Raw genomic sequence first — 71,848 nt, 5'->3', positions numbered from 1 at the left:
ACCCAACACAAAAAAGGGCTGGTGAAGAGGCTCAAGTGGTAGAGCATCTGCTCGGCAAGTGTGAGGCCCTGAGTTCGAACCCTAGTACAACCAAAAAAAAAAAAAGTGTGTCAGTGTGATGATTAAGTCTTATGAGTACACGTGGCTGGGCCATGGAGCCCAGTTACGTGGTCAAACACTACTCTAGACGTGCTTATAAAGCTATTTTGTGTATGTGACTTACATCTATAGTCAATAGACCTGTTGCAAAAGAGACTATTCTCCATGATGGAGGTGGGTACCATCGCATCTAGGAAACTGAGGTTTCCCAGAGAAGAAAGAATTCCACCTCAAAACTGTAGCATACAAGCTCTGACTGAGTTGCCAGCCTGCTAGCCTGTCCTACGGATTTCAGAGTCAAGACTATATTAACTCCCATCAGAATCTCCAGCCGGCCACATTCCGACATCGACTCTTGCCTGAGTTTCTAGCCTACAGTTTGTCCTGCCAATTTTCCTTTGCTGGGTCCCATAATCCCATGCACCCGTTCTAGCTAATATGTATACTTATATACATGTTAGTATTCAGGAGCTCGTTACACACTACCCCAAGATATGGTGTCTTGACATATTGAATATTTTAAGTTGAAAAATGGTAGTTGCAGGAACGACCCTGACCTTCCCTTGTCACCTACAGCAGGTCAAAAGACCCTCAGGTGACAAGCATCCTCCCTAAACCCACAGGACAAGAACATATCACTCAAAGTTGGAAAGCTCTGAGAGGAGCCCAAAGGGACAGGACTTGCCAGTGTCATCCCCCCCACCCCTCCCATTTACCACCCTGAGAGGACACCTCTTGTCCTATTACATTTTCCCACAGCTTTCTGCCCTTCCTCAAACCTAGTGTAACGACACTCAGGTTTAATTTTCTTTACATCTTCATTTCCTTATGAAGGTTGCTATGTCATATTAAATAAATTCGTAGCCAGGTGCCATGGTGCATGCCTGTGATTCCAGCTACTTGGGAGGCAGAGGCAAGAAGACCACAGTTAATATGACCTCATATTTAAAAAAAAATGGGGGTGGGGGCAAGGGGGAGAAATGACCCAAGCATTGCATGCACATATGAATAATAAAACAATAATAAAAGAAAAAAGGCTCACAGGCATAGCTCAGACCGCAGAGGCCCTGGATTCTATCCCCAGCACTACAAAACTAATTAAATAAATAAATTCCTGTGTTTTTTCTCTTGCTAATCTGTCTTTTGTCAGTCTAATTTACAGGGCCTCAGCTAGAGAACTTAGGGTAGAGGGGAAAGGCTTTTCTATTATCCTTCCCTAATGTGTGTGCGCGTGCATGTGTGTGCATGCACACACATACATCCATGCATGTGCACACCCCAAACTGACTGATTCTGTTTCTCTGGAGAACAGTTTCCCGGAGTCACATGGGCAGGAAGGTGGGGAAAGAAGTTGTTAGCATAAAGCAGTCATTCACTCAGCAAATGTGTACTGAGTAACATGGCAGATGGTGCTTTCCAAAGGTGGCCACCACAGCCTATCCTAATCCACATGACATTGAGTCCTATCCCATCCATAAGTGGGGTCTCTGTTCTCTCGCCTAGAATCTGAGTGTGTTTGTGACAGCAGACGTGACACTGTTTGATTTCTAAGCCAAGGTCTTAAAAGGTGACATGGGACTAGGGGTGTAGCTCCGTGGTACAGAGCACACTCGGCATGCAGGAGGCCCTGGGCTCCATTGCCAACTAAAAGGTGACACCACTTTGCCTACCTCTCTTGAGATGTTCACACTTGGTGCTCAGTAGCCATGCTGTGAGGTAGCCCAAACCAGCCCATGTGGAAAAGGCACCTGGAAAGACCATTCACAGGAGTCCCAGCCAGCAGCTAGCATTAGCCACTAGACCGGTGACTGCACAAGTCCTTAGGTGATTATGGCACTAGCCTCTGAGTCCAGAGCCTAAACAAGCTGCCTCACCGGGCCTCATCTAAACCCATGGCACACTGAAATCTAAAGATCACTGCTCTGTTAAGTCACTAAGTTTGGGAGTGATGAGTTACATAGCAAGAGAGCACTGGGCTATCTGGATAAGCAGGAGGCCCAAGGGATGCCCTGGTGAGCAAGATGGACATGGTCTGATGGTGTTTTGCATTACTTAGCTGGGGCTGTAACAAAATACCTCAGTCTGGTGGGCTTGGCCAACAGAAATGTAGTTCTCATCATTCTGGAGGCCAAGATCAGACTCAGTTCATTTGAAGACTCTCTTCCTGGCTTCCTGGCTTGAAGATGTTACCGGCAGGTGTAAAGTGTTACGGGCCAGTGTCTAGGGTTCTTGCCTTCACAGGCCAAAGAATTGGCTTGTGAGGCAGCAGATTGACTCATGAGACAAGGCCGGTACACAAAGCAAGATTTATTAGAGAGAAAGGAAAGGCTGCAGCTAGAGAAGTGCAGCAGAGCCGGGAAACCGGTGGCTCCCTGCTCAGGTGAAGGCTGGGGGTTTTATGGATGCTTTAACTCTGGGTTAGGGTAAGGGTAAGGTGGATTCATGAGCACAGGCTCTCTTCGATGAGCTGGTCTGTTTGCCCCTTATGGGGGGGGGGGGAACAACCTTGAGAGCATGCTGTCTATCAGCCCCATGCAGATTTATGAGACCCTGTATCCCCTCCCCGGGGTGCAGGAATGCAGATTCATAACTCCTTCTCAGGGTGCAGGGCTCATGGTGCTCTCCATGGGGGATGGGATACTGACTCACTCATCTGTCCTTTAGGTCCCCAGACCCAACAAAGATGTCCATCTTCTTGTTGTGTACTCACATGATAGACAGGGAGCTTGTGTGTGTGTGTGTGAGGGAGAGATGGTATTCAACTACCTCTCCATACAAAGGCACTGATTTCTTTCAAGAAGACTTCACCACCATGACCTAATCCCTCAAAGAATACCATTCTATTAAGAGTTAGGGTTTCAACACAGGAATTTGGAAGGGAGGGATCACAAACATTCAGACCACAGCAAGTTTACATTCCAAATGGAGACAGTTCATAACCACATAAACAAGTAAATAACTTCCTGGATGCTATGGAGAAAATCAAATGCCTTCACCTTCTGGGGGTGCTGCATAAGGCTAGGTGGCCAGGCAAAGCCTCACCCAGCAAGTTCAAGTCTTTACCCAAGGCCAGACTTGAATAGGGACTGGCTGAGCTGGGAGGTAGCAGAGAGCTCCAAGGGGCCTGAGGCAGAGATCGGAACTCCGGTCATCATGTGTGTTAGTAGTGAACGGGTCTGCTGTCCTGTTTCCCTCCTAGCTAACCTGTGGGAGACTTGGGTTGGAGGGGCGCAGGTCAAGTCCAGGTCTCCAGCCTCAGAGTTGGTCCCGCTTTGCCCAGTGCCTGCCCTAGCCTGAGTGATCTGCAAGCCTGGCCATGGGAAGGAGGAGGGAGGCAGGATGGGGGCGGCAAGGAGGGACTCCATACTTATCAATGGGCTCTTTCTTCAGGGAGTTCGGGAGAACCCTGGCCTTGTCGAGGCCCTTGCTGCAGAGGCAGATCTCACAAAGGGACTAAGGACAAGGTCATCCTCTCAATGGCTGGGTGAACAGTTAAAGCTGCTCAGAGACTTACCCAGGGGTTTTGCCTGCTTTTCTTGTTCCTGATCAGAGACCTGACACTTGTTTCCAGTTAACTGCAGGTGAAACTCAGGGGAAATAGTAGGCAGAGAATGGTAAGGCCACATTTGGCATTTGGCCGTGGTGACAAAAGGACTAGTAGCCACAGGGCAGGGCTGGGGAAGGAGGGTTCTGGATGCAACTTCTGGGCTTTCAGACTTTGCATCATGGACTCCACAGCGTTTATCAATTTGTATTTTGGATCCACACCATCTTGGACAAGACAGGTCTAGAAGAGTTTTGAGGAGATGACTTTGCCCCTCAAAGGCCCTGCTCCTTTGCTCCAGGAGTCTGGAAAATGTGAATGAATGCCCCCCACTCAATGAAATATTACACAGCAATGAAAAACAAATGGCCCAGCACTCAGTAACATGACTGAGTCTTGCAGACATCCTGTTCAGTGAAAGAAGTCAGATGTAGAGAGTAAATGAAGTTGAATTCAAGTCATGTGAAGGTTAAGAACAAGTGACACCAATCGATTGTTTGAGAATAGTGGTTGTTTATGGGGGCATAGACTAAGAGAAGGCATAAGGGAACCTTCTCGGGCTGGTGCCAGAATTATTCTAGGTCCCCATCTGAGCAGTGGTTACACAAGTCTATACAGATCACATAGTCACTTAGCTGTACATTTAACTAAGATCTGTGCATTCTACCTTACGCATGCTACACTTTGAAAAAATGAAAAGGAGAAAGAAGCTGTCCAGGGAGAACTCCGTGTACACACACACACACACACAAACACACACGAGTCAGATGAGTCACGAAAGAGCTGAATGCTAATTAGTCCCTGGAACGCAGGCACTGTTCAGGGAGCCAGGTTCCACCCACAGTAACAGGAGTTCAAACTGCGTTCTCGAAATGAACCTTTGACTGCTACCTGTCCCCATTTCAGTTCTCTTCTAGTGCACAGTGCTGGGGGAGGGGCTGCCGTTGAGCATAGAGGCCAGGAAGCCCTCAGACCTATGACTGTCTAAGTCAGCTTGGGCTGCTATGAAAAAGTACCATAGTCCAGGTGGCTTATGAAGCAAAGAAATTTGCTCCTGACAGTTCTGGAGAGCAGGGCGCCAGCACGGTCAGGTTCTGGGGAAGCTCACTTCTGGGCTGCTGACTGCTGGCTTCTTGCATCCTCACATGGCAAAAAGCGGGCAGGAGCTCACTTTCGTAAGGGTACTAATTTAATTTGCAAGGGTTCCATCCTCATCACCCAAAGGCCCCACCTCCTAATACCATCACCCTGAGAGTTAGGATTTCAGCAAGTGAATTCGGGGGGACATATAAGCATTCTGCCCGTTGCACTAACCCTCTTCATGGAACTTCAACAGACGGGCAGGGTAGGGGGCACAGGCCTTAGCCCTATTCCCACTTTGTGGCACCACCTTTTCCAGTGGGTGTGCCCATCCCTTCCTCCTTGCAGCAAAACGAAGGCTACAATTACACGACCCCACCCCATGCACCCACCCAGAGCTCCTAAACTTGGCTAATTTAAGCTCCTGAACACCTCTGCTGCTTTGACAGACACTCTTGACTTTCTCTGGCCTGTCCATCAGCACACACGCACTCACAGGTACACACAAACCTTCCAGAAGGGACTCAGGCTCCTGGTGAAGGGGCAGCTTGGGGAGGTCCCAGGGCTTCTTTGTATCTTGAAGCCAACAGGAAGGGAAGGAGGGAAAATGAAAGCGTGGGGGAATAGTCACTCAGCAAGTGAACTCACACTGGCCCTACAAGCGCAGGCAGAAGTAGGAAGCAGGGAACTGTTTCTGAGCTGGCCTGACATTTGCAAGGGCAGCAGCTGTCAGCACTCAGGCACCTTGGAGAAGCATGGCAGAGATGGGCATCTTTCTTAAATGTCCCCTCCAGACTGACTATCCCATAGCCATGTCACTACTGTAATCTTGCCAGCGTGGGATTCAGAGTCAATTGGTATTTATTGTGAAGAGATAGCCAAGAAATACAGGACATAGTTTCTCCTGCTGGAACGCCTACTGAATGAAAACAACGGATGGATGACACCCAATTAGCCATGGAGGATTGAGCACACTCGTGTGCCTTCAGTGTATCTTCTGAAACTCCCACGAAAATGACAGTAACAGGATTTAAAAAAAAAAAATCTAAATACGTTAGGACAGAAGAAAAAGTAAGGAAGGAAAATGCAGCCATTGAAAAATGTCATTAACATTTTGGAAGCCAGAAAGCAAAGAGACAAAAGGCAACTGACTTAGCAAACTGGTGCCTAGAAAATGCTAGAAGGTAAGTGACTGGGGGTAGAAATTTCAAGAAGCAAACCAATTCAGGTAGCAGAACTCCAGAAAGGCAGCAGAATCGCAGGTAGCGAGTACTGCAGAAGATACAGGCTGGAAACCAGACTGCTTGCACATCAGCACCTCCTCCCCCACCCCGTACAACCAGGGATTCATTTCCTGGACGTACTAAAGGTGATAGACTCTAGATTCGAGATGCTGTGCTCAGTTGATCACAAAGGTGCCATAGTGCAAACACAGGGTACTACACTGGGAACAGAGTTAATGAATGATCATTGTTATTTTAAGCCACTAAGTTTGGGGGTGATTTGTTATGCAGCAATAGATTACTGATGTAGAAAGTAAAAAAATGAATGTGAAAAGTATGATATAGTAGATAGCTTTCCATCCCATAACAAAACGCCTAAAACAAGTAACTTAAAATGAAAAAAAGGTTTATTTTGGCTCACAGTTTTGAGTTTCTAGTCAGTGATCAGTTGGCCCCATTGCTTTGGACCTGTGGTGAGGCAGCCAGGAAGCAAAGGAGAAGGAGAAAAGGACTGTGGTTCCAAGGTTCCCTTTGGGGCCACACTCCCAGTGATCTCGAGACTTCCCACCAGGCCCTACCTCTTAAAGATTCCAGCACCTCTCAATAGTGCCACCCAACCAAGCCTTTAACATGTGGGCTTTTGGAGAACATTCAAGATCCAGACTGTAGCATGTGCTATTCAGAAAACCAGAGATCCTATGTGTAGGAGAAAAGCAAGAAGTAGTCTGATTTTGATGTGGAGGAGAGATACCAGGTAGAGCACTGGATAACAGCCCAGAATGGAGCCCAGGCAGCCACAACAGGAGCAGGAATGCAAAGGATTCTGGGATGGGATTCTCAAAAAAAAAAAAAAAAAAATCAAAGCAACTGAAGGGTTTGTTTGAATGTAACCAGAAGAAATGTCCATTTCTTTGGGGGTAAATTTAGAATAGATACACAGAAAGCTAAACAAACAAAAAGTGGGCAAGATATAAATATTAGTTCTAAGTAAAACAAAAATTTGTACTGCAAATGACATGTATTTAGAGCATACCACACAAAATGGGAGTAAACAAATTAATATATTATAAACTGAGTATTGATTTTTAAAAATGCGATATAGAATTTTATTAAGATGATGGGGCAAGAGACAGCATGGCTATTTGTCTAGTGGGAGGTTTTCAAATTGATTTTCAGGGAAAAAAAACTTTCTAGGAGTGCCATAACAAAGTACCACAAACTGAGTGACTTACAGGACAAACATGTATTTTGTTACAGTTCCAGAGACTAGAACTCCAAGATTCAGGTGTAGGTAGGGCTGCGTTTTCCTTCTAAGCCTGTTTAAGACATGTGCGGGTCTCCTCACCTTGAGGGGCCATAAACTCCTGCTACTAACACCCATAGCAGAACTTCCATCATGCTTACTATGAACCCACCATTGCTCTCTAAGCAGCCCAGTACCTGCGAAGGAGGCACAATTGTTATCCTCCATTTCAGACAGAAGTGAGGCACAGGAAAGTTAAGCAATTTTGCCTAAGGTCACACAGCTAATTAGAAGAGCCTGGTTTGGAATGGCAACACTGCTTCCCTTTTTTCTGATTGGCAGTGACCTTCCCCACACTGTGAAGTATGGAATCACACCCACGGGGGCACAATATCTGTAAAGGTACGAAGAGAAGACCGACTGGAGGGGCCTCCTTGTCCCCTTTGATGAGCGGGGAGTCTGCTCGTTCCCCTACCCTGGGCCAGCCGAGCCTCATTACGTCTGCACTCCTCTTAGGGAACCTGTCTGCCTTCAAGCTCTGCCATCTAGGCAGCCAGATTCTTGTCCCTGGAGTCCATCCCACCCTGCTGGTTGCAGCTGACTGAACAAGAAAGGGCCCTTGATCCAGGACCAGCCAATCAGAGGCTCTTCCAGGAGCCAGGGCATGGCATGTTCGCAAAGACAAATTGGCCGTCCAGGTCCTCCCCACTGGGACATGTCTCACTTAGCTGCGTGGAGGATGCGAGTTAGTCAGCTGTGGACAGAAGGTAACATCAGTCTGTCTGTGGTGACTGGGGAAGTCAAGAAGCAGGACACCACTCTGGTGGAGGAGGAACAGAGAGAGAGGCAGAGGTCCCCCTGGAGGGACTGTCCAATTCTGGATTTCATGCTGCCTCAGAAGTGAACCCCTTTTCCTGAGAGCCATGGCTCTCTTCGGATCTTGTAAACAAACTCCTAGTCTCCACCATGCCTGCGCTTTTGCGACCAGCATGGCTCCTCACTCTTCTGTGTTTCTTCTTTCCTTTCTGGACGTTTTCCTCTACATGCCTCCCTTGGTTTCACTCTTCTCCCCTTTTTATTTCCCTCTCTCCCTGTCTAGTGCTCTGTGAACCCACCATTGTGTTTTTATTGTGAATTGTCTTTCATGAAGTCATGGGCTGTCGGCGTTCTCAGGCACCTTTTACATTAGCGCTGTCCGACAGAACTTTCCATGGTGAGGAAAATGTTCCACATCCGTGCTGCTGCCCAACACGGTGGCCACCAGTCCCATATCGTTATTAAGCATTTGAAACGTAGCCAGTGCGACTGAAGAACTAAATTTTAAATTTTAATTAATTTAAATCAACTTAAATTTAAATAACCACGAATGGCATAGGGGTACTGAATTGGACAGTGTAGACTTTTGAACATCGTACCCTTTCTTTCTTTCCTTCCTTTGTTTTCCATCGCTGTGAGTGCAGGAGGTCTTATTCTCAAGTTGCTACCCAGTTATAAGACACGGCAGCACAGGGGCTGGGGTGACTGGCTTCCGATGAGTACTCAGAAGTGGCTGTGCCTGACAGCAGGCCCAGGTAGCCGGCCCAGGTAGCCGGCCCTCTCTCAAAGCCTGTGTGGGGCGGGGGGAGTTGAGGGAAAAGTCAGGTGATGGGCTAAAGCAGGAGAATGCCATAAATTAAAGTTCAGGGTCACCTCTCTGATCCTAGGTGCCTCTTTGGAGATCCTGCCATGCTACTTCCTGGAGGTCCATGCTTTCCAAACTCCACTCTGCATCCTCATCCCCCGGGGCCATGGCTGCTTCGTAAGCTAAATGTTTCCATGGAAATGGTCTTGTTCTGTGCCTCAGTTCCTCAGAATCTCTCTGTGCCAGGGCAGATGATGAGTTTTGAGACCAGTGGTTCACTGTGCTCAATGTGTTAACTTCTGGGAAAGAAAGGCACTAGTTGCTTCCTAAAGCCACCTCATTAGACTACATTTCCCAGCCTTCCTTGTAATTAGGTGTGGCCATGTGACTTTGTTCCAGCCAATGGTATGCGAGTAGAAAAAAGATGGCACATGCAAGTCTGGACTTTAGAAATGTCCCATGTGCCCTTTTCCCCATTCCACATCTTGATATAGAAGAATTTATCGGAGCTACAAGTTGGAAGGAACCTGGGTCCCTCAATCACCCTGGTGAGGAGAGACTCCTGTCCTTCAGGAACACCTATTTTGGGCTTTCAGTCAGTGATGATAATCTATTTTGGTAAGCCACTGGGCCTTGGAAGGTTATCTGTTACAGTGGCTGGTGCTTCCCTAACTGCCCCACCCCCAGGAAATATGCTTTCTCTAAAATGGGTCTTTGTGCCTGAGGTCACTTTGACAGTGCAGGGAGGGGGTGTGGTGGCATTGATTGCTATCTAAAATCTCCAGTGGCAAGGTGAAGGCAGTGACATCTCATCTGTGCTGAGCTCCCAAGCGACTGAGTCCAGGTGGGGCCTTCCTCCTTCCTGTAGCGCATCCTGACTGGCACACACTTGTTTCCTGGGTGTCTTTGGTTGCTGAATGGAAGGTTTCTAATGGATGCCCATGTGGGAACGAAGCCCATCTAGGGGAGCCAAGACCACAGAGTATTCTATCTGAGGAGCTGATGGCCTCCAGCTCCCCCATGGATGGTACCCAGACCTCATGGACTTCTCTCACTGTCCACAAGACAGAATCAGTGGGCCTCACCATGACAGGCAGGGAGCATCTTACTGCCAAAAATCCAAGTGACTCATTCTACTGTGAGCAGCAAGGAGAAACTCAGGAAGTTGGAACCATGATTGGAGTGAGGCTTAACATGAAGGTGGGTATTTCCTGGCAAACAGATAAGGAGCCCAGCCAAAACTCCCCTGCTCTGAGAGTCACAGATGAAGGGCACAGAAACTTTGTGCTTCATTAGCCAAACTAGGCAAGATGGAGAGGGGTCAAGAATGGGAGGGGAAATAGGTTCATTTTGGAACACATGAAGTTTGAAAGGTCACAGGGATGGCCACATAGATGCTTCTAGCAGCTGGATGGGAATAGGGACCTGGAAGGTGCAAAGTTGTGTCTGGAGACTAATGGAAATTATGGTTCAGGAGGGAATTGTTGAAAGAGCCAGAAAGAATGCTAAAAGAGGCTTAGGGAGCAAACAAAGTGGAGCAATTAAGTCGCCAGGAAAGCTGGACAAGGAGACAAAAGAAGACCCGGAGGACAGGGAGGAAGAAAAGCAGGAGACAGGGCCATCCAAGGAGCCATGTGGTGTGTGTGTGTGTGTGTGTGTGTGTGTGTGTGTTGGACTGGGGGAGTGGGGAGGAGGTCAGCCACGTGGGGGCAGTGAGAGGCCAGGGGGAGTAAGGGGCATGGAAAGGCCATCGGATCTGGTGACACAAGCTCATTGGCAGCACAAGAACAAAAGTTAACCCAGAAGGACACTCACTGGTTGGCAAGGGGAAGCCAGGTGGAGATTTAAAATTTATGGCAGAGAGTCTGCAAAAAGGATAAACTGCCCCCTAGGGACTGTGAGCTAATTGTATCACGTGGTGTGCCTCAGGCAGGGACAGTCTAGCAGCATCAAACAGAAGCCCACTTGCGCAAGCTTGAATAAGGAGGGAGAATTTATGGGAAGAACATAAGGCTATCTCAGAAACTCAAGGACAGGAAGTGCAGCTGCCCTCCAGAACCAGTTTTCTGAAGCAGCAACTGCAGAGCCAACGGAACCTTGGCCGCTGTGCACTCTCCTGCTCCCTCCCTGGTGCTCCAGGTCTCTGATCCTGGCTTTCCTTTGGGTTTGCCTTTTTCCTCTCCAGTAGCCCTCTCTGGTCCATTCACTTCTGTCTCCTGTGTGCACAGAACTATGCCTGGCACAAAGTGCCCTCTTAGTTCAAGCAGAAAGAAAAAAAAGATTGCCTAGAACTATAAAGATATCCTAAGTATAAATTCCTTGGAGAGCATCTGATTGGCCCAGTTGGGTCAGGTACCCATCCTTATGCAATCAGCTGTGGCCATGGGGAGGATAATGTGCCCTCAGGCCCCTGGGGAGCAACATTTTTGGGAGGGGAACCCAATCAAGTGTTTGAAGAACAGAATATGGTGGCTGTCATACTCTGACGTTCCAGAAAGTTGCAGGCTCCCGGCTCTGCCTGGAGCAGACAGAGGCTGAGCAGGTCAAATTCTACTTTAATGGTGATCAACAAACAACTCCCTTGGAGGCCATGAAGGGTGAAATATGTGCACTCACAGACCAGCAGCATTCTTCAAAGTGACCCCTCCACCATCCTTCCCTTCACTCCACCCCATCCCCCACTCCCACCAGCCCCAAGCCCAGGGAAGAGCTCATCAGGGCAGATGGATAACCAGAGTTCCCCAGCCTCAAATCTCATCTTGGATGTAGCCTGACTCCCTTGTTTCCTTCAAGTAAAGCTTAGAATGAGAAGAGGACAAAATAGAAGGGAGCTGTGGGGGAGCTCCACAGCTCCATCTGCTTGGAATGGTCCTTACCACCTTGGATTAGATGCGACCCAGTCTTCGTCTGTTTCCTGTTGCCATAAGAAAATACCTGAGACAGGGCAATGAACAAAGAATAGATGCTTATTTCGCCCCCGGCTCTGGAGGCTGGAGTGCCAAAGCATGGCACCAGCATCTGCTGTGCATCTGGTAAGGGCCTTCCTGCTGCATTGTAATACGGCGAGGCAGCAAGCTCATGTAGCCATTCCTCTCCTTAGAAAACCACCAATGCCACCATGTGGACCCCACCCGTTGGCCTCTTCAATCCTACTCACCCCCCAAAGCACTTATCAAATATCATATGGATATGAGGATTAAGTTTCCAGTTTATGAACTCCTGGAGGAAGTGCCCAACCTCCAGCAGTCAGTGGTCCGAATAGGAAGCAGGTTAAGATACTTATTGCAGAGGTGGCTCATCAACAAAGATGAGCAAGAAGAACAAGAAGCAGGGGAGTTGTTACCATCCCAGGCACAAAGGAACAAGGAGAGTTTGTGGCGCCCCAAACCTCCAAGGGGACAGAGCCTTAAAAAGAGCAGGGCCCAGTCATCTTTTAATGAAGCTTCCCCATTGGCTGGAGCTGGCCAATGGGAGCCAGAGGGTGGGGAGCCCTTTGAGGTGTTTGCGCAGGGGTCAGCTGCCTGGGGCTCCGAGTGGGGGGACCTGGGGGCGCAAATGGAAGATAAGAACATCTGCTTACTTATTGGGCGGTGCTCTACAGTGTGGCCTCCTCCAGAGTGTGCCACTTGGCCCCTTGGTCTTTTGTCTCTGGTGTCCAGCCCAGAGCACAGTGTATGTTTGCTGACACCTGAAATGTTTCTCACGTTGGCAATGTGGTGGCAGGTAATGGCATTTGGCAGAAGCAGGAACTCTTCCTTAGGCAAAGGTTTGAAGGGTGGAAGAAAGAAAACAGAAACGAACCAGAAATGCCCCAAAGATGAAGGTTGGCTGATGCTGTAGCTATTTTTTACTTTCTGAACAGGAAGTGTGAATAATGGGCTGTGCTTTCTTCTTCCTCTTTATACTGGCTTTAAATACTGGCAATAAAGAAACGATGCCTAGTACATGCAGGGTTCAAAAGTTTACCAATTGGTTTATATGCATTATCTCAATATTATCTTCTCAATTTTTTTTTTTTTTTTTGAGATAGAGTTCAAAGCCTTGAACTCCTAGACTCAAGTGATCCTGCTGCCTCAGCCTCTGGGAGTGGATGGGACTAAAGATGACTGCCACCATGCCTGGCTCATTCTAGTTTTATAGGCCAGGCTTAGAGAGTTTAGGTTACTGGCCCAAGGTCACCCATCAAGTGTTGGCGGAATTTCGGGTCCATTTCCACTGTCACTTTCACTGTGCTGCCCTCCCACCAGCCTCTCAGGCATGTTCCTTGTCTTGCTGGGCCAGCGGTCCACATTCAGGAAGTCCTACTTTTCAGACGCTGAAAGGCTGAGCAGGAACCAGAGCAAACAAGGGCAGGAAGAGGGGCGGAACCCTGTGGAGCGACAGCGCCCCTTTGTTTTTTGCTGCCACCTCCTGGATTATCACATCCTTTGTTTTTCTCCCTTCTCTGCTTCCCTTACAGGCAAAACCAGGGACCAGTACCCTCCCAACTCATTGCACAACTATATGATAATCCTGAATGTTTTTTAGCTGAATCCACTTAAAAATAAGGAAGGAAATTCTGACACATGCAACAATGTGTGTTTGAAGATATTACACTAAGTGAAATTAACCAGTCACAAAAATGCAAATACTGTAGGATTCCACTCATGTAAGGTCCTCAAGAGTGGTTGCCAGGGGCTGGGGGAATTCGGGAGGGGTGGGGTGGGGGGTGGAAGGGGGGAGTTGTTTAATGGGGACAGAGTTTTGTTTTGCAAGATGAAAACAGCTCTGGAGCTGGGTGGCAGTGCAACAGTGTGAATGTCACTTGGAAATGGCAAAACCGGCCAATTTTATGTTAGGTACGTCTTGCAAAATTAAGAAAGAAATGAATTCAGTAAACATTTAATGAGCATCTACTCTGTGCTCTGCACTATGCACCCAAAGTCAAAAAACAGCAGCCTTACCTTCTGGGATCTGTCAGTCCAGTCAGGCAAAGTGACACGAATGTAGTCAGCTGTGTGAACAGCGCCATCATCGAAGAATGTCCTGAGTTAGCTGGCACTGTTGCTGGGGTCCCGGAGCAGTGCTGGCTTCCAGAAGGAAGTAGGATTTCCAGGAACTGAGATGACTTCATGTTGGGTGGGGAGTGGGGTGATTGGGGACACACAGCATTCCAAACAGACAAACAGCAGGAAGGAGTCTAGAGGTGTAACTAAACCTATATCCCCCACATTACATTGCACACTGGAGGTCTACAACAGTGCTTCTCAAACCATGTGTGGTGATGGGCCAGATTTATACGGTTAGGTAGATAGATAGACAGATTTCTTAAAATTTCCAGTCCATCATAGACTGGGTGCAGCCTATTGCACACAACTAGTCTGGAGCTCGTGCTGTATGGGGTGAACCACAGAAGTTCAAACTGGATCTGGATCCTGATCAAGAGTCCACTGATCCCATGCTTGGATGTCACGGCAAGTTCAAATTGCTTTCAAGGTTTCTGAGTAGTTTCTGTCAATTTCTAAGTTCGTCTCATGGTGGACCAGCAGTGGTCCACAGAGCACATTTGAGTAGCATTGGTCTAGAAGCTGGTGATTCCCCCTAACTTTTCATTTCATTTGCTGTACCTTCCTCTGTAGAGTCTTAGCAAGCCCATCCACAAGACGCCCTCTCCCTGCCCACTAAGGAACGCCCACTTGTTAATCAGCAGTGTTTTCCCCGTGTTTCGAATATGGAAGGCTCCGTCAGTATTAAATGCTATTATTATTATTATTATTATTAGCTTCGTGTCCACTATAGTGGATGTCATTTAATTAGAACTGCATAATAGGCAAATCTGCCTTAATTGGCTGGGATGTGGCTAAGAAACCATTTTTCGTCTGCTCTGCACTCTCCACGCTGTGGCCATCACATCACGTTCTCCGGCAATGGGTCATTTTGGAGACCTTGGGCAGGGTTCAGGGAAGGTCATCTGACTACTGATTAACACTTCATTAGCACCTTTTTCATGTAGCATAGCAGTGACTTTGTAAATTTAAAAATTTCAGGGGACCACTTAATGTGGAATTAAACTACAAGTGCAATATTTAAGATGCATGAAATTGTTTTACGCATTACAGCATTAACTAGCTCTTAATTTATGCAGCGCGTGCCAGCGAAGGGCAATTAAAGTGTAACAGGAAAAAAATTATGGTTCTCTTCGTTGTTCTGTCTTTTCCTCTAACGATGCTTTTGAAGGTTTTTGCTACATTCGTATCTCAACCGCTGTTCTAGATTTAGGAGTAACTGGTATATTCCAAAGCTTGTTTCCCTGCAGGAACTGATGTGATCTTCAAGGTGAAGTCATCTTCAACCAGTATTTCACTTTCAGAACCTAGAAATCCATCCTGCCTCAGTGATTGGTCCACAGATCGGCACATCACAATTAAAGCCAATGAAATGTCAGAAGACATTTGCTGGAGCCTTATGAGAAAGTTATGCTAACTGTGCCCTCCTTGGTAGTTGTGGAAGAGATTTGTTCTCTTACCTTGGCTGATATGGTATGAAGATGTGAGATCTGGAGCCACAGCAGCCATTTTGTAAGCAGTGTAGAGACGCAGGGGAGCCAGTGTTTATTTAGGAATGAATCCAACATTATGGGAGGCTATAATGTTGTACAATAAAAAGAAACATTACTGCAGACACCAAATTGAGACTTATCTGAAGGGAGTCCAACTTCAGGTCTGCACATTCCTACCTTCCTTCCTTTATACCTGCTGTTCCCTTTTACTGAATTGCTTTTCCATTCTCTCCCCATCCCTCAAGGCTGAAGCCAAGTGCCACCCATCTAAGAACCGTGTTCCCCTTCTCTGGGATGTTCATTCCCTTGACTTGAACCCCTCCTTCCACAAAGAGCACACACTGCCCTGAACAAAGGGAAGCTCCTAGTGTGACCCTCCCTCTCCTCTGCAAGTTCCCAAGCTCCTTTCCCCGGCATTAGTGTCTCACCTGGCACACTGTGTCTGCAACGGGCCTGAGAGGAATGGTACCTATTTGGACAGTGTAGTCAGGAGAGGAGAGGAGAGAGTGGATGTGACCCCGTGCTCTTCTCAGCCAAAGCCAGATCATAAGATGCTGGACGAAGGTGGCCCTGCAGCTGCTGAGAGAAGGGAGGACTTGAGATAAGAAGGGGGAGGAGCCACAGATGCAAGCCAATTAAATTTCTCTGTCCCTCTGTTTACAACTTACTTATGGGGGATAGTCTACATGCATGGAGCCAAATGCCAGGAAAGTGTGGGCTTCCTTGTCTGTTGTCTCCTCCCCACCACTCTCCAAGCCCTCTGTGGCAGACATGAGGCCCGGCCACTGCAAGTGTGGTCAGTGGCCAGCCTCAGTATGCACGGCATGCAGCCTTTCCAGGTGGCTCCCTGTTAATGCCTGAGCCAGACAGTGGTACTCGGCTCCTTGGATGGGTGCTTTTGGCTCAGAGCGCCCCCGGGACTTGGCAGATCTACACTGCTTCCTGATGGCTCTCCCTGCCCCACCTTGCTTCCTCCCCTTCTTCCATGGTTGCTACTTACAATAAACTGGGACTACCTGAGCATCTGCTTCCTTCCACAGCTGCTAACTGCTGGGTGTGCATCCCTCCAGGCTTGCATTTCCCACTCAGGTACCACCGTGTGCGTGGACTATTCCACCTGAGCTTTGTCGTCCCCCCCACACATAAATGTGACTGCACTGGGTGAGTGGTTCCACAACTTTTAAATTGAACCCATCTTAGTGAACAGTAGATATCAGTGTACAAAGATGTCAGTAGACATCTTTCTTTTTCTTTGCTGTATAGTCTACCACATAATATACCACGACATAGGTAGCCCTTTGTTTATTTCACTTTTTTTTTCAGTGCTTGGGATGGAACCCTAGACCTTGGAAATGCTAGGAAAGCAAGCACTCCACCACTGAGCTACACCCCAGCTTCCATTTAAGCATTCTTATAGATGGACATTTGGGGTTTTTTTCTTTTTTTGGTGGGATAGAAGTTTGAACTCAGGACTTTGCGCTTGCAAAGCAGGTGCTTTACCGCTTGAGCCACACTTCCAGTCTATTTTGCTCTGGTTATTTTGGAGATGGAGTCTCGAAAACTATTTGTCAGAGCTGGCCTAGAATCACAATCTCAGCCTCCCAAGTAGCTAGGATTACAGGCTTGAGCCACCGGCGCCAGGTTTGGCCCAGAACCCTTGACTCTCCTGCCTCAGCCTCCCAAATACTGGGATTATAGGATAATAGGTGTGCACCACCAGACCCAGCTTTCCAATTCCTATTCTTAATTATGCTGTAAAATGATGGATTTCAAATACTAATAAACTGAACAGTACTGCACGCACAGTGAACCATGTACAGTGAACGACTAAAGGAGGGCCCCCGAGCTATATCGCTCATTTTCTGTGTTATGATACTTTGACACCTGGGGCCTCCTGACCCTGGAGGGGCTGCACCCTAGACAATAGTAAACAGCTCCCCCCTGTGAGCTTGCCTTTCAAAGGCAAACCAGCCAATACAGAGCAGACCCTCCCCCTAACCACCTCTTTTATGGAGGGAATTTCAGACTCCTGGCCTCTGTTCACCCTCACCACCCCAAGAACAGGTACTAGACAACTGGACCCAGCATTTCCAACCCAGCCCACAGAAATGAGTCAGATTAGCCAATCCTAAACCTGAGTATTCTGCCTGGTCACGTCTCCCCACAACCCACGGCAAAGGTGCTTGCCCGCAGGGTCTCCCTCTCCCTCTGCCTCCTGACCAAACCTAGCCCTCTTGGTGTCTCCCTCCAACCCATCCTTGCCCTGGGCAGCTATTTGTCTCCCGATCTGTGGGCCTCACCATGTCTGAATAATAACAAGGCCTGGGTTTTAAAAACTGGACCCAGTAAGGTGGAACGAACGTTCTCTTTTCCTCCCAGACGTTCCAGAATGCTCTCGTTTGGGAAACCTTTCTGGGCTAATGCAAAAACCTAAATATAAGCTGTTACTTAAGTCAGACATAGAAAGAACTTCTTGCTAGTAAGCAAAGCCACCTGAATCACCCTATTTCTGGGGCATCTTTAAAACAGTTGTCAACACTAACCTTAGTGAGCTGATCTCCCACAGAGCAGAGGCAGGGACCAAGGCCAGGCAGCCAGGGTCCTGCCAGCTTCAGCCTGGAGGAATCCATCCCGCACCCGGGCCAGTCTCCAGCCCATGCTGAAGGAGGCCATGAGGCTCCCTCCAGGCTGGCTGCCTGGCAGACAGCTGATGTCATCCTCACCTGAGCGGGGAAGGGGGACGGAATTATTGCCCTCATTGCTGCCCTGGGGCATGGGGGGGTGCGATGACGTGGGGCATCCTGGTGGAAGCTGGCCCGTATTCACAGCTGCCTGCCGGGAGCTGGAGCCTGTCAGCTCGAGCAGCAGCAAGGGAAGACGCTTCTGACACAAAACCCCAGGGGAATCCACGGAGGAGCTGGGCTGTCATTACTTATTAACAATGGGCCTGATCCCAGCCAGGCGGGCCCAGGGAAATTGCCTGTGGGGAGGCCGGCCTCCCCCCAGAGAGGTGGATTAACACTTTCTGGGCAGGAGAGAGCTGTCTGGGGGGTCGATTGTCACAGTTTTGCATGTAAGAGGGGCCATTCTTCGGGTCTTCCCTCTCCCCGCGTCTGCATTCTTCTCTTTGGTTCTTCTGCCCCTTCAGGTTGTAAGCAGGCCATCCCACAGGATGTGGGAGACTGCTGACAGGGAAGATTCGAGAATGCACACAACCAGAAACCCAGATCTAATGAAGGTTCTCTCAGAGGGCCTACAGGGGCAGGAAGAGGAAGAAGGCAGCCAGAGCAGAGGCCAAGGAAAGTCTGTAGACAGACTGGTTATTAAAGCTGGAGCTTGTCTCTTGCTGTCCCCTGGAGGGCTCCTGGGCTCCAGTGCCAGCATGCTTTGTCCAGCCTGGCATTCTCAGGTGGACAGCATGAACCACTCCAACTGCTGCAGGGCAGAGACTGAGATGGAGATGTGCTGTTAGGAGCAGCCCTGAGAGAGTGGGGGTGGCACAAAACTTCAGTGCAAACCCCCAAATGTCTCAGCTGGTGGTGGAGGGTATGGACTGGGGTGAGCCCTCAAAGGTGCCTGGAGTTGGAGTGGGGAGAGTCACTGCAGCTTTGTGTGGATGGGCACCTGGACTTGGTGTGCCCCAGATGCTGGGGTGACCCTGAGCAGGAGGGCTGTCACAGAGGAAGGAAGGAGCTGGGCTTTCCTTAAGAAAGGGGAGGCACAACAAACTCTCTTGAATCTCTGTGAGGCATTCCTCTCCCACGGTGGCCCTGTCCTGTTACCAACAGAGCAAGATGCCTGCCTCCCATTTCTGGCTACAGCTCCTCCCAGCCCTCCTCCTGTCCTTCCCGGTCCTTTTCCCTTCCATCTTCCCCGTGGGTCTACCACAGAGTTTTTCGAAGTTCCCATTATCTGTCATCATCATGACCCGTGGGGAAGCAGCCCTGCCGGGGAGAGTCACGAGAGCACTTTCCCCTTTTCTCTAATTCAGTGGTTCCAGACTTCCCCGAAAGAGGTGCTAACTTGTTCTAGGCTGTTCTGTTTTATTGGTGTCAACCAGGAGCTATTCTGTGCTCTGTAAACTGCACGCGGGTCACTTGGTCTGTGTGTTTAGTTGGGGAGGTTTTGCCCACTTTGGGAGAGGGCAGTGGGCCTAACTGGGGACAGGAGTTTAAGAGTGGGTACTTGGCATTCTATCAGAAGCTCAGTCACCTTCAATCTGCATAAGGGGCTTTGGAAGAGGGGTGGATTGGCTAGAAATAGGAGCCATTCTGGCTCATGCAGGCCCAGTCTGGCGCCCCAAGGTTCAGCCTTGCAGGAATGACACCCTCAGCTTGACTCCCGAGTGTTCCCACACATGCAGCTGCTGATTTGGGGTTTGCCTCCAAGGAGGTTAGAATCCCCTGCTGGAATCCCATCACATTTGCCTCCAGCAAACTTTCCAGCAAGGCGCTGCTGGAGCTCTTAAAAGGACAGAGCTGGGATGTCACCGAATTGACAGAACAAGTTATATGACTGCTTTGTGCAGCTTGCTCAGAGCTTGGCCTGAAGACTTCCTGTCACGGTAACCTGGTGGCCCCGTGTGGGGAAGGGACTTACTGTAATTACTAGAGGCAGCAGAGATTTACCATAAAGAGCCTAATAGCTTTGCAGGACCATATTGGCTTAGGTCCATTTGCATCAGCCTAAAACTCCAGCCAGGTCCTCTATGAAGCCATAATCAGTGTGAATTTCAACCTCACCACAGCTCACTGCTGTGACCATTTTTCCTCGGTGTAGACAGTACCTAATACTTGGTTCTTTGTCATAATGAGTTTTAAGGACTGTTTTCTTAAATCCTTCCAAATCAGACTAGGTGCTGGGTTTACAAATTGGAGACTGATGTCTTGGAGAAAGGGGGGAGGTTAGAAAAAAAAAAAAAGATCAGCTGCCAGACAAGTCTAAAGTTTTCTTGTGCTTGTCAATGTCACAGTAAGGAAGCTTTTATTAAGAGCTGGTGTGCATAGGCACCGGGACACACGTGGCACTGAGCAAACCACACTGACATGGTCCCTCATGTCTGTGTTTACAGTTCAGGTTGGATGACATCTTAGCGAGGCTAGGCTGGGAGCACTGGCCAACCACATGTCCTCCACACAATCAGATAATCAACGTAAAACCCATCAACAAGGAGGTGAGAGGAAGTAGGTACTTGGAATCTAACTATTGGAATCTATTGGAATCAATCTGTTGGCTTGGAATGCTGGTTGCTACAGAATGGAACCAGGGCTGTGTATTCTAAACTTGGGTTAAATCTCTCCCTTACAGCCTTTGCCCTGAAGGGTGGAGTCAAAGTCAATAGTGAAATGGATGGTTCTCAGGCAGCTGTTATGTGCTCACCTGTGAGAGGTAACTTAGGGTACAATATTGGTTCCCAGTGTCCATGGGCCCATTTAGTTGACAAAGCATTCTACTGTCAATATCTAGTTGGACCTTGTCAGCGGCTTAAGATCCTTGGGTTTACCAATAGCCGCGCCCTCCCCTGCTTGCTGACAGAAGTCCAGTTGTGGTCTGCTATTGGATGGCCATGTGTGCCTGGAAGGCGGGCTCAACCCCCAGTTCATGACTCAACTACTCTCAGGCAATCGTGGTGCAAACACCACTCTGAAGATTTGATTTAGAGATGTCCCTGTCCTGATTAATTAGACCTACCAGAGATCCTGGTGGGGAATTTCTCAGAAATATTTTTCTTCTTGAAAAAAAAAAAAAGGGAAATGCTTATAGAAACTACCACCACCATCACTTGTCCGCCATTCTCCTGCCTTTGAACGCTGCTGTAAGGATGTGACATGTTGGAGCAACAGCCATTCTCTGACCCTGGGGAAATGACAGCAGAAAGATTGAAAGAGGTTGGGTCCTTAACGACCTCTTTGGCTGCTCAACCTAAGGCCATTTACCTCTGGAATTCCTGTTATATAAGATATTAATATAACTTGATTGCTTAACTTTTTTAATGTTGCTCAAATACTCTACTGAGAGCATCCTGATAGGTAAAATCCACATTTAATAGTCGAGAAAGCTAAGGCTCACAGAGATTGGGTCATGGAGTGGCAGAGGTTCCAGTTTCATCCGGGGTGCTCTACTTTGCCTCTAAATGCTAGAGTCTTAGGCAACCTCAACATGGTTGCAGGGTGCCAATACTCAGGATCTGTTTTCCTGCCTCCCTTCCCCCACCTAAATCAGAGCTTCTAACCAACATTCTGCTTGAAACAAAAGACAAGGAAGCTTACAAATATTTTTAAACCACTAGCTTACTACCTTTCAATGAACAACGGTGGCCAGCTTTATGCTCTACCATGGGGGAAGTGGGAAGCAAATGACTAAGAGAGAGTCATTCTATTCGTAGGTTTGAGCCCAGAGAGTCCAGCTAGCCGTTCAGTCACATGCTCTCACACAGCCTCCAGACGCACGCACACAAATGCCCTCCTGAAGCACACATATTCCGACGTGCTGCTCGCTTTGCTTTTCCTCCTGCCCGGCTCTCTCCAGTTCTAAAGCACAAAGACACAATGAGGTTAGCACAGGTGCTGGGACTACAGAAGCCCCTGGAGGGCTGAGCGGGAGCAACATTCCCGCCTTGGTTCTGGAAATGGCAGCAGCTACAGCCAGACTTGTCATCTAGTCTTATCTTCTGCCATACCAGGTTCTAGAGCCACCTCTGTTCCCAACTGGGAGCTGCCCTCCCTTCTTCCCTCTCCTCCTGCTGCCACCTTCTTCCTTCTCTTCCCTCCTTCCTTTGCTCTTTTGGTTCAATTTCCAAGGTCTACCACTCCAGACATCTCTTGCTGCATAATAAAAGACCCCTAAATCTAGTGGCTTCAGAAGATTATTTTATTATAGGTAGAGGCTCCCTTCTCCAAGATACAAGCCTGCTGGTTTGTATCTTAAATGTCCCCCAAAGGCCCGGCCTATGGTGCTACTTCCCAATAGCACCGGCAGAAGGAACCTTTAAGAGGTGGGGCTTAGTGGAGGGAAGTTAGGTCATTGGGAGCTCTCCCTTGAAGGGGATATTGGGACCCCAGACCCTTTCCTTCTTCCTTCTCACTTTCTGGTTGTCTTGAGGTGAGCAGCCTCCTCTACCACATGCTCCCTGCCACGGACTCAAAGGCAGCAGACCCAAGTGACCTTGAATGGAAACCTCGGAAACCATGCTCCAAAATAAACTTTTCCTCCTTTTAAGTTGTTTATCTCAGGTGCTTGTCACAGGGAGGAAAAGTCTGATACATCTGGTGAATTATCACCGGTGTTTCCAGGATTGCCTTCCTAAGAGAGAATAATGAAGCCGCTCCCCCCAACTGGATCACATGGCCCTGCTCCTCCCCAGAACAATAACTAGGGCATTAGTGTTGATTGGGTTAAAATGGTAAGGATTTCCCTCTGCTCTGGGGATGGAGTTCCCTTTCCTAAGGGTGATTGAATTCAGTTTGGGTTTCTTTAGTGTTGGATCTGATCTGCTTCCCAGGTTCGCAATGCCACCTCACATCCCCGCCCCGAAATCCCAGGCTCCCTTATGCCGGCCTCGAATTCATTACTCCATCTGACTTGTGCTTTTGTTTTGACACCCTTACTTCTTTCTTCTTTCTGCACTAATAACTGCTTAATGCTTTTCCTGAGGCTTATCTTTATAATCTCTGCAAAGTATGAAACGGGTGCTCTTCAGTTCAGTTAGGTCCATGTCGCGGATGGACAAACTGAACACTTTTGAATGAGTCATTTGAGAGAGCCTGAATAAGGTTAATGGAGGAGGGCTTGTGGTGAAATAAGCAGTTGCTGCTCAATGTCTTTCTCCCTGCCTCTTACTCACACTGCCTCTCCTTTGGTTTAATTGATAGGCAAATTATTGAGTATGTGGCCGGGCTGGGGGCCAGGAGGCTGTTTATAGCTTGCAAATCTTGCCTTTTCTACCTGGACATGTCTGCCAGCAGCCATCAGATAACTGGCCTCTTCCAATGACAAGGGCATGATGGATTTCCCCCATTACTTGCTATCAATGCTTTTGTTAGTTTGCATTTTATGCAGTGCCTTTCCTCTCGGCAACTCAAGGCCTTTTGCAGAGTCTTACGTAATGGAAAATAATTCTGCAAGGTAGGCAAACTAGACAAGGCCAGAATTCAGAAACTGCTCACATGCACCGCAACCCTGCTGGGGCCCATCTGTGTTGAAGCAGTGACATTTGTGACACTTCCAGAGTAAGAGAGCCCAGACACAGGCAAAGGGGGATGCAACTGCCTTTACTAAGCACCAAGGAGGCCTCTCTCTTTGTGCTTGGATCACTGTCTTTCAAATAAGAAAAGGAGGAAATTTAAGAAAAAAAGAAGCAAGAAAGGGAGGAATGGGTATAACCCAAAGTAGAAGTTGGTAAGTAAAGGAAAAGGTGTTCAGCTGCTCTGGTCACCTGGAAATGCACATTCAAACTACCATGAGTTAAACTGCCCCACTAGAATGGCTAATACAGCAAAACTGTTAATACTAAGTGTCAGACGGGATATGGAGCAACTGGAATGTCATAGGCTACTGGTGGGTCTGTATTTGGCATGATCATTGTGGAGAATTGTCTAGTAACCACTGAAGCTGAACAGAAGCCCACCCAATAAACATCCCTGGGAGTTCTGCTCCTAGAGAGTTACTCACAGGAGAGTACATATGTTCCTCCCCAGAGCACTATTCTCATTAGCTTAAACTTGAGATGAGCTGCCCAAATATCCATCCATCATAAATAGAATGGATGAATAAACTATGGTGCAGTTATAATACAGAACGTCACGTAGCAATGAAAAAGACAAACTTCTTCATACAATAACATGGAAAACTTTCACGCACATGATATGGAGGAAGGAAAACAGACACGAAAGTGCATTCTGTGCAATTTCACTTATATAAAATCCAATACCAGGCTCAAGTAGTCTGTGATGGTGGAAAACAGAAAAATGGTGGCCTACTGAGACTGGGGGGGCATGACAGTGCCATTGAGGATGTTGGTGATGGTCTGGATCTTGATTTCTGTAGTGGCTAGCAGGTGAGTTGAGTTTGTAAAAATTCATTGAGCTGTACACTCCTGATTTGCTCATTGTACTGTTTATATGTTGTATTTCAACAAAGGTTTCCAGTAAAGGTGGAAGGGAGCCAGAATGAGGAGTAAGGGAAATATAGGCACATCTCTATTTGGAAACAGGTTGGAACCCGGGCTGGTGGAGTGGCTCAAGGGGCAGAGAGCCTGCCTAGCAAGTGCGAAGCCCTGAGTTCAAATCCCAGTGCCCCCCAAACCCAACAAAAAAACCCAGTGAGTGATGGAAACAGATTGGATTCTGATGCTGTTCTTGAATCTAATTTGTTCATTTGTCCACCCGCTGGTAGCAGCAGAGTAATTATCCACTTTTTTTTCTGGTGCCTAGCTCTCTATTGAAGTTTATGAACTGAAATTTCTTAAGAAAGAAGCTTCTATTTTGAGTAAGTCTGAGGGAACTAAGAATTTATGACTTCATTCACTCACTTATTCGTTCATTCATTCATTCAAAGACAGGAAGAACTATAGTGTGATTCTAAAAGCCTTTGTCCAGAACTATTCATTTCTCATGCCCTCTTATCAGCAACGAGTTTCCAGCTACCATTCCTGTAAAAACAGCCCCCACCCCCTTTTGCCTCAATTCTTGCCTTGGGAAGCTAACACCTGCCAGAGTGGAAGATAACAAGGTAGTGACAGCCTTGAACTAGGGTGTATTTGTTTCTCATAGCTGCTGTAACAGAAAAGGACAAGTGACAGAAATATGTGTCTCCCACAGTTCTAGAGACTGCAAGTCCAAGATCAAGGTGGCAGCAGGGTTGGCTCTTCCTGAGGGCTGTGAGGAGAATCTGTACCTCTCCTAGCTTCTGGTAATTTCCTGGTCATCTTTGGCATTCCCTGGCTTGTAGATGCATCACCCCTATCTCTGTCTTCATGTTCACACAACCTTCTTCTTCAGAGTATGTCTGTCTCTGTGACCAAATGGTCCTTTTCTATAAGGATACCAGTCATATTGGGCTAGGGCTCACACTAATGGTCTCATTTTAACCTAATGGCCTCTGTAAAGACCCTGTCTCCGAATATGGTCACATTCTGAGGCATTAGGGGTTAGGGTTCCAACACAGGTTTTTTTGAGGAAGAAGGGGAACACAATTCAGCCATACCAGAGGGGAAAGGCTCCACCCAAGCACTGCTTCCACACTGTGACTGGGCACATCACATAGAAAAGGCTGACAAGGGACCGGCAGCTTCTAAAACAGATTCAGTGGCCATTTCCATGAAGGGAGGGAAAAAGCAGTTGACCTGAGGAAGAGTTAAAGGTCAGCCAGTGGGGGAATGAAGAGAAGCTGTGCGAAAAGACCAACATGGCTACAGGCACAGGCTCAGGAGACATTCTGGATTTATCCATGGCTGTACACTGCCATTGTATGACATTGACAATGCTACTTTAGGTTCTCTAAGCCTCAGTTTCTTCAGCTGGAAAGGTGGGGTTGTAGTTCCCATCTCACAGGGCTGTCATAGGGCTTGACGGGCTTCTGTAGTGCATCTAAAGTGGCCTGTGCTGGGCTTGGCACTTGGCACACAGTCCATGCAAGAGTTGTTGTCTGGTGCTAAGAGAACCTGAGGAGGGCAGGGCCTCTGAGCTGGTGCTTTAGCGGCTATAGAGAGAACCTTACAATGATTAACAGGATATGTCTTAGTAAGTGCAACCATGGCAGAAGAGTTCAAGGTGAAAAGTACCTCTTCACACTATCCCCAGTTCTCTAGGTCCACATACTTAGGATTTTCCCAAGTGTACCTAATATATATATATATATATATATGTATGTATAGTTTTGTTTTGGGTTTTAGTACTGGGGTAGAACCTAGGGCCTTGCGCGTGCTAAATAAGCCTTCTACCACTGAGCTCTACTCCTCAGCCCACTATACATATATTTATATGTATAGGGGTGTTTGTGTATTTTAAAAGAACTTTTTAGTTACACAAATGGGTTCACAGCAAAGTGATGTGGCATTCCACTCATTCCCTGCTGTTCCTACTTAATTCCAGAGGCACCTGCAGACATCTCATCCAAAGTCTGCCTTTTCCTGTATCTCTCTGCAGGAGGATGCTTGCTGGCCAAGGAGTATTTGCACTTGCCCTTGAGGCTAGCTGGAAACTGGGAAATTAATGGCCCTCAACCAATGAGGAGCAGGAGGTGGTGGATAAGCATCTCAGCCTGCCCTGTTGGTGACCTGATTCTGAGGTGTGTTCCATGCAGTCTCCCAGACAGCCCCCATGAGACCAAGCCCTACTTGCCCACAGTGGCAAACTGCTCCTTTATACAGCCAGTATTGGCTTCCCTCCCTGCCCTGTTTCATTTCCCTCACACCTCAATGTACTTCTTGGATCACCTCCTAAATAATGACTTGCATCCAAATTCTTGTCTCAAGGTCTGCTTTGGGGAAAATGTCAATGAGGACAGAGACAATACAGTCTCTGCACCTGACTTTTTTCCAGCTAGCACTCTGGCTCGTAGACCTTTTCCTATCAGTACATATCACAGGTCCAGTAATTACCCCATAACCTGGGTGCTCCCTAGCCAGTCCTCTTCTGATGGGTAGTTACATTGCTTCCAGTTTTGTGCTCCTACAAGTATCACGGCAGTGAGCAGCCTTGTGTGTGTATCTTTCTACACAACAGGCAAGTATGCCAGAAGGATAACTCTATGAATAGATTTGCTGGGGACAGTTTGGATCAGAACCATGGAGGAGCTCAATTTGGAGGTGACTGAAGTAGAATAGAAAGCAAGCTGGGTAAGCAATTCAAAGATAGGATACTCTTTGCAGTGAGGAGCTGGTGTTCATCCCCAAAGTTTCCTGTGCATTTTAGGGGGCCTTCTGTGTGCTCCAATCCACTACAGCCAAAAAGCCTTCCCTCAGGGTTGCTGTCTTTCAGAAGAGCCCCTCACGAATCCATTCCACATGCTCAAACCTTACTGCTATGTTTATGTCATTGCTAGTTGTTTTTCAAACAAAAATCTCCAGTTTTCAGATGAAAAACAACTTGTTTTGAGAGCACGCACTACTGAGATCGTCAGCTCTTCCTTTGGGTTGTTGAGAAGAAATTAATTTTTAGGGTGGGAGGAAACGGTGAGGAGGCTGGGAACAGATCCATGGTGTGCGCAAGGTGTGTTAGCTGTAATTTGGTCTCTCTGCCCACTCACGAGTGCTTACAGTGTTTACCTGATCATCAGCCTGCACTGAAAACAAATTTTAAAAGCATCAAAATACCTTTTTGTTCTCTCTGAGAGTTATTTGCTGCCTACTGGCTGTCTACTTGATCTCGCCTTAAGACGCAGAGAAAGGCACCCCAGTTCTTGCTCTGGGGACTTGAAATATCAGATATGAAACAAGGGCTTGAAGCAGCAATGGTGGCAGCCACCCAGAAAGTCAAGGTCATTGGCAAGAGGAGGGAATGGATTCTGCTTTCCCTGTCTTTCCTGTTTTTCCCTCTTTCTGTTGCCTTCCCTTTATATCTTCTTTGTTTTCCTTTGTCATGGAGGGTGGGGGTCGGGGCGAAAAATGCTACATGTGTCCTCAAGAAAAGCCTCAGGAAGAAAAGAGATATGTGAAGTTTCTAAAGAGAAGAATGGGTATTTAGTTGGTTTTCTGTTTGTGTGCAGGTGAGCTAAGGGTGCCACTCCGCCCTCCTCCCTCGCTTCCTCCCCCTCCCCCTTTTCTCTCTCAGATTGCTCAGGGACAATGCCACTCCAAGCAGTTCAAATCACCACCCACAGGGAGACATGGGAAAGGAGGGATCCTCCCAGGCATCCCAGCAGATCCAGTTATTCAAATTTGGACCTCAGTGCAATTCCAGGGAGGAAGGCCCCCCTGGCACTCGCCCCATGCTAGGCCCAGGTCACTGAACAGCCCCAATTCTCTTTCTTCATCAGCAGACAAGTAAGGCTTTTGTGCCTGAAGGATGTGTCTGTGGGTTCTCAGACATTCGTGGAATCTATAGGTGCCACTCCCCTCCCTAGCTTAGCTCCCGCTGCCTCCAGCCCCTCAGCAGTGGTGCAGATGGCTGTGAGCAGGACATGAAGCCTGATGGCTTGGACTGGAATCCCAGTGTGACCACAGACCAGCTCTGGGAACTTGGACAAGTTATTTAACTGTCCTGGGCCTCAGTTTCCAAGTTTGCAAGTCAACATGCCTACTTCCTTTGATTGTTTTAAGGGTCAGTATTTGGAAAGACAGTGCCCAGTGCACTGTAAGTCCTGAATCTGTACTTGTTAAATAAACAAGATTGTGCACTCCCCTCACCCTATGACAGTCCTGTGGCCATTGTTCTATTATTACCTACTCCACAGCAGAGTGGCTTAGAGAGATTAGCGTAAAGTTGGTTAATGGGGGAGCTGAGTTTTGAACCCAGCTTTGTCTAACCACTTCTAACCACTGCCCCATGCGAATCTTCACATACGACAAAGTTATTTTTTCTTTCTTTTCCAGGAATGAGATCTTCCACAAAAACAACAATGCTGTTTTAAAGGAGACTGGAATTCCTATGCCTTACTCTCTGTGTCACTCTGCTTACTGTAGGTTCAACAAAAACACTGTTGCTTCTGTCACTGCGGAAAACAGTATGGAGGTTCTTCAAGAAATTAAAGATGATCATCCAGCCATCTTATTTTTGGCTGTATATCCAAAAGAATTGAAAGCAGAGTCTTGAAGAGATGATTGCACACCCATGTTCACAGAAGCAGTATTCACGATAGCCAAGAAGTAGAAGCAATCTAAACGTCCATTGGTAGGTGACGGATAAACAAAATGTGGTGATATCAGTATCAGAATGTAATCACTGCTGGGCAAAGTGGTGCATTCCTGTAATTCCAGCTACTTGGGAGGCAGCAATAGGAGGATGGAAATTCAAGGCCAGCAAGGGCAAAAATGTTAGTGAGACCCTATTTCAGAAACAAGTCAGGAGTGGTGGCGCAGCCTGTGGTCCCACCTACTTGGGAAGTAGAGGTAGGAGGATGGTGGGCCTGGGCAAAGTCAACTTGAGACGCTATGTGAAAAGTAAGTTAAAGTAAAAAGGGCTGGGGGATGTGGCTCAAGGGTACAGTGCTTGCCTAGCAAGTGCAAGGCCCTGAGTTCAAACCCCAGTACTGCCAAAAAAAAGAAAAATGGAATTACTTATGTCAAACTAAAAAAATGGGGCTGAGTGACCATGAAGGAAACGCCCTCACCACATACCTTTATGATGGAAACTATGCAAGGAATTCCTCGAAACCATGGCATCCCAGATAAGCCATGGCACAAGGATGCGTGCCTAACAATGAGCTACTGCCAAGTCCTGCATCAAGTTCCCACAACCAATGGTCTTTGTTTCAAAACAGCTGATGTGGACTTCTTTTTTTTTTCCTTTTCTTGGTGGGGAGGTACTGGAGTTTGAACTCAGGGCCTCGCACTTACTAGGCAGGTGCTCTATCACTTGAGCCACACCTCCAGCCCTTTTTGCTGTAGCTGTTTTGGACATAGGTCACTTTGTGCACAGGCTGGCCTGGATTGCAGTCCTATTTCATGCTTCCTACTGTAACTGAGATGGCAGGCGCACACCACCACGCCCAGCTTTTTTCTCCTGTTGAGACAGGGTCTTGGGAAATGTTTTTGCCAGGCTAGTCTGGAACTCTGATCTTCCTGATCTCAGCTTCTCCCACATAGCTTGAGATGACAGATGCACACCACTGTGCCCAGCTGTTGGTTGAGATGGAGTCTCACGAACTTTTTGTCCAGACTGGCTTTGACCACGATCCTCCCCATCTTAGCCTCCCAAGTAGCTAGTATTATAGTGTGAACCACCAGTGCACAGCTTTCTTTTCCTTTTAAAACCTTCCTCTTCCTCCAATCCCTTGGAATCACCTATGGTCCACCATAGCACACATATACCAGGTTGCAATCTTTGCTATTCCCAAATAAACTCTGTTTTGGAGAATTGATCTCTCGCTCACTCAATTTAGGTTGCCAGTACATAGAACATTACTCAGCCTAAAAACAAAGAAGCTAAGGCATGGTGGTGTATGCCTGTAATTGTAGCATTTGGGAGATTGAGGCAGGAGGACCACAAGTTCCAGACCAGCCTAGGCTACATAGTAAGACACCCTCTCAAAAAAAATTCTGTCACATGCAACAACTATGGATAAAACTTGAGGACATTATGCTAAGTGAAATAAGCCACACACAAACACTGCATGATCTCACTTATATAAGGGGTCCAAAATAGCCAAATTCACAGAAGCAGAAAGAAGAATTGTGGGTGCCACTGGCTGAGGGAGAAAGAAAAATGAGGAATTGGCATTTAATGGGTACAGAGTCAGTTTTGCAAGAGGAAGTTCTGGAAATCTGTTTTGCAGCAATGTGAATACATTTAACATTACTGAATTGTACCTTTGAAAATTGTTAAAAGGGTACATTTTATGTTTTTATCATACTTTTAAAGATAAAATTTAGAAAACACTCTTGCTTCTGAAATACCCAGCTTTCCAAAACTCACTCTCTGATCTTGTGTGATTCATTTGAAATCTCCTTTGCAGAGTATGAGTCCTGGACTAGTAGTGCTAACTCTACCAAGAAATGGCCCAGACACCCCAAGGCTATGTCCAAGCAAGTTCTTTTTTTCAATCCCCTTTCCCCAACCACATGCAGTTTAAAGACTCTTAATGGTTCCGGGTCTGAGGACCCTTTTTAGAATCTCATGAAAGCTGTGACACTCTCCCCACCTTCCCACCTCAAATGCACACCTGCATCCATACAGTCATTTTCTTTAGGATAGCATGGGGCCCCTCTGTGGTCCTCCAAGACCCCTATGTCCCTATGCATTGAAGAGATTCTGCTGATTCACTCAAATACTTCTTTGTTAGGTACTTCTTTCTCTTCCCAGTGAAATCAAAGAAAGGGAGAATTTCTTATTTAAAACAAAAAACAAAACAAACCTGGGCATGGTGACTCATGCCTGTAAATTCCAGCTACTTGTAAGGTGGACATCAGGATAGTTTCGAGGCCAGTGTGGACAAAAAAATCAGCAACCAATAAAAGCTGGGTGTAGTGGTGAAAGCCTGTCTCCCAGATACTAAGGAAGCATAGATAAGAGAATCTCGGTCCAGGCAGCCAGACCCTATCTCAAAAACAACCAAAGCAAGTGCAAGGCCCTGAGTTCAAACTCTAGTACAACTAGAAAGAAAAAAAAGACTGGATGTAATGTTGAACTCCACCAGAGTGGTGGGTACATTAGCTATGTGACAATTCACTCTATCACATACCTACAGATACAGTGGGGTGTGTGTGTGTGTGTGTGTGAGTATACTTACTCTAGGGGTGATTAGTTAGTATTTGAAAGACCGTATAAGGAATCTGCTAAGCCCCAGAAGTGACTACTCAGTGCTTCTAATATCCATTTCTAATAGAGATCTTAGAGGGCTTGGCATGATGGCACAGCCTGTAACCCCAGCTACTAAGGAGGCACAGATAGGAAGATTTTGGTTCAAGGTCAATCCAGGCAAAAGTTAGCAAGGCCCTATCTCAAAAACAAACCAGGCATGGTTGCACATTCTTGTGATCCCAGCTCTTAAGGAGGCTGAGGTAAAAGGATTGTGGTCCTCAGCTGGCCTAGGGAAAAATCTTGAGATCCTATCTGAAAAACAAACTGAAAGCAAAAGGACTGGAGGTGTGGTTCAAGTGGTAGAGCGTCTGCCTAGCAAGTGTGGGGTCCTAAGTTCAAATCCCAGTACTGTCAAAAAAAAAAGAGAGAGAAACAGAGGGAAGGAAGGAAGGGAGGAAGGAAAAGAAATATCAAGATATGTAGCTTAAGACTGAGCTCTACACCTGACAGGAACAAGGTTAGTGCAGCCTCTTGGCACCTTCAGGGCAGCACTCTAATATGGAGTTCCATTTGGCTATTTTCAGAGGACCGTGGTGCCTCATCCACCCAGACATTTGGCTGCTTCTGACAGGCTGGTTCTACCAAGAAAATATCATTGCATCTGCCTCAGAGTCAATCCTGCATGCAAAATGCCTATCCAAGGGCTGGAGGACAGAGTACGGACACTTCTAAACCTACACGAACAGCTTGAAAGCCTTCCTTATATCTGTTTCCTAATAAATGATCATATAGTAGGTTAAATTCCATCTGAAAGTTGCTTTCATGCTAATTCAGCAGCTGGCAGTGGGTCACAGGGAAGGACAGAGATTCGCCCTGCCTATGTCCCTGGCACTCTGTCAATCCTGCTTAGGGCCCATCCAAGTTGGATGAGGCTTTGCTGTACTCAGGAATTAGACTGTGCCATCCAGACTCAGTCTCTCCCTTTCTCTCCTCTTGGCTCTGGCTGTCTTCCGTTGTTGGCTTCATTCTTGGACTCCCTGGCAATGACAAGATGGGAGCAACAACTTCTCATATTTGCTGTGGTTTAAGTTTGGAGTGGAAAATAAAAAGTTTATTTTCCTGAAATCTTTAACAAGTCTCCAAAGCAAGTCTAATTGCCTTTTTGGCTTAACTTGGATCATGTGACTATTCCTGATCCAATCACTGTCACTAGAGAAAAGATATTCTGATGGGTCACATGCCTCTCTAGATAGGGGTATCACATGGCCTTGAGAGTAGTTAGAGGTGATCAGTGCACAAAGTCTTTGTCACTCATTCCATTGAGAGACTCCATTCCCCTTCCCTTCAATACAGGCCAGTCCTATGCCTTGTTTTGACCAATAAAACATGGTATGACTTCTTCCTTACCTATTTGTATTCCTTTTATTTCTTCTTCCTGTCTTATTGCTCTGGCTAGGAATTCTAAAAGCTGAATGTTCTCTCTCATGGAACAATGTGGAATATAGAACTGAAACAAATGTAGCGATATTATGGGATGCTGGTCACATTAATGGGAGGTCACACACGCACGGGAGGGATAGGGCAAGAGGAAGAAACTAAGAATTTGAATGTGGTTGGTGTGCTTTCTGTACAGGAATGAATATAGAAATCTTAAACTGGCTGGGGCCACCATGGGAAGGGGACTAGGGTGGAGTGAAGAGGATTAGAGGAGATGAACCAATTGGGGTTTCAATACATATATGCATGAGGATATCACAGGGAAACGCCCTGTGTAGCTATCTTTATCTCAAACAAGCAAAAACGTCATATTGTTCTTTTTGTCTTTCATCTTTTTTCTTTTACAAAATCAGAGAACAGGAGGGTGGAACAGGTCCTGCATGGTGGAGGGGAGATGGCACCAGTGGGAGCAGGGAGGTGTCAGGGAAAGGGGGTAGGAGAGTGAATATAGCGTAAAAAATGTGTACACATGTATGTGAATGCAAAAATGATACTTGTTGAAACTGTTCCAGAAAGGGGGGAGGGGGAGATAAAGGAGAACAGTGGAGGGGGTGAATTCAAGTGTGGTATAGTTAAGAACCTATGTAAATGCTACAATTACCCTCACCCAGCACAGCGATAAAGGAAAAAAAACGTGGTGGAAATGACCCATGTAAATTTCGAGATTGGGTTTTAAGAAATCTGTGATTTTGCTTTCTCATATTTAGAACACACCCTCATGGAATGCTGTAAGGAAGCCTAAGCAGCCATGTGGAGAGACCCATGCAGGGCAAAAGTGAGGTAGGTGCTGTACAATTACCTTGGTTGATCTCCCAGCAGGCACCCAGCACGATCTGTCAGCCAGGTAGGTGGGCCATCTTGATCAGTTTGGACCAGCTGATCCTCCAGATGACTACAGCACTAGCAGACAGCTCATGGAGCAGAAGAATCACCCAACTGATCCCAGTCAACTCAAAGAACCATGAGAAATAATGAATTGCTCTTGTTGGAAGTCATGAAGTTTGGTTGGGTTGTTACATAGTCATAGACAGCTAATATAGGGTGGCTCTTGCTATGGTTTGAATGTTTCTGTCACTCCCAAGATTAATGTTGAAACTTAATCCCCAATGAAACAGCATTGAGAGGTAGAGCCTTTTAGGAGGTGATTAAGCCATGAGCAGGTCCACCCTGATGGTTGGGATTAGCACCTCATAAAAAGGCTTGAGGGGGTGAGTTCACCCCTCTATCCCTTCCATCATGGGAAGACATAGGTGCCATCTTGGAAGCAGAGAACATCCCTCATCAGACACCAAATCTGCTATTGTGTTGATCTTGGACTTTCAGGGTTCCAGAATTATGAGAAAGAAATCTCTATTGTTTATAAATAACTCTATCTGTGGTATTTTATTATAGTATCACAAGTGGACTAAGACATTCCCTCAATGAAATTAAATGAGTGAATGCTAGCTGGCAACAAATATAGAATCCACTACAACCGCCTACTCTGGGTGGTCAGCTTTGTTTGACAATTGATGGGTTCCAGAAGACGTGGAATCTTCTGTATGTAGCAGCATTCTGGTATCCACTCACCAGCTTTGTCAGCATCCAGAGGTTGTTGCTCTTGCTGCAGAGGCTGTGTCCTGATTTGGGGCAGCTCCACTAGTGAGTATTTAAACACAGCTGCTCCACTGATGGCTTCTTAGCTCCTGGCTGCCTGGTGAGTCAATCCTGTGCAGTTCAGAGAATAGTTTCTGGGACCCACCCTAGAGTTTTCACAACATCCCAAAAGCTATGGTCCATGACCCCAAAGCAGTGATCTTTTTGGTCTCCCAAAGCTATGTCCATGTTCTAACCACTGGAACCTGTGCATGTGACCCTATTTTGTAAAAGAGTCTTTGTAATGATTAAGTGAAAGATCTTTTTTGTTTTTTGCTGTACTGGGGCTACACCTTGAGCCATTCCCACCAGCTTTTTTTTTTTTTTAAGGTAGGGTCTCACAGAACTATTTGCCCAGGCTGGCTTCAAACCTCGACTCTCCTAATCTCTGCCTCTTGAGTAGCTAGGATTATAGGTGTGAGCCACCAGTGCCCAGCTAGTGAAAGATCTTGAGATGAGGGCATCTTGCATTAGCTAACTGAGTCCAAAAATCCACATAGCAGACAGAAAAGGAGGAAATACAGAGAAAAAGAGAAGGCTATGGGAAGACAGAGGCTGAGACTAGAGTGATGTAGCCACAGGAAAGACCAACAGCCACTAGAAGCTGGAAGAGTCAAGGAAGAATTTGCCTCTAGAGACTCCAGAGGGCGTGTGGCCCTGCTGAATCCTTGACGTTGGACTTCTGGGCTCTAGAATGGTGAGAAAATCCATTTCTGTTGCTTTAAGGCCAGTTTGTGGTCATTTGCAGTCTCAAGAGACAAAGACACCAACTTCCCTGTATTAAATTCCTTTCTGCTTGACATATCTGGAGCGAATTCTGTTTCTTGCACTGAACCCTGAGTGGTTCAACTCCCTTTCCATCCTGGGAAGGGAAGGTGAAGCCAGCCAGAATGCAGACTGTGAATGGGAGCCCCTCATTTGTCAGGGAGGTTTCAGACTGAGATTTGAGGTTCATAAAATAGTACCATCCTGGCTCTGCTGTCAACCTCACAAGCAGACACGTTGCTCCCAGCTCAGTGCAAGCAGTGGTCCTGACAGCCTTCTTATTGCTGGTGTGGCACCATGAGTTTATTTTGACTTTAAATTATTCTGCAGCCAGCACCCCAGCTCACTTCTGCCAAGAGCCCGCTGCCTTGCCAGCTCGGGAACACAGGGCCAGTTAGGGCCTCTGTGCTGCTCATTTCTCTTTCCTTTATCCCACGGAGTCCAATAAAGAGCTGAAAAGCAGCAGAATGTGATTGAGAGTCTTCATTGCAATAGCAGGGAGATCACTTCCTAGAGGGCAGCTTGTCTTGCTTGGCATCTCTTTTTCCCAAACCAGGGCTCTATGTATTCATGGAAATGCATGTGTGTGTGTGCGGATACACGTGTGTGCAGGAGCTGTTGAATGTCCAAAAACTTGTGTGTACATGAGTGTCTCTGAGCCCACGGTCTGTCTCAGTGTGTCTATTCATGTGTGCCATTTGTATGAGTTTGTGCCTGTGTCTGGTGTGTGTGTGTGTGTGTGTGTGTGTGTGAAGAGAGAGGGAGAGAGAGAGAGAGAGAGAGACAGAGGGCAGCAGGAAAGGAAGTAAAGTGGCTGTGGTTACTGTTAATATCATAAACGTGAGCTATTGTTTTCATAAATAGGAGGCTGGAGGTTGCCTCTCGCTGCTCTTACCACTGTGCTGCTGAAATTATATTAGCATGGGAGAATTCTTTCATTCTGCAGGCATAACCACGTAAGCCAGGGTGGAGAATTGTGCTCCATGGAAACCCAGGTGGGATCTGCCTCATACATAGGGTTCCTACGCTGGAGCTCAATAGATGCCACCTCGTGGCCTTTGTGCTGGGGATCGAAATAAAAACCATAGAATTTTTTACTAGTGAACTTGAGGCCACCTTAGTGCTGCTTGATAAATTCCCAGCAGTGACTGTGTTGATAGCTCTTTATGAAGCACCCATTGTGCAGGTGGAGCTGATCCAGACTCTGGCTCTCCGAGAGAAGTCAGGCCTGGGTTGGACCCACAAAGGGCCCTAGATGGCTTCATCTAGATGGTGCCATCAGTATAAGTGATATGAGCAAGCATAGAGCTGGGCCCCTTTGGGAGCTATGACATAGGGGGCATTTACTTCAGCCTTCAAGAAGGGAGTGTAAGCCGGGGAAGCTACCCAGAGGGTCTGAAGGGATAATCAGGAATTATCTAGAACAATGAGAGCTCAGCATGATCCAAGGAGGAACCTCAACCTGGGCTCGGGCAACAGCCACCCTTACACAGAGAGGAGCCAGCAGCTCTGCTTCCTTGAGGTAGAGTCCCCCCATCGTGAGCCATGTGGTACTATTGCAGGTGAAAGAGGCCATTGCCAGCCTCTCCAGTCTGTTCCTCCCTCCCCAGGCCAGTCTGAAAACCACAAGCCTCTGCCTCTCATCTCCTCCCTCACCCACCCTGGACCACTCTCTGTTTAGGCTGGATGCCTCCTCTTGGCTCCTCCAGATCTGTTCTCCACCTACTGTGCCCATTCTGCACCCCAGCAGGCTGGTTGTGGAGACTGCCTCAGTGGGCCTTCTTGCCTTCCCACTTCAGGAGATCAAGGGACAGAGGGTTTATCCCCCATCTCCCTCTGTACCAGGACTTGTCTGTGTCCTGCTGCTAAATACCACCGCTCCCATTGGGGTGAAGGGGATTCCCCTGTCCTGCAGTTTCTCTCCAGGCTCTAGAAGCTACCTCTTCTTTGCATCTCTTCAGGCCTGAGGTGGTAGCAACTTCCTGCTGTCACCTGTCCCTGCATGCTTCACCACCCCCAAATTAGGTTTTCCTTCACTCTGCCATTAATTTTCCCTTCATTAAACTCTCTTCATGTCACCTGGCTAGAAAGTGTCACTTTCTCCTGCCTTGGCTCTGGGCAGCACCATTCATCCCACCAGAGGGCTCTGCCAATACCCATGCCATTCCCTTTGGGCCCATGGCATCTCCTGGAGGGCATGGTGGTCCATGTGGAGTCACAAAGCCGCTCTTGGCTGAAGCCAGCTCTGGTCCCTCCCACCACAAGCCCAGGTCACAGGAAATGGGCTCTGATGTGGTCTGCAGGATGTCCCCACCCTCTGAACCTTGGGCACATGCTTCTGAAGGGAACCTTGCTTTTGTGCTGGTGGCCAATTCCAAAGGGACAGAGGCACCTGATTCTGGCATGCCTTCAGGATTCAGAATCCTGATTCTGAATTTCCCCGTCAGGCTTGTGGCCCACCCCTCCTCCATCCCTCCCCAGTGGCACATTCCTTTTCATAGCCAGGCAGCACTGGGTCCCTGACACCTGCTCAGCCAGTCACCCCTGTAATCACCAGCTGCTGTGGTGGCTGTGGGAAGTGGGCTGGTGGTCAGGGCTCACCCATCTGGGGGTCCCCCAGCCTGGCTCTGGCAGCCTCGCTGGTAGAGGGCTCATATCCAACTTCAGCCTCAGCCCCTCAGACCTCTGCCCACCATCCAGAGGGCTCCCAAAAGGGTCGTGTTGTCTGGAAACCAGTCTCTACCACCCTGAGCGTAGACGGGGGTTAGGTCAGCATCGTGGCCCTGGGCTCAGCCAGGGAACCGCAACAAAGCCAGGGTTTTCAAGCGGATTCAGAGGAGACAGATGAAAAGAACAGGAGTCTGGGGCAGGGTGGGTGCTGAGGCAGGCAGCAGGAGGACAGAGGAGCACCCAGAGCTTCGATGCTCAGCCAGCTCACCTCCTGCACGAGAGCAGCACCTACTGCATGCACCTTGCGTGATTGCATCAGAGCTCACAGCACCACAAATCTTTTTTGTGAGGAAACGGAGAGGACAGCTCATGCATCTTGCCCAAGTTAGGAAATGCAGTCTGATGGCCAAATGGGCCGTCTGTGGGATTGGCCTGCACATGCTAATCGGGCACCACTACAGACTTCTCAGAACACCCAATGGATGTGTCTTGCTCTCCATGCTGGTGGCGCACTCCTCCCCACCCTCCAGGTCTGGACTAAAGGACCAACACCCCTCCTCCACCCTCAGCTCCACCTCCTTTCCCTTGCTCCCTACAGCTGAGAGCACCACAGTCTCTGTCAGCCTCTGGGTTGATGTCTTCTCCATCTATCACCGGGACTCTCTTGCGGAAATGCGTGCAGAAACAAATGTTCTCTTCCTATGGTAAATCACGTGACGCATCACATCCAGGGACAGCGGGTTAGAACACATCCTGCTGCTTCCCTACAAGGTGAGGACACTGAAAAAAACACAGGATGTCTACAGACCTGCGCATGGCAGTGCCCAGCCTGCCAGCTCAACACATCTTGGCTTCCCTCCTTGTGCCCCTCTACCTCAGGTCCTAGGCCAGCTGGGCACCATGTCTCCTTCCCCAGCTCTTGAGAAAACAAAGTTGTCTTTCTGCCAGGTCACCTGGGCAGAACACAAGCTGAGTAAATCCAGCTCCTAGGGGTTCCTCCCCAATAGCTCAGATTGATTGGTCTTTCTGGCTCTCAAAACCAGAAATCTCACCAATATGGCTCCTTCCTTGGGGTGGGGCAGTGGTGGTTGAGGCAGTACGGAGCTGTCCACTAGTTGTGTGACTACACTCTTTCTAGCCCCTGCATAAGAGCGCATTGGTCTGCTCTTTCTTCGCTCTGTCTTCATGTACCTTGCCCTGGGCCCCTACCCTTCAAGGCCTACTCTTTGGAATAAACCTGGTGTCAGTTGTTCCTATGTTAGTGTAAATGTAAGTCAATGAAATAATTCATTGCATTTAAGTCTTTCTGGATGGAAATTAGACTGCAATAAGAGATCTGTCTTCATTAAAGGGATTTCAGCTCATAAGCCCACAAGTCAAAGAAGCATGGGGTGTGGGTACAATGTTTCTGCAGCCCAGAAATCCCAGAATTTCATGTACCTGTGCTGTTTTCAGCCTGTGCTTTCTGGCTCAGGATGACTTCTTCCCTCTAGGCTCTCTGAGTCTCTCTAGCTTTTGCTTCTGGGCATTAGAAGTTTTGCTGACTCACCTTTGATTCCTGTACAAATCATAAGATTTCAGCTCTCCTGGGACCTTGGTGATCAAATAATCCAACCCCTTAGTTTCTACATGAAGAGACAGGAACCCAGAGAGAGAAATGGCATGCCCAAGATGCCACAGCAAGTTCCAGCAGAGCTGAGGCCAGGCTCTAGCTTTCCCGGCTGCTAGTGATGCACGCTGTACTATGGCACGCCGAGCTCTGTAAATAACTCCCAACCAAACACCAGCACTGTTTGCAAAGCGAAGCACAAGCAGAGACACAGGCAGCTTTTGTGTGGCTTGAGAACAAGATTCCTAGAAGCATTTGGTCCAGAAAAAGAGGCCCCTGGAGCGCCCCCTGTGGCTACAGGCTCTGGAAGGTAGAAGCAGTGCACAAAGCTTGCTGTTGTTACTATACAGGCCAATTTTGTAACAGAAGACTTTAGTTTTGTTTTTCAAGCAGTCTGGAGTCTCTCTTGACCGTACTCCCCAACAGTTCTTCCTCCCCAGATGGCACAAAGGCCCTTCCTCTATTTGAGATCAGCCTTGGCCTGAATTTATTCCAGAACAATAGGCTAATGACAGAGGACCAGAACCAATAGATTCTGAAACCAGACCACCTGGGTTCAGCTCCCCCCTCTGTCACCTCTCTGCTCTGCATCTTTGGGCTGTTTCCTTAACCTTTCTGGGCCCTGGATTCCTCAGTTGTTAGGGAGTGAGAACTCTGGCACCTGCCTCCCAGGATGTTGGGTCAATTAAATGGGGCCAATGCCTGGCAAGCACTTAGAACAATGCAGGCTTGTGGTAAAGTCACCAGTAATGCCCTTGCTGCCTCCCTTCAGAACCTCCCAGGAGTCTCTCTACCTCTCCTCCTGAAACGAAGTACTACGAATCTGGTTTAAAAAGACTGTAGTCAGAGCCAGGCATGGTGGTGCATGGCTATAATCCCACTACTCAGGAGGCTGAGCCTCAACTACATAGTAAGATCCTGTCTCAAAACCAAACCAACTACAAAAAGGTTGACTCCAAAAACCTGCTTCCAAAAAAGGTTGGAGTCAGGGGTAAGAGAGGCATATGTAGGCAGAGATGGGAGGGTCATGGTTTGAGGCCAATAAGGGCAAAAAAAAGTTAGGGAGACCCTATCTCAAAAAAAACAAAAAACAAAAAAACAACCAAGCTGGGCACAGTGACACAAGCCTGTCATCTCAGCTACTCAGGAGGCTGTAGGTAGGAGAATCTCAGTCTGAGGTCAGCCCAAGTAAAAATGTGAGACCCTATCTGAAAAACAAACTAAAGCAAAATAGGGCTGGGGGTGTGGCTTAAGTGGCGGAGTGCCTGCCTAGCAAGTGCAAGTCCCTGAGTTCAAACCCCAGTGCTGCCAAGGAATGTATGAAAGTGAGATACAGTCACCACACTCACTTCCTACTTCATTCTGCCATGAGGCTGAAGTAAACCAAGAAAACTAGTAATATAAGCAAGTCCTCATGGGGTGTGTGGGTGTATGATGGAGTTGTGGGGTTTTATTCCTCTTGCTTACAATTAACATTATTCTAGAGCAGGCCTTGGACTCACAATCTTACTGCCTCAGGCTCTCAAATCCTGGGATTACAGGTGTGCACCACCATGCTCAGCTACTAAATTCTTTTTTTTTTGATGTTCCTCGTTTCTCACATACTGAGAAATATTATAAAGAGGAAAAGAAAGTAGAATGCTACATAAATATTTTAACTTCCAAGCCAACTTGAGTTCTGTGCACACACCACTCTCTTTCATCCCCCTGCCCTTTACACTGAGGAGCAGTAAGTCCATGAAGCCCTGAATCCACGACCAGCATGGCCCAACGTCACCCTTCTCCTTCTGTACCATCTGAGTACTGATTCTCAGTGATGGTCACTTGAGGAAGTATAGTGGAGAAGCTGCCATCCAGGCTGCTTTAAGAACCCTGGTGGACATGGTTTAGTGTTTATGGATTTAGGGCAGACTGAGCAACCAGCTGTCTGCAGCAAGGAAGTCTCTTGGCCGAAAAATATATCGCTTACTGGCCTGTGGTAAATGCCTGAAATTCCACCATTAGCAATGCATTTCTTTGGTTATGCCACACCATTCTGGGGCCACCATATTAAAGTGAAAATGTCCCTCAGGGGAGTAAGGTAAAGACCCTGACATTTTGGATAAGCGAGTGTTTCAGGTCGTTTCTGAGAGAGGAGGTGAGCACTCGCCTCTCTGGTTGGAGTGTGGCTGCTGGTGGGGGAAGAATATGGAAGGAAGGGATGGGGGCATGGAGGGCTGTGGGCAAACTTGGACAGCTGGATCATTATGGCGCTTCGCTAGGCATGTGCTCTACCACTAAGCTACACTCCCAGCCCAATTATGATGCTTTTAAAATCTAGCCTTTGACAATCCATCAATGAGAGGTGAAGTCTAGGTCCTCTCCCCTTGAATCTGGAGGTGGGTTGGGCTTGTGATTGCTTCAGCCAATAGAGGAAGACCAAAGTGCTTCCCTGTACCCTTGAGGCTGGCTCATAAAAGTCCATGCAGCATCCTCCTGTTTGCTCTGGCATTTGCTGTTGGAGCTCCAAGAAATCAGGTGAGAAACCCCACCTCTTTGACCCTGTATGCTGGAAAGACTATTCTGGAAGATTCTGGAAGACAGTACTAGATGAGCCTAACCTGCCAGTCTGCCTGGATTCTAGATATGTAAGCGAAGCTTCCAGAGCCACCATCTACTAGCTGAATACCACAGACACACCTCCTCCTGTGCCTCCAGGAGAAGAATTGGGTAATCAAACCCTGCCCAAGTTCCTGACCTATGAACCTGGAAGAGATAATGAAACAGTTGTTTTCAGCCACCCAGGATGGGAGTCATTTATTACCCAGGGATAGATAAGTGGAGCAGCCATGGCGTCCAGACCTGGTCTGATAGGATCAGCTTCACAGAAGCTTCTGGGAATTGAGGGCAGGGGACAAAGGGAGCTGGAGTCTCAAACAGAATGAGTCAGTCCCTTAGAAACCAACAACTTCAAGTCCCTGGGAGTCATGTCACATCTACACTCAGGGCTCACACCTTCTGGCACATCCAGAATTGGAAGTCTTGGGGGTGTCCTGCCTGTCTTCCTTTCTAGAGGAGGACACTGAGCTTCTGAGACTGACTTGCCCCAAACATCCTCCAATCAAGAGAGAGCCTCAAGATGCAGACCTGTCCTTAACATAGTCAGCATGCCGTTTTGGGTTCATAGTTTTCTATTTCTTCCCTGGGCAGCCAGGGAGCAGAGCTGTCATATGGGGCTAGCACAGAAAATAAAATTAGGCACGTGCAAGTCCTCAGAGCCAACCACAAGCAAGCCAAATGGCGGCCCTTCTAAATCTGTCCTACAGATGGCTGCGTCCCCAGCCTACGGGTGCCCTCCCTGTCCCAGGCCCAGCCCAGGGATTAGCTCAAGGCAGTCAGAGGCATTTCTGAGGCTGGAGTGGGCTTGGCTGGGCAGAGTTAGCTGAGCCCCACCCAGAGGCCTGTCATCAGGAAATCTTTCCACTCACAGATGGACAAGTTCTGTTAGCACATTGTTGCTGTTCTGGAAAAACAGAGAAGGGTCATTAGGGAGGGAGGGTGGAGTTGGAAGCTTGAAAAAAGAAGACAGAGACTTGATAGACATGAAGGAAGCCTTTCTTCTTTGGTGTAAGCATAGCAGGAGGCTGGTTCCCACCCTTGTTGGGGCTGAAGCCAGCGGGTCTCCACTCTGTCCCTTTCCTTGCTGTCCCCAGGCTCTCCTTCCAATCCAGATTTAGTGTGGGCTTCCTCAGAAGCAGCCCCTGAGTGCAAAGTTTACTTGGGGTAGCACAGTGGAGTGGAGGAGGTAAGAAGCAGACAGGAAGGATGCCACACAGAGAGGTGTTAAGAAGGTCACCCCACTGGGAGCCACTGGAGCTCAACACCAGCACTTCTGGAAGACTGTGGTGAACACGCTTTACAGCCTCCCACGGAGGTGGGGGGCACGGGAGCTGATGTCATTATCATATACCTACTGTCCATCTCTGGCTGAGGCCCCTCCAAAATCGTCCTTGCACACAGGCCACAAGAAAGAAAGACCTCTGGCAGTGAAGGTCCCTAGAGCTGGTAGCCAAGTCTGCCTGCACACACAGGAATGACGAGCAAGAGGACATCTGTGCAGGACAGTGTTCCCCTGCACTTTCTCTCCTTTCAAACTGTCCCTCAGCCGTCTCACAACTCTTTATTCACATCATCAGCTGAGCACACAAACTTGGCACAATTGCAAGACCCCAGGCTGAGCCAAAGAAGCCATCATGCCCCAGTTCCACCCCCGAGCTGACGCATAGAGCTGAATGGGACAGTGCACCTGCTTGGGAGGATGACAGAAACAGCCTTGCAGAAGGCCAGACTGTTCCCCACTGTGTGTGGTCCACAGGACTCCTCTCTTCCACGCCTCCTGCTTGTAGGGGAGACACCCAGCCTGCAAGCTGCCCCTTGCTGTCTTTCCAGAACATTCCTGCACCACCCGGCTTTCCCTCTCACCCCCTTGCTTGCCCAAGGGCTTGAGGGTAACCTTGACATTCCCTAGGCCTTCTCTTTGGCGGGCCCCAGACATCCCCTAGAGCTTTGCTAAGCCTCCACGTTTTGTGGAGTTGAGCCTGGCTGTCATTGCTGTGACCAAGCCTCGACACAGAGCCGTGAGTATGTTTGTATTTTCTGTTTCCACGGCTCCCTCTCCCCCAGGAGCGGGAGGAGCTGGGGAAGCTGTAATTTGCTAAACAGGTATTAATCTTCCCATCCCCCCCGAGAGGCAGGTAGAGTCACTCAGTCAAAACGCGCAGTGCTGTGGTTAGGCTGGCAGAACTCACGCATGGGGATTGGCCCCTCCAGGGCCCAGCCCTGGCTTCCCCAGAGCAGATCTTCCTGACCTCAACCTTGCCCCTTGGCTGGGGTCCACAGAGAACTTTCTCTTTGCAGAAAGGCAGCAAAGTCAGGCGGCCAGGGCCTTCCTGCTGCTCCCCAGGCCTCCTCAGTCTCTCTCCAGCTGTCCTGTGTTAGAAAAGGTGTAGAGAAAGTACATAGCCTGGGAGGCAGACAGATATGGATTTGAAATTTGCTGTCACATTTTTCCATGCAACAAACATTAACGAATCCCTCTATGTCCCTGGCATTTTTAGGCTCTGGGAATATAGTGATAAACATTGGGGTTTTAGGTGAGTCAATAAATAATAACACCCTTTCCTTTCTCCCAAGCAATTGAGAAATAGACACAAAAGTCTGAAGGGGAGGAGGGAGCTCAAAACGCCCTTTATTACAGAAAAGGCTATATTGGTGCATGTGGCTTGAGATCTGTCACCACAATTGTCTTGCTGACACTCACCCCAGAATTGATCTTACCCACTCAGCTGGAGGCAGAATGGATTACAGGGGGCTGAGATGTACTTCCTCTGGGTGGGCTGCCTCCCAAAGGAGACCCAAAGGGGCAGAGTGCCCTGGGCCTGGATTCTTTGACCTGACGCATCAGTTAGAGAAGTCACTCTCATTGTCTGGGTTCTCCCATAGGGGCCCCTGAGATAAAGATGTGAGTGAAAGTGTGGTGCTTTCACCATGGGGAGGCACACTGGGAGGGGGTGGAAGATGGAAAAGTGAGGAGGTGTTCCATAAAGGAAAGGTTACTGAATGGGTCCCCCTGCGGTCACCTGCAGCTCAGTCCTGCTGAGCACCTCTGGGAGATGGTGAAGAACTCAAACCTGAGGGCTATCCCACCTGTAGGGTGCAAGTGCTGGGTAATTATCCCCAACTCCCTTGGGCCCAGTTGAAGAGTGCTCCTGGGGGGTTCTCCGTGCTCCACTAGCACACCCCAGGGGAGTCTGGCAGATCCGATGCCAGGGAAAGTCCTGAGGCCAAGAGTCACAGAGCCTGGCACAGTAAAGGCAAATTCTGTTCCTTCCTCATTCTACAGCAAATACGGGTTCCCATAGGATAGCTGGGATAAGCTGGGATGGACAGGAACCTACGTGTGTTAACTGCATTTTCCACTTAGGATATTTTCAACTTATGGTGGGTTTCTCAGGATGTAATCTGATCATACGTCAAGGAGCATCTGTACATAGATGCACAAACACACAAATTACCCACATTCACACATGTGCAACAAGCTCACATGCGTATGTAAACACATAGGCACCCACTCACACATATCATAAAGACATACTCACAGACGCTCCCCCCACATACCTTCTGCTGGCTTCTGGGATCCATCAGGCAGCTCAGGTGTTAAAGGCAGCCCCAGGGATGCACCCTGTCAACAGGAATTGGGCCTCTGTCTGACTGAGGTCTGTACCCTACTGGCTTTGGCCATTTCTTCTACAAATGCACAGCTCAAGATAAAGTGAGACCTGGAACACAACCAGATGCCTAGCAGCTGGGGCGGGCCCTTTCCACCAGCTCAGCTCTCTCAGGAGACCTAGGCCTCTCCCAGGAAATGTTCTCTTAGGTAGGGAAGAGAAAGGCCTCTGCTAGGCAGGGCTGGTGCCCCAGGCTCCCGGCCAGTGCTTATCATAGGGCACCAAGAGGTAAATGCCTATCAGACATGGACCGTAGCTATGGCCGTGGGTACAGGCAAATAGTGCCAGGCCTCTGTGCACACCTACCTCCTCCAATGGGCAGGCCAGCCTTGCTGAGAAATTAATTTCAGCCCTTGTTGCCAGTTTGGTTTTAGCCAAGAAACGGGCATTCTGGGGCTTAGCAATTCTGTGGGCAGCCAATGGTCAAAGGGAAAGGGACAGACCTGATTATTGAGTGAATGGGAGTCAAAGGAGCTATTGCTTTAAGACCATGGATGCTGGCATCTCGTGCTGAGTGAGGATGGAACGGGCTGTGTTTTCTGAACCCAACTGTTGTAGCTTTGCTTCTATTGGGTGGTTACAGTGGGGAACTTTCTGTTTTCCAAGCGTCAGTGAGTGGAGAGTAGGGGAATCTAGAATGTTCCCTTGAGCCACCACAGCGATCATGTCTATCAGCAAGATAGGAAGCCACCCAAGCAACACACTGATCCAACCCCTAGACAGCTCCCAAGGCAGGAGATCTGCTCAACTTGTTAATTCAACTCAACTCCCATGAAGCCTCCCCACCCCCATCCATTAAAACAAATGGATGCTCTGGAGACTGATCTCAAATTACAAATAAGATCAAAGTGTCTTGAGTTCCTTTATTAATCCCGTCATCAAACCCCTGCCAAAGGGAATGGAAAGTGAATTTTGTTTTGCTGGTAGAATGTTCGGTCAGTGGAGGGAATCACTGTAAGCTGGAAAACAGTCTAGCCATAAACTACAAGTGGCCCCACTGGGAGTTCAGGGTGAAGGCTCCTCCTGGGTGCCCCCAAAATGGAGACAGTGTATCGGTTACTTTTTGTTAGGTAACAAAGGATCCCCAAGACTTCCTGGCCTAAAACAACCACTAATACTTTAGCTCAGGAATCTATGACTGGTCATTTGGGCTGGGAAGGGCTGGGCAGGGCTGGGCAGGCTCCCTCCTGCAGAATGAGGAATGAGTCAGTATTATCCTTTACCACGCACCTGCCAAGCTTTGTGACTCTTGGTCTCAGGACTTTCCCTGTTTTCAGAGCCTGCTAGTCCCCCACAGGTTGGGTTAATGCAGAATTGACTGCCCCTGGGAGCAGAAAGGAGTTGGGAGCTACCCACAGAGCTCCTGTACCCCTCAGGTGGGTTAACTTTTGATGTGAGGTCTTCTCACCTCTCCTAGAGGTGCCCAACAAGGGTTATTGCTAATAGTGGGAACTTGTTCAGTAACATTTCCTTTGTTGATTACATCACTATATTGCCCGTTTTGTGTTGTTGTAACAAAATACACGAAGTCAGGTATTTTATAAAGAAAAGAGGTTTATATAACTCACAGTTTTAGAAGACTAAGAAAGTGGTATTTTCATCCTGGAGAAGACACCCCACTAGCTTCATGGTGGTGAAGCAGAAGGGGCCAAGTGAAGGGGGCGGGGTTGCTTTATAACAACCCAGAGTGAGTTACAAGAAGTAACTCACTCTGAGAAACCAGCATTAATTCCTTCCAAGGGCAGTGACCCCAAGACTTATCTTCCCCTAGGTTCCACCTCTTAAAAGTTCTACCATCTCAACACTGCCATGCCTAAGACCAAGTTTCCAGCACCTTCCAGCACATTGAACCTGGTCGCAGTCAGCCAGGAGGCTCTTCTGCCAGCTGCTGGCTACAGTGATAGGGATAATTGGGCGCCAGCCCTCAGCTTCCAGCAGGCTAGCCTGGCCAGGTTCCCATGATAGCAGAAGATTCTAAGAGCACGAAGCCGACAAGCAGCACTGTGAAGCCTTCACTTCCCTTCTATTCGCCACTTGCCAGATCAAGTCAATGACTGGGGACAACTTTGCAATATACCACAGGCAGTGTGGCCAAGGCCTGGTCACCTTGTCTAGCAAGGAGGAGCTACTGGCACTGTCTCCCCACAGGACAGGCAGAGGCCAAGTCTCCTCTCTGACCAGGCTCTGGGCATATGCAGGGTGGGCCCACGTGGGCCTTATATCTCCAGCCCAAGACAAGCACTAGACGAGCACACAGAAGAGGCCTATGGGGGGGGGGGTGGATATTGAAAGTGACAGAGAGTTTCAGCATGTCACCTCTGGCTGCAAGGTGTGCAGCAAAAAGATTTGAGTCCTATTGTGACTCTCCCAGGCCCTCTGTGGTCTAGGAGCCTCATTGGATGTCCTTGTCCCAGACCAGGGACACTTGGGGCTTGTGTCGACAGTTGATTACTTTCACCTTTCTCTTTTGAAAAATGGCCCATGTTTAAGGAGTCATAAAACTCAGGGAATGCATCACTGAGCCTATAACGCTGCAAAAGCCCCATGTAGAGAACGACTTAAAAAGAAGATTCATCAAACTAATTACTTCTCCCCACACCCCAGCCCCACCCCGCCCCTCTTTCCACTTGGCCTGCTGGGAAAGATGTACAGCCTCATCGCCGGGCTGCTTCGAAGCCAAACTCCCCGCCTGCTCGTGGAGGAGGGGTGGCGAAGCACCCTGGGCCTCAATATTTCTCTGGCGTTCGAGGTTGACAAGAGTTTTTTCTGCTGATTCATCTGTTCCAGGGGCAGAGACATGGCCGGGGTATCTGGAGGGGGGAGGGAGAGGCCGAGGGAGGGAGGGAGGGAATGAGGGGTTGGCATATTGGAATGCAGCATGGCTCCCTGTCACCCATCTCTCTGAGCCAGATTCTCCACACCCCTGCAGGATGTCTCATCCCATGTATCCTGGGCCCATGCTGAGTTCACCTGTAGTGCCAGTAGACAAACAGTTCCTGAGCTAAGGCTTGACGTCGTCTGGAATAACCCCGGTGGCCAAGGGATGGGAAATTGTGAATAAATACTTCAGCTTTGCATCTGTAGTGGGTTGAATGGTGACCCCTGAAAAATAGGTCCACCTGGAACCTGTGAATACAGCCTTATTTGGAGAAAGGGTCTTCGCAGACACAGACAAGGATCTTAAGACGAAATCCTCCTGGATTACTTGTGGGTCTCAAATCCAGTGACAAGTGTCCTTATAAAAGAAGAGAAAGGGACAACAGGCCATGGTGGCACACACCTGTAATCCCAGCACTCAGGAGGCTGAGGCAAGACAGCAGAGTTCAAGGCCAGCCTGGGTTACATAGTGAGGCCCTGTCTCGAAAAAAAACAAAACAAAAAAAGAGGCAGGAAGAAAAGACACACAGAGAAGGTGATACGAAGACAGAGGCAGAGACTGGAGCAAATCATTCATAAGACAAAAAATACCAAGGATCGCTGCCAGCTGCCAGCTAGGAGACAGGCATGAAGCAGAGCCTCTAGAAGGAACCATGTGCTGACTCTCAGTTTCAGACTTCTAGCCTCCAGAGCTGTGAGGCAATAAATTCTGGTGTAAGGCACCCGGTAGGTGGTCCACTTATGGCAGCTGTTGGACACCAAGGCAGCCTCTCTCAGTGGGGTGACTTGAGAGATGTTCAAAACAGTTCCTCAGGGGGTCCCCTGCAGGACAGAAGCCCAGGTGCCCACAGGGGCACCAGCTCATTCATTTGATGGGTGTTTCTCGCTTCCCTATCCCACAGAGGTTGGAGCAATCCCCACTGCCCTCCTGGGCTTTCCTGGGATCACCTCTCAAGTAAACCAGCTGCATCCAAGTCCTCACCTCCTTTTGGGAGAACCTAATCTAAGCGTACACTGTTCATACCATTCCTTCCTTTACTACCTCACCCAACTACTATTTTTAAGGGAGCCAGCACAGGGTGGCTATGGGAACTCAAATAATGGGTCCCAAAGATATCCATGTGCTAACTCTTTTTTGGTTTTGTTTTGCTTGAGAAAGGGTCTCACTCACTTTGCTCAGGCTGGTCTTGAGCTTAGGGTCCTCCTTCCTCAGCTTCCTGAATGCTGGGATTACAGGTCTGCACCACCACACTTGGCTCCACATCCTGATTCTAAGTACCTATAAGTGTTAGCTTAAATGGCAAAAGAGATGTGTCGGAATGATAGAGGAAATGCTGTTGAGGTGGGAGAGATTGTCCTGGCTTAGCTGAATGAGTCCCATCTCCTCACAGGGGTCCTTACAAGAGGGAGGCAGGAGATCAGAGGAGGAGTAGGAAAGCATGGTCACATGGTCACAGAAGCAGAGGTTGGAGCAATGCAGCCACCAAGCAAGGAATACTGGCAGCTTGTAGAAGCTGGGAGAAGTAAAGACCAGAGTCTCCCCTGGAGCCTCCAGAAGGAACCAGCTCTGCTGACATCCCAATTACAGTCTGATAAGACAAATCATGGATGTCTGAAATGCCTGAAAGAGAATACATTTGTGTTTCTTAAACCTACTCAGCTTGTGGTAATTTGTTACAGCAGCAAAAGGAAACTCATAGGAGTGTTGGGGCTGAGCGCACTCAGGTGGAAGTCTCAGTTCAGCCAATTATTGGCTATGGATCTTGGAGAAGGCACTTGCCTCCCCTATACTTCAGTTGCCTTGTTTGGGAAGTGAGGATAGTGACTGTGTTGCTGTTGTGTGGACCAAAGGAGGCAGAGCGGGAAGAGCAGTCGCAGTGGTGCTAATTGGTTACTGAACATTGCTGTAAGCCAGTCACTGTGCTCCACCTGTTGGAATATAAGGCCATATGACATAATGCTGGCTTTTGGTAAATAAAACGCAATTCTAGTCTTTAAAGACATTCTGGAAGCATGGATAAGCTAGCCAGTGATGGTGAAAGGGGGACTTCTGAGTCACTGCCCAGAATGGAACCAAGGTACTCTTTGATGTCATGGGCATCACCCTTAGGACCTCAGAACTGCTGCCCCTTACATTCTCCCCTTGGTGGAAAGGCTCAGTTGTAATAGTAGCACTAACTTCCTAACAGTAGTAATAGTTACCATTGTTGTAGTCCTGTCATTGCCCACACCCCATGGGCTCCCACGTGCTAGTTCAATGTTCGGCCTCCCATGTCAGAAGCCCCCTTGTTGCCCCAATGTCACTCAGAGTGGCAGCCATGCTGACTGCAAAGTCTGGGCTCCTTAGAGCTCTGGAAACCCTGCCTCAGCTGGGGCAGACCCTGTATATTGGAATGAGGGGAACATAGAAGGTTCTAGATAGACCTCAGAACTGCTCCTTCTCTGTCCTTCCTTCTGTGGTCAGACATCTACCTCCTCCCCTCCCAGTGAGTCTCAGATGTGGTCCCCTGTAATGTTGGGGCTTAGACACTACCCAGCAATGCTTGCCTTGATAAGTCAGAGGCAGTTGTTGTCCCTAGAGAGACCTCCAGTCCAGAAGCAGGAATAAAACAACAGAACCAGGCAGGACATGTCTGTCTGGAATCAGGGAAAGCTCTGCAGCCAGATGAAGTGGCTTTCATGCTGGGGGTCCGCAGGCACAGGTGAAGGAGGGCATGGGAGTGAATCACAGCAGTAGAGGTGGAGAGGGGAAGGAATTTGCAGAGCCCATGAAGGAGCAGTCCAGGGGGAGCTCCCCATGTCTGGTCATGGGGGAGCCTGTGGGATCATTCCATCATAAGTCGAAAATAGCATAAGTGGAGAACAGATTTGCCACACCTAACCTGCCCCACACCCTAGCTTAGTGAAGCTGTAGAGTGTGGGCTGCATTCCCTCATGATCCCGGGGCCGACCTGAAGCTGGCTGTCGCCATCCACTGCTCAGCATCACAAATTGCCAGCTCAGGAGAAGACCCAAATTCTAAATGGAAGTGTGGTTTCCACTGAAAGCGGATCACTTTTGCACCACCTTGAAGTTGAAAAATCATAAATCCAACTGTCCTAAGTCAGGATCATCTAGCTGCCTATGTAGATATTTGCAGAGGTAAAAATTTGATCTGTGTAAACAATGATTCTCTCTGGATAGGTAGAACTTCGGATGACTTAAATTATCCCTATCTTGGTTATCTATGTTGATGGAGTTTTCTTTTCATTTAAAAAATATAGGGCTGGGGATGTAGCTCAGAGTCTGCACACTTGAACACGAGGCAGTGGGTTCGATTCCCTGCACCGCAAAATAAGTAATATAGTTAACATGAATGGCTTTGGTAATTTTAAAAGGCAAATGGGTCTTTCTTTGCCTATATTTCTTTGCCCATGGCATTTAGATTCTTCCACTCAGGCCTATGTGGACGTCTCTAGTAGAAGTACCCACAATGGGGGAGCCCGAGTGGTTGCAGGGTGCTTGTTCAGAATGGCCTGGGGGGTGGGGTGGGGGGAAATGAGACAGATCCCCAATGCAGTTAAGGAAGGTCATTGCAGTCACTGTGTCTGAGAGACAAGGCCAGGCCATAAACACAGAGGGAGGCCAGAGTGCAGGAAGGCAGGGGCTGGGAGGAATCAAAAAGGAGGCATGGCTGGGATCCAGGGCTATGAACAGTAAGAGAAGCCAGTGATCTCCATTGTTACGCTCAGGCCACCTGGGAAGCTGGGTTCTTAAAGTAGCCAGCATGACCACAAAGAGATGCACAGCAACATTTGAACTTGGCACCCTCGGTAACTCCAGGGTGAGAAAGAAGGAGTTAACATCCAGAATCTTCTGGTGGAAGCCGCTCAGAGCATGAAGCCCCATTTGTGAAAAATGGGCTCAATTTGATATTTGGAAAGCAATGAAATTGAAGTCATTTCAAGTTTTAAATGCCCAACATACTGAGGCCCACCCTCTGATAGATCTTCCAAATTAGTTTGCAAGCTCTCCATGTCTCCCTCCAGGAGTGGATTCACTTTTTTGCCAAAAATATTCCTCTCCTCAGGCTGGAAAACAAGAGCCTGAGGGTTGGCAGGTCTCCCTGAGCCGGGGCACTCGATGTGCTCCCGAGCGGCTTCTGTGGAGAGCTGGAGGAGGACTGTGTTTTTCTTCCTCTCTCAGGTAATGAATTTGATCTAATGAGACTGTCTAAATGCCCAGATACCATGATGATAGGCACCCCATAAACACAGAGATAAACAGGTAGAGAAATATATGGAGGCGAGCATAATTTGCTTCTAAGTGCCTTTTCACTAGTATAAATAAAGCAAGAAAATAAAGTTGGTGGAGGCATTTGCAATACTAATGTAAGGAGGAAATTAAGTGGTAATTACAGCGTTCAGGATAAATGAAAAGGCCAACACGGTTTGTGTGCATGTGTGAGGCGGTGTGGAGTGGGCGAGGCGAGAGAAAAAGCACGAAGCTACTAGGCTTGTAGTCCCTCGCCCATCCCAGGGTCAACACAGCCATCTGCCCAAGCTCCACCCAGGAGGTCATCTCAGCTACTCTCAGCCAACAAGGAATGGGAATTCCTCCTAGGATAGCTAGCTAACCAGCTGTAGGGGCTCTCAGTGGGGACTGCCTTTCCGACTCTGATTTCAGGGTGTGTTTTACAAGTCGGGGTGGAGGGCAGCAGAATTGCATCCTAGTTGTCTACAGGAGAAATCCAGTCATTAACAGTCCTGTATCAGTGGTCCCCACTTCTCCGTCTCATGTTCCAACCTCTCAATGTGCTTCCTGGGATCACCTCCCAAACACCAACTGGTACCCACATCCTTGTCTCAGGGCCTGTCTGCTTTGGGAAGACTAAAAGACAAGCAGTTTTGCACCAGCTGACCAGTGAGCTCATCACAAAGGACGGCTGGAAACCTGCTCACAGTTGGTATGCAGTGGTGTCACAAATAGCAATAGAGTGCCCACACTTGGTCTAATGCTGCACTGTCATCACCTTGAAATTCTTGACAATGTTGTCTTTGAACCTTTGTCTCGTAAGTGACATCTTCTGGGACAATGGAGCATGTGTGTGAGCTGCACAGATATGCAGGGTAGCAGCAAGGGCAAGGCAGAGAGCACAGCACAAGTGTTGCCTTAGCAAGTGGTATTGTTTGGATCTGAAATGTCCCCCAAAGGCCCATGCATTTAAGGCTTGGTCACCAACCTGTGGTGCTACTGGGAGGTGGGGAGGTGAGGCCAAGTGGGAGGAAGTTATGTCATTAGGGCCGTGCCTTGAAGGGGATAGTGAGATCCCAGCCCCTTCCCCTCTTGCTCTTTTTCCTACTTCTCAGCCACCATGAGGCAAGCAGTTCTTCCACCAAAGCTACCCACCACGATGTTCTGTGCTGCCACAGGCCCAAAGCAACACGGTCAAGCGACCATGTCTGAAACTATTAGGCAAAATAAACCTTTTCTCCTTTTAAGTTGTTTATCTCAGGCATTTTGTCACAGTGATGGAAAGCTGACTAGCACAGGACCGCAGGGCACACATGCCACCATGGGACAGTCCAGGGTGCCAGGATAGTCTCAGGATCAGATTGGTGGTGATGGCAGCAGCCACTGGTGCAGAAGTAGCAGCTATGGTGCGTGGTGAAAGGCCAGCTTGCTGGTCAATCCTGGAACTCATCCCTGCACAAACATTAACCAGCCAGCCCAAGCACCAGGACAGGAACTGCCAGAGCTCCAGCAGGAAACTGTCAGTAAACTATTAAAAAAAAAAGCATATATATCTAGATGCTGCAGTAAAACATATCAGAGAGTTGGTAGACTTTTTGCTTTGTTTTTCGTTTTTGAGACACTATGTAGCCCAGGTTAGCCCCAAACTCGTAATCCTCCTGCCTGAGCCTCCCAAGTGCTGTTATTACTGGCACAAGCCACCACGCCCGATTTAGAGTTTTCTTTTCTTTTTTTTGTGGTACTGGGCTTGAACTCAGGGCCTTCACCTTGAGCCACTACACCAGCCCTATTTTTGTGAAGGGTTTTTCGAGATAGGGTCTTGTGAAACTATTTGACTGGGCTGGCTTCGAACCGCGATCCTCCTGATCTCTGCCTTCTGAGTAGCTAGGATTACAGGCATGAGCCACTGGCACCCGGCCTTAGAGTTTTCAAAAAGACTTTACAATCTTGGGTTTTGAAAACCACTGCAGTATTGCATGACAAATATCCATAGGTTTCGAAACAGGAATTAAATTTAAAGATTACCAACTTTGAAAGAAAAGAACAGTCTCCTAAGGAGCTTCAGAGAACCAATTATTAATAAAAAAAGAGATAATTTTTAAATGATTTTTCTTGTAATTGAAGATACAGTGACAGAATGCATAAACAGGCGTTTTGAATTATCTACAAATCATAAAGCCACTTTCAGTTTCTTCTATGGCCACCACAAGTTATAGGAAATGTCAGAGAAAATATTAAACTGCAACTGTATACATTTACATTTAAAATTAAATTCAGACTTACATGAAACTGATTTGTAGAAAGAGTTAAATTTTTTTAGAAAAATTACTACATGAGAATCATTAGCTCTAGATGTACTGAAATATATACTTTGAAATAATTTATCAGAAATTTGTCCCAATGTCACAGCCTATAAAAGTATCTTAACAGCTCTACTGGCAGTTGCATCAGCAGAAAGATCCTTTTCAAAATTAAAAATTATCAGTTATCTGCAATCTCACATTTGCCATGTGACTGATGCCATTTCCAATTTACATCAAGTGAAAATGAGGTTACTCCAAGTATAAAGTTTGATGATTTAATAAGTGAATTTGCACAAAAGTGAGCCAGAAACATATTATGGTCAGTCAAAATACCACATTAATAAAGTATTTATTGCATTACATACAATTATGAGATCACAGCTATTGTTTTGCAATTTGTAAGTTTATGTTGTTATTCATGTAGCATTGTCATCTCTTATGTTTTATGCATCATAAAATATTTTTAGAGAAAAAAGCCATATATGTCAGTACCTTTAACAGTGTTTTCTTCTTGCTCTTTAAACAATAGTCCCCAGATTTTCATTTTGTATGGAACCTCACAAATTATGTGGGTGGCCTTACCGGCTCAATTTGCTCACCAAGTTTTTCCAGGACAGATAGGTTAGGCTGGTGGCCTCCAGGCTTGACTGTGACTTTCTTTTTAATCCAGCTGCAGCAGTCCCTCTGTCTTTGCTCACATGGTTGGCAGCAGTAATAACAAGAAATAATAAGGAATGCAGAAAAAGGAATTCTTGACCTGATACCTTCCTTCACCTGTCTTCACTAACTAGGCTTTTACCCCCATTTTTTTTCTTTTTTCTTTTTTTTTTTTTTTTTTTGGTGGGACTGGGCTTTGAACTCAGCTTTGCACTTGCAAAGAAGATACTCTACGGCTTGAGCCACACCTTCAGTTCATTTTGCTTTGGGTTGTTTTGGAGATGGGATCTCGTGAACTATTTGCCTAGGCTGGCCTCGAACTGCGATCCTCTTAATCTCAGTCTGTGATTACAGTAGCATGAGTCACCGGCACCCAGCATATTTTACCCCTATCTTGTGTCGGGTTCTAAGATGACAGACTGAATAAAGTTGCCTGAAGAAAGCTTATTGAGGAGTGTCTTGGGAGATGCATCGGTAATGGACGGAAGTTGGCCGCAATGGAGACCTCAAACAATCCTCCAGGAGGTTCCAGAGCCAGGATGGCTCTTCAGATGGTCCAGTTTGAGGCAGGGTTCCTACTCTTTGGATTGCTGCATCATCCAGGCCTTGAGGCTTCGAGGGCAGTTCCCACTGAAGGTCACAGCTGCTTGAAGCAGCTTGGCCTCAGAAGTCTGGTCCAGAAGAGGGACCTGGGGAGAACAGACCAGCATCTACTATAGTCCCCTCTTGCACCACTACCTCCTTCTAATGAGTTCCCCCAGGACCCTGGAGTCTTGTTTTCTGGGAAGCTTCAAACAGAAGGGTGAATAGCAGAGCCGTAGCCTCTGCTACTGCTGCAATAGATTTTGAAGCCAAAATAGATCCTTCTCCTCTTTCTCCACCACCACCTCCATCATTCCCCCAGCTAGTACTCCTGTATCTAGCTGCATTTCCTGGGGAGTTTATAAAGACCTGAAAGGTCTGAGTCCAGGGTTGTCATGACCTTCTTGGGTTGTGACTACTGTACTTGCCCGTTTACCATTAACACTGGCCATAAGCAGGGTGTGGTAGCTTATTCCTGTAATCCCAGCTACATGTGAGGCAGAGGTAGGAGGATCTTGGTCTGAGGCTGACCAGGGCAAAAGCACAAGGTCCTTATATAAAAACAAACTAAAAGGAAGGCACAGTGGCTCACACCTGTAATTCTAGCTACTTAGGAGGTGGAGATCGAGAGGCTCGAGATTTGAGTCAAGACTTGACAAAAATTTATCAAGACCCTATCTCAACCAATCAGCTGAGCATAGTGGCACATGCCTGTCATCCCACTATTTAGGAGGTGTAAATAGGAGGATTGCAGTCCAGGTTGGGCCAGGCAAAAACACAAGACCCTATTTAAAAAATAACGAAAAGCAAAAAGGGCTAAGGGGGGGTGTGACTCAAGAGATAGAGTACCTGACTAGCAAATGTGAGGCCCTGAGTTCAAACATCAGTACTGCCACAAAAAAATCCCACTGGCCATAAAAGTACCAAGAGATTCCTCAGTGAATCATTTAGGAGCCTTATTCCTCACTGTCCCAATTATGTGGCCTCAGCTCTATCTCCTCCTGACAGCCAGGGGTCCATTCCCACCGCCAGAATAGTGACTCCTTTCCTGACCTGCTGACACTTAGCATAAGGAGCCCAAAGAAACACAAGGTCACTGAATCTCAAAGTGCATTAAGAATCCTTCTGTATCCTCTAATGTAAGCATTTCTCTTCTGAGAATCAGGACCTGTAGATCACATGATGGGGACCAGAAGCACAAATCCCCCAAGTGGCTCCATGGGATTGACGCACACAGGGCCACTTCCAATCCATCTGTACATGTTACCCACTGGAGCACTGGCACCATGCAATCATTGCTCTAGAGTGTATTGTTGGGGACTTATTGACAGAAGTGCGGTCCCAGGCAATAGTAAGACTAGTAGATTCCCTACAACTCAGATCAGAGGGAGGAGGCTTATATAACGGTCCAGACCAAACTGATTCAAGTCAGAAAGTAGCTGGGTCACCTCAAGCTAGTATCAAGAGTGTTGGGCACATAGCCAGCACTGACAGCACCAGGTTCTGAGTTCGAAAGCTCCACATACCATTCTAGTGCTTTTGATTAGGTATGGTATGCTGGAAAACTAGGTAGTGAAAACCTATCAGGGTTACTCAGTGGTTAAGACTCAAAATGGCTGCTGTCAGTTCAAGCTGAATGTCTATATCCGGTCCAATCCGTGTGACGCTGTCATTACGACACATCCGTGTACTCTTTGTAGAGTGCCTAGATGGTCCAGAGCCCTTCAGGTTATGTTACGAATATGGTCCTGGAGCAAGACCATCCATGTGAACCATTTGTCACCTATCCCACATGAGTACAAGTCATTAGAGATAGAATACAGTGTACTTGCCAGGTTCATGGCCACATGCTATGCGCTGGAGCAAAGACTCCAGGCAAACAGCTACAGTTACAGTTGAGGCTACTTCTTAAGTGGTCCATTCTTGTTCACCATGATGCACCCAATTTTTCTGGGTGCTAGACTGTTTAAGGAAGTAGGGATATGTTAGGAGCCACAAGCCCTGCATTCTTTACTTCTTAAGGGTGACTCTAATCTCTGCCATCCCCTTAGGAGGCACTGCTGTTGATGGCCCACTACTTGGCTTGAGGGCTGAGGGGCATTTCAGAGGCCTCCGCTTTGTCTTCCCCATGTGGTCATCCTTACTCCACAGACCAAGGAACCAAGCATGTCCATTCCAATTGGACACTCAGGGGCCAGAGAAATGACCAAGTAGGCTCATGGATCCAAGGTATCACCAGGAGTCAGAACTGGGTCAGTACTCCATTTATTACCTGGCCCCCATTCCTGCTCTAAGACGGGGCCATGGCTGAGTTCTATGTCCCTGATATCAATGTTCATATCAACAATCCTTTTATTTTTGTAGTTTTTTTTTTTCTTGGTGGTACTGGAATTTGAACTCAAGGCCTCATGCTTCCTAGGCAGGTGCTCTACCACTTGAGCCACACTGCCAGTCAACAAACCTTGACAGGTCTGAGTAGTCTCTTCTTTCTGATGCTATTGACCATCTATGGCCATACCACCCTGAACGTGCCTGATCTCGTCTGAGCTATTGACCAAGTCAATGGCCACAGGACTCTTTGGAAAAGGAATGAGACGCAACCAGTGAGGGGTGACAGTTGATGAATAAGCACAGTTGGCCCTCCTTACTGTGGGCTCCCCATTCATGGATCCAGCCAACTGCCGATTGAAAATATTCCTTAAAAAACAATGGTTTCAGGGGCTGGAAGCATGGCTCAAGTGGTAGAGTGCCTGCCTAGAAAGCATGAAGCCCTGAGTTCAAACCTTAGTACCCTCTAAAACAATAACGTCAGTACTGAACATGTACAGACCTTTGCTGTCATTGTGCCCTAAACAACATAGTGTAGTGACTATTCACATCACACTGACATTGTATTAGTATTATATATTACATGTAATACAATAAAATATATTGCATATACAACAATCTACATAATACGATATATTATATTGCATTAGGTATTATAAGTAATCTAGGAATGACCATCAGGAGATGCAAATACTACATATTTTATATAAGAAACTTGAGCATCTGGAGACTTTGGTACCCACAGGGGTCCTGAAACTAGTCTCCCATGAATACCAAGGGACAACTGTACTGCAGCTTCTTGGGAGAACAACTGTGGCCACACTGTCACCAGAGAGTCCCCTCTAGGACTAGGTTTCTTTCGTCCATGGAAGTAGCTTGCTGTTTAGCACGCCCTTTACTGGCATCCTTTTTGGCCCTGTCTCCTTCCTCAGGCCAGCCTGTGTTTCTTGGGATCCCATCTCATGTGAACCACTTGAGTCTCCATCCTCGCCCCAGGGCCTGCTTCTGGGGGAACCCGCAAAAAGAAATGAAGACCTGAGAAGTCATCCGTGTCCCCCTGACCTTTAGGTGCTTCCAGCCTCCTAACCTCGCAGGCAGAGACAGGTGTGTTGCACAGCTCTGCAGAGACGGTTCCACCAGCCTCCATGGGAGCCCAGTTTACCGTCCAGTTCTCATTGTCAACTTGGTTTTCTATTTTCAACCCTCGAGCCTTCCTACTGGAGCTTAAAACCACTTCCTCATCTTAGGATTTTTGATTTTTGAGAAATGGAGAATAGCTGAACACCAACTTTGGGCTAAGAGCCCCTTGTGCGCTCAAACATGGGTATTAATCTTTACTTCTTCAGCTTAATAATCCAGGTCTCCTAAAGCTTGCCCACCAGGCCCGTTTTCCAGGCTTTTATTCATCTTCAAGGACGTAAAGTGTCACCCCCCAGCTGCTCACGGTACACTGGCCTGCATGCTCCTGGAGACCACCAGATGTGGGTTTCACCCGGAGAAGGTCACAGGAGGGAGGTGGCCCAGCCGCTGTAAATCACTCTCTCCCTCTGCCTCCTCTCCGGATCAGGAGAACAAGCCCCAGCTTGCTGTTGAGGGCCATAAAACTTCTCGTCTTTCAAGGCCCCCTTTGTTGGGTAGGTCCATTGTAGCAGGAGTGCAAGTCCACCAAGGGCCCATAAAACCTCGTCAGGCTTTGTGCAGTGATCCCCAGCCTGCACCTCTGCAATCTCACCCCCCTGGCCACAATGAAATTGTTGCTGGCTTCACCCAGAAGCAGACTGGCCTCAATTCGCCTTGTGATTTGTTTGTTAGCTTTACAAATGGCTTTTGAGACCAAATAACCCCTTCTAACCCTGAATGATGATCAGTGGGACCTCCTGGAAACTGAGGAGGGGCTGAGGGTGGGTGTTCCAGGGTGTCTGTGGAGATTTCAAAACAATTCCCCTCAGGGGAAAAAGCTATGGCTACCTTGCAGGGGGAGCCCACAAGCAAGAGGGTTGTCTTCTCTCAGGTGGGCAAATGTGTTTCACCTCTTGTCAAATTCATTCCAGATATCTTACCAACCTTAAGAGAGTGGAGTACAAGCAAAGCCAATCAGCAGGAAGGTAATGTTTATCTCACACACAGCTGAATGGTTGAGAGCACAGGCCTCAACTTACCCACCCACAGAATGGGTATTCACACAGTGGAGTATAAAATAATAAAGCAATCTCATGGATAGGTCACACACGTGGAAAGGTTAGACATATAAAAGTAAATACGGGGCTGGTAGAGTGGCTCAAGTGGTAGAGCACCTGCCTAGCAAGCCTGAAACCATGAGTTCAAAGCCTGGTGCTGCCAAAAAAAAAAAAAGTAGATACTACATGCTTCCATTTATATGAATGAAATCATATGAGTGACAATAGTGACTACCTCTGGATGTGAAAGGTGGAGAATATTGACTGGAAAGGAGTAAGAGAGAACGTTCTGGGGGTGATAGAGGTGTCCTGTCTGTTGATTGATCTGAGTAGTGATTACATGGGAATATACTTACAGGAAAAGTAATCAAGGTACCCACGTAAGAGCTGAGCTCTGGGGCTAGGGCTGCAGCTCAGTGGTGGAGCACATGCTTACTTTGCACAAGGCCCTGGCTTCCATCCCCAGCACCAATGAATAAATGTAAATTATACATTAGGACAGTATTGAGAGGAAGCATAGGTTTTAGAGTTCAGCAATCATGGGTTGGAATCCTAGGTCTGCCACTTGTTAGCCATCTTTTAATCGGGTTATTTAATCTCTTTAGACTCAGCATCCCAGAACAGAAAAACCTACCTCCCAAGGCTATTGTGAGCATCAAACAACAGACTAAGGGCTTAATCTATAGCTCTAAAAGTGGTAGTGTACCAGGCCTGGAGGGCAGCTGGTCTGGGTTGGGTCAGATCAGAAGTGTCTGGGAGAGAGAGAGTTGTCATAAGATGAAATTGAAAGAAAACTTGACGTGTGTAAATGTCTTAGGAGATTTAGACATCTGGGGCAATGTTTACATTACACTATTGATAAGTGTATAGAAAACTAAGAAATGCCTATTAACTCCAAGGGAATGATGGTACAAAGAAAAAAGTTATAACCATAATTCACTACACGGATCAATGGAATAAACTATTTCTAAAACATTTAAACAAGAACCAGGCATGATGGTGCACACCTGTAATCCCAGCACTCGGGAGGCTGAGGGGGGAGGATAGAGAGTTTGAGGCCAGCCTGCATCAAAAAAAATTTATTAAGATAAACACTGATTAGCGATCCACTCAAAAGTACAATATAGCTATACTGGGAGCATGGCAGGGGTGGAACACGGGTGTCTGGAAAGAGCAGGAAGAGAAATGATAAAAATTTAAAGAAAAATGAATGAATTAAGAATTACGCTGTAATCTGTTCAACATAAGTGAAAAGTATTTTAGTCCATTCGAGAGTTTAATTTATCAAAACAACCACACATGGTGACAATAATGCTGCCATTTCCAAAGGGCACAGCCACAGGACTTGAGGGGAGCTCAGGGTCATGTGGACAGGGCGCTAGAAAACATCAACGTTTTAGCACGTGCAAAAGAAAAATCCTATGTATTTTACTTTGGGAGGTAAAAAAGAAAATAGTCGTAAGCAAACACTTTCACATCTGCCTGTGTCAAATCTGTGGGAAGGACAAAATGTCATTTTGCGAGACCCCAGAAGACTGGCCTGTCCCTTCCCATGTGAGGACACAGTGAGGAGGTGTCCTCTAGGAATCAGGAAGCAGGTTCTCACCAGGCACTGAATCTGCCAGAGCCTTGATCTTGGGCTTCCCAGGCTCCATGGGTGACCTGGGTGGCCCTTCCCAGGCTGCCATGTGCTCAGAAGGCACACACTTGACATCACTCATGCCCTGGGCTCACCAGAGCCAATGCTGACCATGCCAACATCCAGCTGGCATCACGACTGAAAGCCTCTAACAAAATGGTGGCTTAGCAGCCCTCAGTTGATTCTAAATCATGTCCTGTGATCAAAGCTGAAGGTTTATTTTTAATATGACAGTAATAGATTTTCCACTTCTAAGCCACTTTATAACTTTTGAAGTGCTTTTGCATGCATTAACTAATTTGATTTTTACATTAATCCTACAAGCAGGAAATGAGTGATTATTTTCATTAACTCTGGAAGCTGAAGCTCAGAGAGGTTAAGTGACATACACTTAGTGACACAGTAAACTTCAGGCAGGGTCAATGTTAGAATTGAGGTATTAGCTTCCTATGGCTATTGTATTAGTCGGTTTTCTGTTGCTACAATAAAATAGTTGAAGCCAGGTAACTATACAGAAAAGTTTATTTAGCTCACAGTTCTGAAGATTAAAGGGCGTGAATCCAGTAGCAGCTCAGCTCTGGTGAGGACCCCATGGTAGATAGCATCAGCAAGAGATCACGTGGAAAGACAGGAAGCTGGTGGGGTCAGGGGAGCAGACTTGCTACTTCATAGCAACCCTCTCGTGAGAACTAACTCAAGGCTCCCAAGAGAACTACATTAATCCCCTCTGAGAACACACCCCCAGGGACATAAACACCTCCCACTAGGGCCATCTTGTAACATCACCACATCGAGATGAAGCTTCCAACACTTGACCCCTTAGGTGACACACTCAAACCATGGCCAAACTTATCATAGAGTGCCAAGAATTTAGCAGCTTAAAACCATGTCCACTTTTCTCTTAACAATGTAAATTTTTTTATTTGATAAAAATTAAAAAGGAAAGCAGAAGACAAATAGAAAAATAGGTAAACAAACAACTAAATGAGTTATAAAATTAGTTTTATAAAGCCACAGGCTATGAGTATATGTCACCATATATAATATACAGATATATGATATATGTTTACCATGCCCACTTCTTAGCTCACAGTTCGGTAGGTCAGAAGTCAGGGTGTGGTGGGTCAGGATTGTCAGCACAGGTTCTCACAAGACTAAAGTCAAGGTGGAAGCAAGGGCCACGAGCTCACCTGGAGATCACCATCCTCTCTCAAGTTCATTCAGGTTACAGGCAGAATTTAGGTCTTTCAGTTGTGGGAGTGAGGTGCCCCTTTGTTTGCTGGCTGTCAGTCAAGGATTAATGGCTCACCTCCAAAGCAAGCAATGGAGAATCTCCCTGACAACTGCTGTCTCTCATGTATTGAATCCCTCTCTTTAGGGAAAGCCCAGTCCCTCTTAAGGACTCACCTGTTTAGGTCAGTCCCACCCAGGGTAATTCCCCCCACACCTTTTTTTGGTGATACTGGAGTTTGAACTTTGTGCTTGCTAGGCAGGCATTCTACCACTTGAAACGTGTCTCCAATTTGCTCTGGTTACTTTTGAGATAGGGTTTTGCTCTTTGCCCCAGCAGCCTGGACCGTGATCCTCCTATTTTATACATCCTGCTATAGCTGGGATGACAGGAGCACACAACCATGCCAAGCCATTGATGAGATGGGTTCTCACAACTTTTCTTTCTTTTTTTTTTTTTTTGACCTAGGTTGGCTTTGATCCTCTGTCCTCCCAGTCTCAGCCTCCCAAATAGCTAAGATTTACAGGTATGAGCCACCAAGTTGGGCTTAATCTTCCTTTCTTAAAGAATTCAGCCGGGCAATAGGGCACAACCTAATCATAGGTGAGAATCTTGGGGGCCACTTCAGAATTCTGCCTTCTATACAAAGTGCCCTCACCCCACGCTAGTGCTTCATTCACTGAGACAGGTGTGACAGGGCTTCCTTGACCACTTGTTTTGAAAGGGCTATGCCCATCCCAGGTTATGAAAAGAAAAGAAAAAACAAATGGTCACTATAAAATCTTAAAGTGGTGTTCTTGTGGATGATTCGGAAGGCAGAGTGAGGCAGAGGCTACACCCCATGAACATCTGCTGTTGGAAGGCCAGAGAGCTTCCACAGCAGCTTTTGTGGCCAGCACTAGCCTCATGAGTGTCAACCAGCAGGTGCAGCGATAGTGTCGGTGTCTCCTGTCCCCTGGGTTGCAGCTAAGGCAGCATGCTCTTGAAGTCACCACTCCCCATAGAGCCTTCTACTTCCCACCCTCCTGGTTGAGATGGAGGTACAGTAGCTCTCATGGCAGGCTGATAGTTCTGTGATGTCATTCTGGGACTCATTCCCACAGGCCAGTCCCAGGCCTCATCCTCCCTTCCTTACATCAACTGTGCAAATACTCCATGACAGGGGCTAAATGTATCTCTTCAAAATTTGTATGTTGAAATCCTAACCTTCAAGGTAATGGAATTAGGAGGTGAGTCTTTGGGAGATGATCAGGTTATGAGGGTGGACCCCAGAGGAATAGCTTGTCCCTTCCACCATATGAGGACACGGTGAGGAGGTGCCCTGTGTGAATGAGGAAGTAAGTCCTCACCAGACACTGAATCTACCAGAGCCTTGATCTTCCCAGACTCCAGCACTGAGAGAAACTAATTTCTGTAGTTTATAAGTTACCTTATTTATGGCCTTTTGTTGCAGTAGCCTGAAAGGTCTAAGACACAGTACACTGAATTAAATCCCCTTCTGTTTGAAATAACTGGAGTGGTGTCTTTTCTCCTGTGACTGGTCCCTGAACATTGGTCATACATGATGACTGGGCCAGTGGACTCTGTTTGGAATTTGATCATTTGATCTTCCAAGGTTTTGGTGGCACCCAATAGAGATCAGCAAGCACTGTTGACTTTTTCCAGGGCTGCTCCCTTTCTCAGGGCTTCACACCCCAGTTAGACCCTCCTACTGTCAGACAATGTTCTATTTCTTTCCTTTCCCTTTCATGGCTGTTTAAAAACTTTTTCCTCTGCTCAAACTCCCTATCTCCATGCAACAGACCCTTGAACTGCTCACCCACCCAAGGCATCCCCTCCGACACACTCCTTTCTGCTAACACGACCTAATTTCGCTTGAGTTTTAGGCAAAGACCCCTTAACTTCAGGCAATACAGTATGATGGGCTTGTGACCCTGTTCTGCCTAATAAAAGGAAGCCTCCTGGGAAATACTTGTGGATTTTTCAAAAGTCCCTGATAAGAGGCAAGGGCAGTGGGGAGGAGAAGTTTTCTCATTGGCTGACTGTTCTTGACTTCCAGTCCTTTTCAGTACTTGAAGCCTGGGCTAGCAGCAGCCATCTTGAACCATGAGGTTGATAGCAAGGGGAGAAAAAAAAAAAAACCCAATGGCTAAAGATGGCAGCCCTTGAAGCAATCAACAAGCTGTGGACAAATTCTGGAACTGCTTAAATCTGGGCTTCTTGCTACCTAAGCAGTGAAAGGCCTTAAGGTTTAAGCCACTGATCACTCTCGGCATGTCAGCATGGGCCCTTGCCTTTGACTTTGCAGAGATAACAAAATCCTTTTCCTGCCCCCACCCAACCCCACCAACACATGAACTCTCAGCCCAATAGCCAGGGGCCTCTTAACTGATGTGAAGCTAATCTCTGCTGTGTACTCTGGACACCATCTCTCCCTACGCAGGGACAGCAGCCAGGTCTTTTCTCTCTGGCCTCTTCTACCTCATGCTGCTCTGATGTGGTCTAGAGCCAGCAGCCCAAGGTTGTGGTTGTGGACATGTCACATCTAATCGCCAAGTAACTGCTTCCAGAGGGTCTCTTTCGAGTGGCCTGGACGAGCCGCCAGGAGTTGAAAGCAGCCAGAGGTTAAGGGCTTTGAACTGTCCTCTGCCCCAGAGGAATTGGCTGTGCGAGACCAGGTAAAGGCTGTGGGCACTCATGCCAACGCTGTCCGCTGCAAAGGGTTATTTTCCTTCTGCTTTTCTTATTTTTATCAAGGGCATATTTTCTTTATCTTTAAGGCTTTTATAGCTTTGTAACTGCCTCATTTTAGTACATTCTGTTGTTATGATTTATGCAACTTTTACTGGCTCTTTACCCTCAGCACATAAACATGTTTAAGTTTTCCATCTTAAAAAAAAATAAAACCCTTCCCTGACCCTGTGTTCTTGTCTGGTTCCTGCATCCTTCCCCTCCCCCGCCCCTTCATTGCCAGCTCTTTGCAGTCATCTGTACTCACAGTATTTCCTCTCATCCCACTCATTCCTTCACTCTGCTGGCCGACTCTCGCCTCTCTGAGACCAGAAACCCAGCTCTGCCTTGCTTAGCTCTGGGGGTTTTATTGGCAGGGGACTGGGAGTCTCTCTGTGCTGTAGGAAGAAAGGAAAGGAAGGGATGCAGCTGGTTCACTAGGGCTACTCTCTCTTCTCTTGGCTTCTCCCTTTGGAGTAATGGCATTTATTCCACCATGTGACTTCCAACTGCTCTGGAGCGTTCTATCCAGCAACTTCCACCTCCAAGGAAGGCTTATCTTGCTTATTTCCCTTAGTTCCAGTTTGGAAATCCCAGGGAAGAATTCTGATTGGCCTAGTGTGGGTCAGGCAACTTCCCATGAGTCAGTCAACAGCAACCATAGGAGTCAAAGTCACTGTGCTAATCAGCTTTCTGTTACTGTAACAAAATACCTGAGATAATCAACTTATACAGAGGAAATGTTTATTTTGCCTCATAGTTTTGGAGTCTTCCTTCCATGATCAATTGGCCCCACTGCTTTTGGGCTGGTGGTAAGGCAGCACATCATGGCAGGAATCACACAGTGGAGCAAACCATTCACTCATGGCTGGGACAGGAAGAGAGATGAAGAAACCGGAATCCCATAATCCCCTTTGAGGGCACACCCCCAATAACCTAAAGTCTCCCACTAGGCCCTACCTCTTAAAGGTTCCACCACATCCCAATAGTCCCAAGCTGAAGATCAAGCCTTTTAACACTCACAGTCACATAACAGAAACAAAGCCATAGAGGAAGAATGGTAAAGGAGTCCCTTGGCCAGCTTCATTCTTCCCAACAGCACTGCAGTAAAACTACCCTCATCCTCCTAGGGGGAACCCCCTTGCATTGCTCAAGCTTTGGCCTCCTCATGTGGCCCTGCTTCTTTCTCCTGCTGATGTCTGCCTGAAACTGGGGAGGTTCATTCTGCTTGTATGCACAGCAGTTCTGTAGTGGTGGAAACTGCCACACCCAGCCGATTGAATCAGTGACTCTAGGGTGTACAAACATCCCAGCTCCCTCAACCCTCTGCTGTGCTAATGTGACAGACACACAGCCACACCCCTCAGGCTCCCCAGATCCCCTTTCACTGAAGAATTTGTTGCCCCAGTCTTCAGCAGACAATCTCTAACCAGTAGCACATGATCACTTTGCCCAAAGGCCACTTCCTTCCCTGGGTGGCCCCCATCCAATGACTATCCTTTCATGTCACTACAGGACACCTCTGACAAGCCATACATACTTCAGCAGTCCTCCAGGCTTTGTGGGTCTGACTTGGCAGTTCAATCCTTCTTTCTCCCTCTGCCCAATTCTGCTTCTTCCCCCTCCTTCTGCAGATATGGGTATGCCAAAACCCATTTCAGTTTCTGCCTCCTGAGAACCTAGCCTGTGACAGAGAACTCAGAGCTGTGTGCTCCACAATCTCAGAGGTCCCCTTGGGATTGAATGCCAGGTGCCCACAGTGGGAACTGGCTTGCTGATGCTTACCTTTATCGGTTGTCTTCCTTCCCCTTTCTCACTTCCCCACCCTCAAACTCATACTCTCAGGGTATACTAAAAATCTGCTTGCTCTCATCTTGTTTTAAGATCTGCTTCTGGGATAGCCCAAACTCAGACACCAGGATTGCCATGACTTTTTGTTGTTAAATCCAGATGGCCCAGACTCTCTGCATTGTATACCACTGTGACCATGAGCTCTGTTTTGAAATGCGTCTCCCTCAACTTGCTGGGTTTCCTGCTTCCTCTCTGACTGTTCCTTTGCCCACTCCCAAGGTTTCCAGCTTGGTTTCCTCCTGCATCCAGCACAGCTCAGGGGATTGCAGTTACTCCCCTGGAGTCAGCCGCCACACACACTGCTCATCTCCTGCCCAGATATCTCTCTTGAGCTCTGGACTCATATTGCCAATCGTCTCCTGACATCTCTATTTAGCTGTCCCATAGTCACTTCAAATCAACATGGCAACATGGCTGCTTTAGTCTAAGCCAGCTTCTCCTCCTGTGTGCCTTTCTGTATGCACCTCCTACATTCCCCATCTCAGCAAATAGCTTCACTGTTGGCTGTCCCCAAAGCCAGCTGTCTGGGAGTCACCCAATTTCCCACAAGTCTCTCCACTGCCCTTCCTGCACTCAGGTCCCATTAACTCTTGCCCTGTTCTGGTGGAAGCCCAGCCCCACCCCCAATCAGTCTCCCCACTCTCAGGCTCTCCTCTCCAGTAGCCACGTGACCTTGAATAACTCGCTTCCCTTAGCCTGCTTTTCTAGATCTATAAAATGCACTGTTAATAGTGGCACCTACTCTACAGAGTTGCTGTGAAGTTTAAAAGATAGTGTAAGAGTAAGATGCTTTAGAAGTGTCTTAGTCCATTTTGTGCTGCCATAACAGAATGCCAAAGACTAATTTATAAAAACAGAAATTTATTTTTCACAGTTCTGGAGGCTGGGAAGTCCAAGATCAAGGGTGCCCACTTCTTGGAGTACCTGATGCCTCTTGTCCTAATGGAATATGGCAGTTTCAGATGTAACGGTAGCAAGACTGCCACTGATATAGCAATATACCCTGAAGAAACATATTTATCAATGAATCCACTTTTATTACATAAGGGTAACTCAATCACGTAATTATACAGCTCAGGACTATATAGAAGCAATTTAGGAAGGCATCTGAATTGTTCTTGTGTGCCCTGATTTCAGGGTAGCTTTGTATTTGTTTTCAAAATTATTGATCCAACCAAAAATCAATCAACTAGTATGCGACCAAAAATAAGATAGAAAGTACTACAGAGAGGTATTAGAAAGTTAATTACTAAAGATATTATGTTACACTGTCTGGCTTTTCTGAGGTTTAGGGAATTTGTCAGCTCTTTAAAATGTGGAATTTCTTGTGATTTTTTTGGTCATACTTAAATTTGTGCCTAGAATCTTGTATTATTTTACTTTGGGACCCCAAAATTGCAGAAGTTCATTGCTCTACAGAGCCTGGGTCCTCCTCTGATGTCACCCTGAGACCTTCCCACACATGTGTGTGTTGTACACACCACATACTTACTACACATCACACAATATACACAGTGGGTCATGCTGGGAGGCATATCTCATGACAGAGGTAAAAAAAGGGCCAAGTAAAAAAAAGCTGTGGTTCTCCTATGTAATAGAGATGGGACTTGGAATCTACAGAAGCGAAACGGTGGGGCAAATTCAAGTAGTCAGTTCCGACTTTGACCATGAGGCACACAAATGTTTGGCAAATAGAAAAAGAGGAGGGGTGGGGAAGACCCATCCAAGCAGGCTGCAGTTCTGTGTCTGACCACAAGATGGCGGTGAAAGAGTGGTCTGTCCATTCAGTCAAAAACTCATTAAGAGCTAATCAAAGCCAAGCGGGTTTTTCATGTTCCCTTCCCAGTGCCTTCTCCCCTTTGCCAAGCCTCAGTGCACTTACTATTGTTCTATTCTTTTTGGCTAAAGTCGTCACAAATATGCGTTTTTGTTTGTTAACTCAGCTGTAGCCCGCAGTATGTCTTCTAGACAACTTTCCCTGCTTCTTATAGTTAAGGATTATGTTCTTATTAACTATTATTAGAAGAATTTTCTGACTCAGAAGTTTCAGGACTCAAAGCTATAGTCTTAGTTCAATAATTGCTTGATTATTTGCTGCTCGGCTTGGAACTTTCATTACCCGGCTTCTATTCCGTGTGCATTTCAACGTATCCCTCAGTCAGGGCTCAGCACAGAGCTTTATCTGAAAAACCAGCCCCAACCCCGCCTGTCTGAGAGAGATATGGCTCCATCTACTTTTGCGGGGTCCTGCAAAGGCTGAATTACTCCTATGCTAACCATAAAAAAGGGAGTGACTTGACTGAAAAAGACAGTGAGAGAAAAAGAAAAATAAGCCTTTCTGCGTTTAATCCTCCATCTTCCAAGCTGCCACTGGACGCTGTCACCCCTGTCCCCACCCCATCCCTATCCCAAGATTTTGGCAGCCTGCAGGGTCAACGTCATTCTCTTAGAAGACATCCCACAGAAAGCGTGGGGCAGCCAACAGCACTGACTACCTTCTTGATCTCTTTTGGGAGCTCTACCATTGCTGAGAGCCCTTGAGCTGGACATGTTCTTGGCTACTGGTGAGGGCTCTTGCTAGGAGACCAGGCTAACAAGGAGAAGGCAAAGGGCACAGTCCACAAGCAGCCATGCTGCTCTCCTGCATACACAAGTGCAGGAGCTCCTGCCTCTCTAGCAGACAAGACGACCATGCCCGTCTTTGATGAGTCGCTATTTTGTCTTCTCATACTAATGACCCCGCTGGCTGAGGTTAGAGACCACATCTGTGGAAGGGGACATAGTGAAGGTCACTCACCCACAATCACCACAGACCTAGGCTGTGCTTTTTGTGTGTGTGTGGCCGGGGCTGAGGTTTGAACTCAGGGCTTTGCATTTGCAAAGCAGGTGCTCTACCGCTTGAGCCACACCTCCAGTCCATTTTGCTGTGGTTATGTAAGAGATGGGTGTCTCATCAACTATTTCCCTGGGCTGGCCTATAGCAGTGTTTCTCCCGATCTCAGTCCCAGATAGCTAGGAGTATAGGCGTGAGCCTCTGGCATCCGGCCCAGGCT

The 71,848-nt window shown here is 47.5% G+C and overlaps 1 long non-coding RNA gene across 1 annotated transcript; it reads right to left on the bottom strand.

The window, feature by feature from the left end:
- Window positions 1-13,730: 13,730 nt before the first annotated feature.
- LOC141419679 (uncharacterized) lies at window positions 13,731-46,204 on the bottom strand. The gene is made up of 3 exons (XR_012444298.1): window positions 46,078-46,204; window positions 15,777-15,927; window positions 13,731-15,432 (listed from the first exon to the last, which is right to left on the bottom strand). It is a non-coding gene; the product is annotated as an uncharacterized lncRNA (long non-coding RNA).
- Window positions 46,205-71,848: the final 25,644 nt, after the last annotated feature.

This window comes from Castor canadensis, chromosome X (genome assembly GCF_047511655.1).
Source record: "Castor canadensis chromosome X, mCasCan1.hap1v2, whole genome shotgun sequence".
Taxonomy (NCBI): domain Eukaryota; kingdom Metazoa; phylum Chordata; class Mammalia; order Rodentia; family Castoridae; genus Castor; species Castor canadensis.
The sequence above is the reverse complement of the archived record's forward strand: the minus strand, read 5'-3'. Positions and strand labels throughout refer to the sequence as shown.